Source organism: Jaculus jaculus, chromosome X, assembly GCF_020740685.1.
Source record: "Jaculus jaculus isolate mJacJac1 chromosome X, mJacJac1.mat.Y.cur, whole genome shotgun sequence".
In the NCBI taxonomy this organism is placed as follows: Eukaryota; Metazoa; Chordata; class Mammalia; order Rodentia; family Dipodidae; genus Jaculus; species Jaculus jaculus.
Genome location: NC_059125.1, coordinates 69,740,401 through 69,812,489, shown reverse-complemented (window position 1 = coordinate 69,812,489; position 72,089 = coordinate 69,740,401). Strand labels below are relative to the sequence as shown.

General features: G+C 38.3%; 1 protein-coding gene across 1 annotated transcript; it reads left to right on the top strand.

Annotated features, from left to right (window-relative positions):
• Nucleotides 1–43,412: 43,412 nt before the first annotated feature.
• On the top strand, nt 43,413–66,903 carry Cysltr1 (cysteinyl leukotriene receptor 1). The gene is made up of 3 exons (XM_004666972.2): nt 43,413–43,890; nt 61,666–61,750; nt 65,762–66,903. Exon 3 carries the CDS (start codon nt 65,788–65,790, stop codon nt 66,808–66,810), a length of 1,023 nt encoding a protein of 340 aa, XP_004667029.1. The 5' UTR covers nt 43,413–43,890; nt 61,666–61,750; nt 65,762–65,787; the 3' UTR covers nt 66,811–66,903.
• The last annotated feature ends 5,186 nt before the right edge of the window (nt 66,904–72,089 follow it).

The following is a 72,089-nucleotide window of genomic DNA, read 5'->3' as shown; positions in this document are numbered from 1 at the left end:
AGGTGTGGTGGTGGAAGCCTTTAATCCCAGCACTCGGGAGGCAGAGGTAGGAGGATGGCTATGAGTTCAAGGCCAACCTGAGACTACAGAGTGAATTCCAGGTCAGCCTGAGCTAGAGTAGGACCCTACCTTGAAACAGCTTCCCCCCCAAAAAAAAGTGTATAATAAATACTATATCAAGTGCTTATTACCTTAAAAACAAATAAAGTGTGCAATCTACCTGGGGACCTTTCTTTATGTCTATCGTAATGATACAAATTCAATCATTAAAAAAAAAAAACAAAACTCTTCAAGGTTCCTAATAATATGTTTTTCTGGGTTAAAAATCTATTCTCAAAATCCAAGCCATAGCTTAAAGGCTATTTAATGATAACATATTCTAAGAACTTAAAATGCAAAGAGATAGATGGTCAAATGCAATTTTAAGTTCTAGTTTTACATAAAAAAGAAAAAAAAATAGCTTTTTGAGAGAAAGAACATCTTGAGTTTGACTGAAAATGCTTTAAACTATGTTAAAGCTATTGTAGTTTGTTTCCAAATTTTTCAAAGCATAATTTGCAGCCAAAGAGGAAGAAATTCCTTCTCACAACCAAAGTATTGTTTTCAAGACCCTTCTTCCTCTTCCTTCCCAGAACCTGAGAGGCTCTGCAAGACCTGTAACTGACCTCAGCAACTGAACTTATCTTAAACTCTAGAGTAAGCTTCTCTTGTTCAAGTAGTCTTTGGTATGGCATGTGCCTAATTGTTTTTCTTTGTAAAGCTTTACAAAGGAGCTGACCTTAAATGATAAATAAATGAGCTGTTTTAAATTCAGGTTTGAGGAGAGATAAGTCCTTCTGGCTATTAACTACACTTTTGTTCCCCAATAACTGAGACTTTATCAAGAGATAGAAGTCAGAATGGGACACCCTTCCCATACATACATGTATAAGAGAGAAGACCCACACACTGATAATCATTCATATAAAATATCAATAAAATGCTCTGGAATTCCTAGAAGCCTGAATAGGGAGGAGAAAAAGGAGCCTGAGGAAAGTAGCCAACATCATAAAGTAGAGCCCTCTCCTTCCTGTTTTAGTATCTTTGTCTCTCCATTTAAAGTGAGGCTATGGGTGCTGGGTAGATGGCTCAGTGAGTAAAGTACTTGTGAAGACAAGAAAACCTGAGTTTAGATCCCTACCACCTACATAAAGTGCTTGAGTGGCAGCATGCACCTATAATCCCACCTCTGGGTAGATGGATATGAGGAGCCCCAGAACTTTCTGGCTAGCTTATTGAACCCAATCAGTGAGTTCCATGTTCAGAAAGAGACCCTGTTAAAAAAAAAAATGTAAGGTGGAGAATGAGCAAATAAGACACATTCACACATGTATACATGCACAGGAACACACAGATGTACATGTATACATACATATACAGTGAACACAAACAAATGCAAAACAAACAAAAAATAAATAATGAGACTACATTTTGGAGATGATATGAGAACACCAAAGCAACCAGGCTTTCGTGGCCATTGGGCAGACACACAACTCAGAAAGGGAAAGTAACATCTAGGAATGGGAGGGATATTCTCCAAAGAGCTGTGTTCTGAATGCTAAGTCCCAGCTGATGGCATTTGGGAATTAAAACCTCCTGGAGGCAGTGCATTGTTGGGGCGGGTTTATGGGTGCTATGACCAGCTTCCCCTGGCACACTCTCCTGTTGCTGTTGTTCATCTGATGTTGGTGAGGAGGTGATATGCACTTTCTTCTCATTCCATCATTTTTCTCTGCCATCATGGAGCTTCTCCTCAAGTCTCTAAGCCAAAAAAGAAAAGAAAACAAAACAAAACAAAAACTCTTTTTGGTACAAGTTGCTCTTGGTAAGGTGTTTTCTGCCAACTGTGAGCACCTGACTGCAATAGCAATAGTACCCTTCATTGCAATGCCATCCACAGATAAACATGCAGTGCTGCAGTGTCCACAGGCATCATAACTATAAAGAAAGGAGAAGCATGTCTTTGTATACTTCTTCCCAACCCCTTGCAATTCAGCTCTCCTGGCTGCTTCTATTAACCCCCTGATCCCCTGATGCTTATTCACACCAGAAGACATGGAGTATCTGATACAACAAGGTCACTTTATGCAATAAAGAATACTACACTAAGCCTCTGTTTCATCACCTAGAAAACAAGGGATAAAAAATAATCATAACTTGTAAAAATAATCATGATTTTTCTGCCAAGGTCAAGCGTTTGCTGAAAAAGCCTTTGGCCACATCACTTACCTATCATCAATCAGTGATAACTGTTTTCTTTAGTGAATAGGCTGTGATATCCTCTGTTTATAAATGGGAGACATCCTGAGTTTGATTTCAAAAGTGACTGTCAAAAATCTTCTGTTTTCTAGTAAACAGTAAAATTGTGTAGAATGTGGCATGAAAGAACACAGGAGGAAGGTCCAGAAAGTATATAGAATAACAAGGGGGTTTTGCCACTACCAAAATGTCCAACTATAAGGAATTAGTTAAATAAATTAAAGTAAATACATGAGCCAGAACATGCTACAGTTGTAAAAAAAAAAAAATAAAGAAGCATTTTATAAACTAACATAGGTGTGGTCATGAAATAATATCAAGTCACAAAACAGATGATTAAAGCTGGGCATGATGGTGCATCTCTCTAAACTCAGAACTCAAGAATTCATGAAGAATATGGGCATAAAACTCCAAGAAGACCAGAAGAGAGAGAGAAGAAGAGATACTTGAGGCTAGGTGAGGGACAGAATATATGGGGTGGGAGGGTCTTGGAGGGGTAGAAGGTAGAAAGGGTGGGGAGGTGGATTTCATAAAATCTTAAACAACATGAGTCAGTTCCATAGAAACCCTCCTCCTGGATAACATTCTACAATATATAACCACAAATAAAGGGGAAGGGGGAACAGTCCAGATGGCAAAAGCTTAACCTTAAAACCCTGGGCTCTGGCTGGTAAATCCCAGGACCAGATTTGGGTTACCACTCACAGTTACATATTGGCCAGGGAAAACCATGAGGTCCCCAAAACAATGTAGGCCATTTCCAAAACACTTGATTACCTGTCAGAGCTAAAAGGTAAAACTTCATTGCTGAAGACATCACAGGCTGTGGTCACCGGACATCAGAATACCATACTGGAACTGATAGGGAAACCACCTCCCTCCTGGATAGCCTTCATAATGGTGGAAAGCATGATGGAAGCTACTAAGAGACAATGCTCACTAACAGTGTGAAAAGAGGGCAAGAAATATACACTTGCACAGTAGTTGCACACAGCCTTTACTCTTCACTGATTTGACATGAGGCCAGCTCAGAAGGTGAGAACTCATATCTGGTACTAGAAACCAAGTCAGAATCTCATGGCCAAGAAACTCATAGACTCTCAAGGAAAGACCTACTATTCTCTAAAGAGTGGGCTTGCACACCGAAAAGTCTCTCAAATGACTACACATACCCCTTTAATCTAAACTGCTCTCACTTTTGTTTGGGGAATCTGTTTTATTTTACATATGGCAGAGAAAATAGAAGAGATACAAGATTCATCAATCCAACACGAAAAGATATCCAACATCCAACCACAAGATGTACCACCTCTACCACAGCTGCCTGGACCCAGGAAATATTGCAGAGTAAGCAGCAACAGGCATACTGATGTCACTGCTAGCCTGACAACCAGCTACAAGGCAATGGTGACAGACACTATGGTCACTCAAAACTCATCAAACCAGATATCCAGAGGCTATCCAGATATCCAGAGAACTCAACACTAAATTAGACTGCTAGCATGTCTTCCATGGCTCAGGGAATATTGTGGAAGAGTGGGGTGGAAAGACTGTAAAAGCCATATAGTGGGTAGGAGTACCATGGGGCACAGTACTCTCTCCCCCCACAGAGATTGACTGAGGCCTTCATGACCTCACAGTGAGTATCACAAACCCACTGTGGAGGGCCCCCAGGGAAATGGGAGTGGGGGGCAAGAGGATAAGAGTATAACCATTTATAAAATAAAATTTAGTTTTTAAAAAGAGCTAAGGAAGAAGGGTCAGGAGTTGGTTGCCACCCAATACCCAACACACAGAAAGTTGCATACCAGGTTAGACTATAGAGAAAACAGACAAAAAGGCCTAGAAAACAAAACAATGCAGAATATGCTTATGTTTTGAAAGATGAAAAATAAAAATATATTTGCATTAAGAAACAAAGGTTCACAATTGACTCAAATGTGGTAGCTATAAGGGGTAATGAGAACTGAGCAGATAGATAACAAAGTTATAAGAGATTTTACAATATACACTAATTTATGTGAATGTATATACATATTTATTTTTCAAGCACGTGAATATATCAACTATATGAACATTAGTATTATTTTTAAAGTTAATAGTATTTTTAATCTATGGTTGGAAGTACTTACCATCAAGATAGAGGATTCAATGTGATACATTAGTTTCTACAGTCCCATAATCCCCGTGCCCTCTCGCTCCCTCTTTCTTTCTTTCTCTTTTAATTTTCTGAGGTAGGATCTTAATCTCCAGCCCAGACAGACCTGGAATTTACTTCAAGGTAGCCTCAAAATCATTGAAATCAACCTAACTCTACCTCCCAAGTGCTGGGATTAAAGGCGTGCACCACCACGCCTGGCCATATTTCTTTTTTACTTTACATCATAAAAACTTCTTTCTAGAATTCAGCTGAGAAGCTGTCTGGTCCTGAACTCTTCTTTTGGGGGAGGATTTTGATTACTTTTTTAATCTCTATGGGTGTGACATGTTTGTTTAGGAGATTAATCTGCTCTGGCTTTACCTTTGGTAGCTGGTATGTGTCTGGCAATTCATTCATTTCCTTCATATTATCAAGTTTTGTGGAGTAGAGGTTTTTGAAATAAATCCTGATGATTCTCCCACTTTCACTTAGGTGTGTTTTGATCTCTCCTTTTTCATTTCTAATTTTGTTAATTTGATATCTCTCTCTCCCTCCCCCCCCCTCTCTTCTTGATCATATTGGCCAGTGATTTATCAATCTTATTCTTTCAAAGAACCAGCTCTTTGTTTCATCAATTTTCTTAATTGTCTCCTTATTTTCCAATTCATTAATTTCTGCTCTGATCTTAATTATTTCTTTCCATCTGGAGCCTTTTGGGTTGTGTTCTTTTTGTTTCTCTAGTACCTTTAGGTGGGTGGTTAGGTTATTAATTTGGGATCTCTCTGTCTTTGTTATAAAGGCATTTACTGCTATGAATTTTCCCCTGAGGACTGCCATCATTGTGTCTCATAAGTTTTGGCATGTTGTGTTCTCACTGTCATTTATTTCTAAAAATTTTGCAATTTCATCCACTACCCATTTATTGTTTAAAAGTGTGTTGTTCAGTTTCCAGGAGCTGATGGGATTCCTGGCACATCTTTTGTTGTTCATTTCTAGCAATACAACATTGTGATCTGATATCATGCAGGAAATTATTTTGATCTTCCTAAATATATGGAGGCAGGCTATATGACCCAATATATGATCTATTTTAGGGAAGGTTCCATGGGCTGCTGAGAAGAATGTGTAGTCTCTGGATTTTGGGGTAACTTGTTCTGTAGATGTCTGTTAGGTCTAATTGGTCTATGGTTTTGTTGAGCTCTCTTCCCTGTTAATTTTCTGTTTGGATTATCTATCTATTGCTGATAGTAGAGTATTGAAGTCCCCAACTATGATGGTGTTGGTGGTTATTTCTGTGTTGTTTCCAAGTAGGTTTTATTTTATGAATTGTGGTGTACCTGTGTTTGGTGCATAAAGATTAATGATTGTGATATCCTCTTGTTGGATTGTTCCCTTGATAAGTAAGAAGTGACCTTCTTTGTCTTTTTTGATTAGTTTTGTTTGGTATTCCACAGTCCTCTCATGTTCTGTCAGGTCAGTTGGAATTTCAAATAATAAGCGATTTTACCAAAAATTATACTAAAATTATTCCTTCCTATCTGAAATTCCAAATTAACTGTTTGGGTTTGGGCTTGGGTTTGGGGTTTTAGGCTTCATTGTTGTTTTGCAAATATGATAACAGCAGAAATGAGCCTACTGAGCCACAGGGGTAAAACTACTACTGTTGGTTTTCTAAGTGGACATATTGTACCCATCAAACTACTTTACAAATAGTTATCTTTATCTTCATAGATTCATGCTGCTTTCAGAAACACTTCTTCTTGCAGTAGGTGGTTTGAATGCAAAATGTTTCCCACATGAAGCCTTTAATCCCTGGTTGCTATTTTCCATGTGATTTGACAGAAGTGATGTCCAGCCTCTGCTCATTCCATGTTTTCCCATGCTGTCATAAAGCTTCCTCTTACGACTATAAGTCAAAATAAAAACTTTTCTCCCATCAGTTGCTTTTTATAGGGTATTTTTTTACAGAAATACAAAGGAAACTACATCACACACTCAGACAAACATACACACACATTAAAAAGAAAGAAATGGAATTGCATTTTTACTAACTAAAATCCAGCCAACACTGATAGCAAAAAAAAGAAACTAATGAAACTTAATAATTAACAAGCCACTTATTTTCACCTACATGATTACAAAGGACTTGATAGCATCCTTTTTATAGTCTCCATAAGAAACTTTAAGATATTTTTAATACAACTTTTAATTATAAGTGATACATGGAGAAAATAGCATCACTCAAAAATTCTAATAATAATAAGTTTATCTTTTCAAGTTAATTAGAAAGACTGACAACCATTATAAATCCAAAGGGCAATGAAACGTCAATAGAGATCAATGCCAATGTGGGTTGTGAGAAGTGTTTTCTTACAGCAGTAATGAGATGCTTAGTGAATTCAAAGTCATAAAAGGAAGAAAAAAGTCATAAAAGATTCTACAAATGTCAAAATGGTCCCCATCTGTGACTCATTTTACAAAAAGACCATAAGTCCTGTCACATGTGATGACACATATCTGTAATGCCAACACTCATGAGGCTAAACAATAAGTTCAATATAAGTATAAGACCAGTCTAGACTACACAGCAAGTTCCATGCCAGCATCGGCTACATAGAAAGACCCTGTCTCAAGAAAGAAAACCACAGCTTCTTGTACATGATTGAGGCTATCCTAGTCCAATTTGGGAAGACATCACATATGACATCCTTACAGCAGAGTTAAGGTAGGTCTCCATAAGAAGTGCTGGGAGGAAAAAGAGACATAAAACATTCAAATTTTGACTAAAAGCATGTAAATATTATGAAATATCAACAAATGTACACTTATATGGTGAAGATCAAGCATAAGAAAACCTCAGCTATCTGGAAACCATAAACAAATCTTTTTGTGGGGGGGGGTTGAAGTAGCATCTCACTTTAGCCCAGGCAGACCTGAAATTCACTATGTAGCTCAGGGTGCCCTTAAACTCACATTGATCCTCCTACCTCTGCCCCACTGAGTGCTGGGATTAATGGCATGTGCCACCATGCCTGGCATTTTAACCTCTTTGATTAAAACTTTTTACAAACTCTGTCTTACATGCTCCCAGTTTTTAAACCAAAGATGCAGAAAATAATTTCACCTTTTTGATAATTAAGAGTATAATCTTTTTGTTGGCTTGTCTGATTGTTTGTTTGTTTGTTTGTTGGGCAAGATCTCACTTTATCCCAGGCTGAACTGGAACTCACTCTGTAGTCCCAGGCTGGCATTGAACTCATAATGATCCTCCTACCTCAGCCTTCATAGTGCCGGGATTAAAGTCATATGGCACCACACCTATAATCTGCTTTGTTTTCTAGAAAGCAGTGAAAGTTGTGTAAACAAAGATACATCACTAAAATAAGGAAAGATAGATAACAGCTTAGCACAAAACAACACACTTCAATCACATCTGCCAGGGTCCACTGACATTACAGAGGAAATAGAGATCTAAACTTAAATGCTACTCTTACTTCTAGTCTGACAACCACCTCCAGGGAAATGACAATAGAAACTGAGGACACTCAAAACTCATCAGAGCAGAAATTCAGAGATTACAGAGAGATTACCACCAAAATAGTCTTCTAACACACCCATCCAGGCTCAGGCAACATTTCAGAAGATGGGGTAGAAAGATTGTAAAAGCCATGAGATGGGAAGGAGTATGCTGTGTCATTGTTCCCACACACTCACACATAGAGAAGGGCTGATGCATTCATGACCCTATGGGAGCAACAATAACCCCACTGAGGAGGGTCCTCAGTAAATTGGGGATGGGAGGAGAGATGATATAAGAGTGTAACATGATGGGAATATGACCAGCACCTGATGAGGCATACAATAAAATTTATAGTCAACTGAAAATAGTAGAGGGACTAGTTAGAGGGAGGAAGAGGACAGAGAAATAAGGGGAGGGCAGGGTAAAAAATAGAAGTATGTAAGGCAACTATGATCAACATACATTTTGTACATATATGAAAATTGTTGGGCTTCAGAGAAGGCTTAGAAGTTAAGGCACTACTTGCATGTAAAGCCAAAGGATCCAAGTTTGATTCCCCAGTGCCCATGTGAGCCAGATGTACAAGGTGCAGTGGCACATGCATCTGGAGTTCATTTGCAGCAGCTGGAGACCCTGGTATGCCCACACTCTCCCTCTCTCTCTCACTCTCTCTCTCTTTCTCTCTCTCTCTCATTCTCATCTGCCTCTTTCTCTTTATCTCTCTCTTTCAAATAAATAAATAAAATAAAAATATGCTTAATTGTCAATAAAAATAGAAGAGAAACCAGTTGGAAAGGACTCAGTGGAGGGGGTATGCAAGAGGAAGAAAGGCCAGGGTGATAGAAAAGGACTATGATTATGCTATATGTTCTATACACATGTATTTGTCAATAAAACATTTAAAAAGCATAATTTTAAGAGTTTTTGAAATGTATGGAATAATTGATCCTATAGTAAGCCACCCCAGGTGATATTCTTTTAATATTTAAACTTGCATTTTTATAGAATTTTCTACCATGTCTACTTCTTTCACTTTCAAAGCTCATTCATTTCCTACTCTGAGCAGCCTTGTCCACAAGTTTTCATTTGGCAGTGCTAATGGGATCTAGGACAGGAAACCAGATACCTATGCTTAACAGATGCCAACTTGCCAAGGATTTTCTACATCTACTCTCTCCACAGGGCTCATGTACTCTTGCCAGTTTCCAAACTAATATACATATTTTATAACCATATTTCTCTATATATGTTTAGATATACATACATACATGCATACGTACATTCAGGTATTACCCACTTGGCCTGAACTCCTTCCTGCTCTTTGCCTACCTAACTCTTTTCCGTTCAAGAATCTGATCAAGCATTCACTCCTTCAGTAAACTGGCCCTGAGCACTGTAAACTAGGTAGGTGCCTCATGCCTGTGCAGCTTTAGCAAAATATGATAACTCTAACTACAATACTATCTATTCAAACTATCATTTTCTACTGTGGACTGTGAGCTCCTCAATAAAACAGAGCAAGTGCAGTGCTCTACACTTAATGCTCAGCAGGGCCAAAGAACTCTTCTATGACTGAGGTGCACATGGTAAGGTACATTGCATTTATCTGTCCTTTTCCTGAAGTCCTTCTACCCATGGCCAATAAAACCTCAGAACTATGCCAAAAGCTAAGCATAGAATAATGACATTGGCAGTCAGGTGGAGAGAGAGAGAGAGAGAGGCTGCGTGTACTTTCTGCTGGAATTCTTTGTACTCCCTTCCTGAGTCTCAAGTGTTTACTGGAAAGGTCATATTGCTAGATGATTGAGTTGAGTGAGTCAGGATGCATATGAAGCTCTACTATAACACTTAAGCCTAGGGAAAGAGCTTAAATGATATTCCAAGTGCAAATAAGGAGACAGAAAACAGTAATAGAGACTTGAATGGTAGGAGTGAAGACAGTGATTTGGTAACCACATAAAAGGAATTTTAAGATCATAAAAGCTTATGGATTCCCTGAGGAAGAAAAGAAAGTGGGACACTGAAATTTAGGAAAATATCCACAGTTGCTCATCAGTGATGATAAAAGAGAAACCATAGAATAAAGTGACACAGAAAGCCAAAGTAGCTATAATTTTGTAAACCTTCCAGGATTAACACATTATATAATCGTGACTAAGGTAAAAAGGACTTATGGAAGCATTCCAACTTCTTCCCAACAGCATTTACAAGAAAAATTAGTTTCCCAGGAACATTTAAATTGTTTCTTATTTTGAATTTTCAAAGAATATAAAACATTTGATAGACTTGACTGCTATTCCCAAGATGTCTGAAAGAACATCCTATTGGGTCAGGGAAGATCAATTTGTCAAATACTGGAAGAAGTTCTAAACTTAGAAGTGATCTTAAAATATTTTCCAACATCAGGCACCTGAAGTGATATTCAACAAAGAAAAACTCTGCTGAAATTTCTAAGCATCCTGTCCCACCCTTTCCCAAGTGGTATACACAAAATGCATTCATTTGGCATGGGATCCAAAAGCACTACAGAGATTAAAACAGTTAAGCAATCTTATCTGTCCTCCCCATTTCTCAATCCTCATAAACAATGAGGAGACTATTGATAAAACATTTCTCAAATGAAATTTAGTAATATGCTTCTGGTGCAAAATATAAGTTTCTATGCCACTATAAGCTACAGAGAGATTTCTGCATTTTGAACACATAATGAATGTGTTGCTAACAAGTTGAGTATTTAGTACACAAGTCTACAAGAAACAACATGTTTTCCCACTCAGACAGCTCTCAAACTTGTTTATCCTGTTTGATGATTTTTCCAAGGTGTGCTTATCTATATTTATCATGTGCCCTGTAAGACATCTGGGCCTATATTTTTTAAAAATAATCTTGGCCAAAGAAACTCTCCAGATTTTTGCCTTCATCTGAGTATATTCTTAAAAGTTACTGACATGAAAACAAACAAACAAAAAAAAAAGTTACTGACATGACTCTTCTATCTTTCTACATAAGTAATTTTGCTTGTTTGTTTGTTTTTAAGGTAGGGTCTTACTCTAGCCCAGGCTGACCTGAAATTCACTGTGTAGTCTCAGGCTGGCCTTGAACTCACAGTGACCTTCCTACCCCTGCCACCGAAGTGCTGGGATTAAAAGAGTGCAATACCATGCCCAGATGTACTTAAGTAATTCTGATTGCTACGTGGTGGTGCTAAGATAACAGGATTTAGTATAATTGGAGTATTGCTTGTCTAGCCATCCTCACTCTTAACTCCAGTCAACCACTTTCCAAGGATAACTTATAAATCACAAAACTTACATGGTATAAGTCATTTTCATAACTGAAATGACAAATCTAAATAGATCATATTCTTTGTAAATCGGTGATAGGGTTTTGTCTAGACTTCATATATATGTCATACTTTCCCTTCTCTGATGCCACCCTGGAAGAGGAGACAGGGACACCATTTTAGTTCTCTCCACTAATTTCCTGTATCCCTTTTCCCATTCCATCATTACCTTCCTCAGGGTTAGTGATTTCCTCTATAGCCCTAAGCTAAAAAAATATAGCAATTTTTTGACTCTGATAACAATATGACAACATTCATTCCCCATCTATATTCCCCTTCACTAAACCCCTTCTTTCCAACTAGTCTCTTCTCTATTCTGATATAAGAAAGACACAGCTGTTGAGCCAAAGTTTTTTTTTTAATTTCCTTATATTTTGTTTTTATTTGCATTTGAGAGAAAAAGAGGTGGGGGGGGATAATGGATGTGCCAGGGCTTTCAGCCACTACAAACGAGCTCCAGAAGTCTGCTCTACCTTGTGCATCTGGTTTACGTTGGTCCTGGGGAATCAAACTGTTGCAGTCCGGTTCACATTGCTGGTAGAAATCACCCAACCAAGAGCAGCTTCTGGGAAAAAAGAGATTTATTTTGGCTTACAGGCTCAAGGGGAGCTCCACGATGGCAGGGGACAATGATGGCATGAGCAGAGGGTGGACATCACCCCCTGGCCAACAGAAGATGGACCACAGCAACAGGAGGGTGTGCCAAACACTGGCATGGGGAAACTGGCTATAAAGCCCATAAGCCCGCCCCCAACAATACACTCCCTCCAGGAGGCATTAATTCCCAATATCCATCAGCTGGGAACCTAGCATTCAGAACACTTAAGTTTATGGGGGACACCTGTATCAAACCACCACACAAACCTTGGGCCTTCAGCCTTGCAGGCTAGTGCTTCAACTACTAAGCCATCCCTCCAGCCCTCTTAAGCTAAAATTTATCCTTGCAATCAAGGTACAGTTATTGAGCTATCATATGAATATGATAGTACCCCCAGTATCATGGCCTACTAACAACTTCCTTTATCACAGTTTATAATCAAGTTATGGTGTGTATACATATTAACCAACACTATAAAACAGTATAATTTATAGGAACTCATCCTAAGATAACAGAGATATACACAAATATACTGGTAAACTGATGTTAATTTAGTATGATTTATAATACAATATTGGAAAAAGCATAACTGCTGAACAATGTGGGACTGTTTAAATAAATAGTTCTATATCTATAGGGCAAAATAATTGAGCTCTGTCAAAATTATGTTTTGCAGCATTACTTTTAATAGCTAAAGCCTAATACTAATTGTGTATAAACAACTGGTCAAATAGTAGTCAAATTATCATGTACTTAAATTTATAAGCATAAAAGCAACCATTCTTAGTGCTGCTTTTTAAAATTCAAGGGAATGTAAAATTAAAATATAATTTCATATTTGCCTGTGCTTCACTGTTTTTAAAAAACTGGAAATATAGACAAATAATAATTATTTACTGTGGAAGATCAAAAGATTTGAAGCTAAGAGAATATGGAAGAAGGGAAAACTGATAAGAATAAAACACAAATTACTCACTGTTCATTTCTTATGTCATTTGTATTGGAGCTATGCAATTAAAATATTACCCACAGCCCAGTAAATAATCTCTCACCCATGATCATGCAAGCAATCCTAACTTAACTCAGTGGATTTTAAAAAAGGCATGAAGGAATTAAGTGGAAGAAGAATTGGGGAAGTGGAAAAGGGAGGGTTATGGGATGTAATTATGATCATGGTATATTGTGTATATGTATGAAGATGGTCAATAAAATATATGTAGAAAGGCATGAAAATAAGATGAGGATTAATGGGAAAGAAGGGTTTTAATAAGATGCAAGGGAAGATAAGAGAGGTAATAAGGTAATCAGAAATAAGAACAACAGACTTCTGGGTAAGATGGTGGAATACTAGCCACATCAAAAAGCCTAGGGCAGGAAATAAACAGAAACACAGAAAAATGCACTCTTCTACTGAAAAGTGAAAATGTATAAGTTATTATCAGCCACAGTACAGAAGTAGGAGAGACCACAATCTTCAAGAAAGGAGGAAACCAGCCAGAATCCCACCAAGATGCCAGCGACCCCAATCCACAAACCCAGCCAGCCAGTGATGCATAGCGCAGGAGCAGAAACAAAGTGAGGTGATTTTTCAGTCATATCAAGCTCCTTGCAAAGGCAAGAAACCTGAAAGGTAAGATAGCAGAGACCAGCTGAGCAACTGCTAAAGGAGAATATAATTAGGACCAACCAAGAAGCTCCAGTACAACTCCAGGCTTTCTGCAGACTCCCATCCCCCAACTGTCAGGGCCATGAACGTCAGGAGATCAAGGTAGGCACTCAGCATTGGTGAGAATGGAAGTCATCTACTACATTTGAATGATATTCTTGGTTGGCTTTACCTTTTTCAAATAAACTGTGTTTTGGTGTTGTCTATTGTTGACTTTGACATTTCCTGATTTTTAGGGCCTTTATCTTTTTCTTAAGTCACTATTGGAGATGGAGATTGGACTGGCTCCAGGCCGATTTGAAACCCATTTCAGACTAGAAATCCCAACCTCCTAGTTGACAGGATTAAGAGTGTGGGGCAAAACACACCATAGGGACATTGCCTTACTAGAATATCTGGTTAGTTTAATCCCCACACTTGTATAAATACTCTGTGCTGTTTTGATTGAATGTCTATATTGCTTAACTGAATTTTAGAATTTGCCAGTAATTTGCTTCACACAGTCTACTAAAATACTTGGATAGGAGGGAAACTCAACATATAGGGTCATTTCTGCTATTTGTCTTGGAGTATAAGAGCTACACCTGCCACCTTAAACTCCTACACTGAAGATGTATAAAGTCAGATTTACACGGCTAAGAACACTGCAAATAATTAGTAAACCAAGCATCAAATTAACTCAAGATGCAAAAATCTCTACATTATAATACAAGAAACACAAAAATTTAAGATAATACAATCCCTCCAAAAATTATAAATCCACTAGAAATTACTTAAGAATGAGACTCCTTTAGGTGAGATGCCTGACAAAGATTTCAAAACAATCTATGTTCAAAAAAAATCACACAAAACCAACTCCTAAAAGAATCCCAAGACAACACAGGAAACTAACTTAATGAAATGAGTAGGTCAATATAAAACATGAGTAAGGAAATAGAACCAATGAATAAATAACAACCAGAAATACTAGAAATAAAAAAAAACAGAGTAAGTCAAACAGAACACTTTATAGAAAGTCTCACCAATAGAATGGATCAAGGAGAGGACATGGAAATGGAAACAGCCAAGCTGTCCATCCACAGATGAATGGATAATAAAGATGTGGTACAACTATACAATGGAGTTCTATTCAACAATAAAGAAAAATGAAATTTGCAGGGAAATGGATGGATCTGGAAAGGATTATACTAAGTAAGGTAACCCAGGCCCAGAAAACCAAATGTTGCATGTTCTTTCATATATGTGGATCCCAGTTACAAATGTATAAACTTGTGTGTGATCTGGAACCAAAATCAGTAGTAGAGGCCCATGAGCTGGAAAAAGGCTATATAGGAAAGAGGAAAGGGAAGGTCTTAAGAGAATGGTATTGTATTTATGTAAGTAGAAGAACAGATTACAGGCAGGGTCATCAGGGGAACAGATTGTATAAAAGAAAGATGGGGGGGTAGTCAATCAAAATTCAACATATTCTGAATAAGACATATGAAAATCTATTTTCTTAAATAATGGCACATCCAGAAGACATAGATTATTACTAGAAAATTTTCAGTCCCTGGGCTGGGATACCTTCCAGTGAGTTATTGGCTAGGGAGGTTCCTGCTGCCTCTAAAACATTACAGTTTTTTTTTCCAAGGCCTTTGGTTCCCCCATGAGAAAGAGATGGCAAGACCCTATAGTGAAGACTTCACATGCCTGAGTGGCAAAAGCACTGAGAAATCAAGTTGGTGCTGAGCAGAAAATCTTCTCCCTGTAGCCCAGCCAACTAAAAACTGGAGAAAGCTGCACTGTATGCAGTCTTACGGGAGACAGAAGTCATCAGTGGTGAAAACAATGGACACTGGAAACCTCAAATTTGGCCAAACAGGCCAAATGACTGAAAAGGTGCAATAGTGGCATGTCTGCTCTGGGGGAAACCAACTGCTCTCTAATTGGACTGAAGGCCCACTCTATGGGAGGGAATACATGCCTGATACTGAAAACCTAATCAAAAGCCAATGGCAGGGAGGTCATGAGACTTAGTCGCATAAAGCCTGCTGTTCTCTGGATAAATACATATATTACTCTCACCAAATTGCCCTGAAAGCACTACAGTTAATGTTCATACTCATATATTAATGCTACTCTCACTTCTGGTTAGAGAAGCTTCTCTTTTCAGATGGCAATGACCACTGGGATGACCCAAAAGGCAACATAGTGCTGAGAAGAAGGGACAGAGAGTGTCCAGCTCTGAAACAACTCACACTCTCCAAGGCTCAGGGTCCATTGCAGAAGAGGTAGTGGAAAGAATGTAAGAGCCAAAGGAAGGGTAACACTCCTTACATACAACTTTCTGGACAAAATTTGGCCTCAATATCCAAGACCTTGCAGTGCCTAGCAATACCCACACAAGACCCTAATTATAGGAGAAAAAGATTATGACATCAAATTAAAAGAGAGACTAATGGAGAGAGAGGGAGGGGATATGACAGAGAACAGCATTATGAAGGGGAAAGTGGGGGAGGGGAGGGAAGAGAAATAACATGGTTTGTTGTATGTAAGTATTGATGTTGTCCATAAATTATATATATATTAAAAAAGAAGAAGAATTTCACTCCAAAGGCATAACATGGATTTTCAAAAAAATCATAGAACAAGCCAGGTGTGGTGGCGCATGCCTTTAATCCCAGCACTTGGGAGGCAGAGGTAGGAGGATAACTATGAGTTTAAGGCCACCCTGAGACTACATAGTGAATTCCAGGTCAGCCTGGGCTAAAGTGAGACCCTACCTTGAAAAACCAAATATATATATATATATATTAGAACAAAACTTCCCCAAGTAGGGAAAGTGATACCAATACAGATACAGGAAGCCTATAGAATGGCAAACAGACAAAATCAGGAAAAAAATCTCTCACCATCATATTATAATTAGACTACCAAATACACAAACCAAAGAAAACATATTGCAATAAATTAAAGAGAAAAATCAAGTCGCATATAAATGCAAGCCCATCAGAGTAATAGTAGATTACTCAACACAAACTTTAACAGTCAGAAGGGCTTGGAATGATGTATTCCAAGTTCTAAAAGATAACAACTGTCAACCAAGATTACATTATCTTGCAAAGATATACATTCAAATTGGCAGAGAAATAAGGACACACAACAAAAGCAGACAAAGGAACATATGAAAATCAAACCAGCTCTACAGAAAATACTTGATAGGATCCTCCATGCTGAAGAGAAAAAAGAGCACACACACCCCACTCTCATCGATTGACAGGTCATCCCAGCAAAAAATAAACAAAGATGCATCTGGATTAAATGAGGTCATGGAATAAATGGACTTAACAGATATCTACAGAACATTTCACCCAAATGCTGCAGAATGCACATTTTTTTCAGCAGCACAAGAAATATTCTCTAAAATAGACAATATATTAGGACACAAAGCAAATCTTAACAAATACAAGAAAATTGAAATAATTCCTTGCACTCTATCTGATCACAATGGGATCAAACTACAAATCAATAGCAAGAAAAGCTATAAAGAATACACTGCTGGCCAGGAAGTGATGTCTACCCTCTGCTCATGCCATCATTTTCCCTGTCATCATGGAGTGTCCCCTCATGTCTGTAAGCAAAATAACCCTTTTTGTTTTCCAAAAGCTGCTCTTGGTGAGGTGATTTCTGCCAGCAATGCAAACCTGAGTGCAACACTACTTTTTTGGACAATGGAACAACCAGAAGCCATAGATTGTTAAATTTTCAGTGCCAGTGATGTGATACCTTCCAGTGAATTGATGGCCAGGGAGGTCTCTAATGCCCCCAAAACATTACAGGCTATTTCCAACACTCTTGGTTTCCCACCAGGAATAGATGGTAAGACCCTATTGCTGAAGACTCCACATACTGGGCCTGCAAGGTCACTGAGAAATCCTTCTGGAGCTGAGCTGAAAACCTCCTCTGTGTATACCAGCTGACAGAAAGCTAGAAAAAGCTATGCTGCATGCAGTTCAATGCAGGGGAGAGAGAGATAGATTACCACTGGTGATACTCAACAGTGAATACTGAAAGACTTAAATTTGGCCAGCCAGGGCAAATAAGCCAATGGGTGCAATAATGGAATGTCTGTTACAGTGGAAACCAGCTTCTTTCTACTTGGAATGGAGGCCCACTCCGTGGGAGGGAATACATCCATGATACTGAAAACCTACAACAGGGTTTGTCATGAGCCCTAGGGGTATAATGTCTGCTGCTGTCTGGCTAAATGTATATACTTTGCTCACCAAACTACCCAGTAAGCACTTCTCTTAATGTTCATACCCATATATTAATTCTACTTCAATTTGGTTATAAAAGCTTCTCTTTTCAGATGGCGCTGACCTTGAGATGGCTCAGAAGGTACTATGGTGCTGAGAAGAAATGACAGGAGCGATCATCACTGAAATATCTCTATCATACCTTCCAAGGCTCAGGGTCCATTGCAGAAGAGGTGGCAGAAAGAATGTTAAGAGCCAAAGGAAGGGTAAACTCCTTACAATGTGCTCCTCCAGACACAAAATGGCCTGGATATCCATGACCTCACAGTGCCTGACACTACCTACACAAGACCATCATAACAGGAGGAAAAGATCATGACATCAAAATAAAAGAGAGACTGACTGAGAGGGGTATGATGGAGAGTGGAGTTTCAAAAGGGAAAGTGGGAGTAGGGAGGGAATTACCATGGGTTATTGTCTATAATTATGGAAGTTGTCAATAAAAAAGCTTTTAAACATATCAAGAAAGACCGAAATACATTTAAAGGTACCCTAATTAGAATAGAGATGATTTTTGATAGAAACCTTACCAGTCCAAAGGAAATATAATAATATAAAAGAAAATGGCTGCCAGTGAAGAATTCTATGCCCAGCAAACTATACTCTGAAAATTAATAAGAAAGACCTGCCAAGACAAGCATAAACTAAAGCATTCATTACCAGTGGAAAAGCCTTTAAAAAGATGCCAAAGGGAGTCCTAACCCAGAAATGAAAGGAAGACATGAACATACGAATACCACTAGAAGAGTAGATACACAAAAGCAAAACAGAAAATAAAACATTATCAGCACAGTAAGCCATCAACCCACATAGATGAGGAAACAAAATATATTGGAAACAATGAGAAGATATTTAACCAAAGTATAAAAATAAGCCTCTTCCTCTGTCAATAATAACTTTGACTAGGAATGGACAAACCCTCCAATACAGAATACAGACAACTTGGACGGATTATAAAAGGTGCAAAGTGTGTAGCCTACAAGAAATTTATTTTGCCAGTAAATATGAACAGATTGACAGTGAAATGATAAAAAGTTATATTCCAAGTAATTGATGACCTGAGGTAAGAAGAACTAGCTATAATTACATCTAATAAACTAGCCATTGAGGCAAAAGCCATAAGAAGACACAAAGAATGTTGGGCATGGTGGTGCATGCCTTTAATCCTAGCACTCCGAAGGCAGAGGTAGGAGGATCACAGAGAGTTCAAGGCCACCCTGAGACTGCATAGTTAATTCCAGGTCAGCCTGAGCTAAAGTGAAACCTTACCTCTAAAACCAAAAAAAAGAGGGAGGGGGTCACTCTATCCTGACAAAGGAATCAATTCAACAAAAAGGTAAAACAATTGTGAACTGATGGTCCTCTAATATTAGAGCACCCAGTTTTATTAAATAAGCCCCATTAGACCTCAAGGGAGAAATAGGTTCCAATGCAATATTAGTTGGGGATTTCAACATCAAACTTTAATCCATGAACAGATTATGTTGACCAAAAAAAAAAAAAAAAATCAACCAAGACTTCAAAGATAAACCAAACTATAGATCAAATTATTTAACTTACATTTGCATAACTTTCCATCGAATGATTGCAGAATACACATTGTTTTCAACACATGCAACTTTCTTTATAACAGATGATATATTAGGCTATAAGACAAATCTTTTTTTTTAAATATTTTTGTTCATATTTTATTTATTTATTTGAGAGCGACAGACACAGGGAGAAAGACAGATAGAGGGAGAGAGAGAGAATGGGCGCGCCAGGCTTCCAGCCTCTGCAAACGAACTCCAGACGCATGCGCCCCCTTGTGCATCTGGCTAACGTGGGACCTGGGAACCGAGCCTCAAACCGGAGTCCTTAGGCTTCACAGGCAAGCACTTAACTGCTAAGCCATCTCTCCAGCCCAACAAGACAAATCTTAATCATTTCAAAAAATTAAATAATATTTTCATCACTTCTAAACACAGTGGAACTAGGAAAAAAAAAACAAAAGAAACTACATACTATGCAAATTTAGAGACAGAACATTCTTTTCTTTTAATTATAACTATAAACACATTTTATATCATATTCACCCCATTACACAAGTAAATTGTGAAAATTATATATCAACATATAGGATGTTCATATATAAAAATTCTCAGTAAAAAAAAAGAATTATAGACATACATAAACCAAAAACAAATTCTCAAAGCATATTAAACAAAACTTGCAGATTTGAAGAGAAAATGGCATTTAGAATAATATTTGAAGATATTAAAACCTACTTCCTATTAACAGTACACCATCAATACAGACTATCAATTAATATAGAAAACTTTGCATCATTATAAATGACCACAACCTTGGAGACATCGGTAGAACATTTCAACATCAGAATAAAAATTTTTCCCAAGTGCACATGAATCATTTTCCATGATAAACCATATGCTGGGTCACAAAACAAATATAAATACCTATAAAGAGATTAAAATAAAAATATCTTCTGTAGTCACAATGGAATGGATAGAAATCAATAATAAGTAAAATTGGAAATTTCACAGAAAAGTAAAATAGAAATTAAAAAGCAAATGGATTAATTAAGAAATCACAGGATAAATTAGAAAATACTTATAGATAAATGAATTTTTTAATGCCCAAAACCATGAAATGCAGTGACGATCAAACTATAATAGCTCTTAAGATACATAGGGATAAATCTTCATGAACTTGGATTAAGCAAGATTCTTAGATATGATACCAAAAAAATGGCTGTCTAGAGGCTGTCCTGTGTGAGCTAATGAAGTAGAAGGTTAGAAGATGAAAAATGGACTATGTCCCAAGAGAGATATCAAGCTTTGAAAATGCTTGAAGGAACTGATAGGATCAGGGGAAACATCAGGGGAAAAAAAAAAAAAAAAGATGTATGATGTGTTGAAGTAAGCCAAACACAGCCTCAGCCACACAGTTCATTGGTGGGGGAGAGGAAACAGAAGCACTTACAAAGGTAAGCCCTAGCCTCAGGGGAAGCCCACAGCCTTCACAAACCTCAAATATAGTTATGGGTTTTGGTGTGACAGTGATTCCTCCAGAGGATGGGTCAGCAGCAGAGGGAAATCCCATTTTGTCAGGCTATGTGACCTGAAGGTCAAGAAGCTTCAATTTGACCTGCTCCAGGCCCCTGGATAAGGAAAGGCAAAAAGTTACAGGGTCTCCTGTACCAGTACAAAGAATTGGACGTGAGGCACATGGGTAGTGGTAGAAACAGAGACAGTTTCATAAGAAAGAGAGAACTTCTGAGCAAGGAAGTGGTCCAGAGAGCTGGGAAATGCTAAAAACCCAGAAGGCCCTTGCTGGGAATATTGGACATTTGTACAGTGGGCACTTTTTCTGCACATGCTCCATTACATGTCAGCCTTGATGGTATTGGGTTTCCAATCCTTCTACCAACTGGCTTCTTTCATTTGCTAATCTTTTTAAATATTTTTACTTATTTGCAAGGACAGAGAGAGAAAGACCTGAGCACCATCCTCAGTACCCATGTAAAATACTGGCTGTGGTGGCATGTGTCTATAATTCTAACAATGGAAACAAGCACCAGAGTAAAAAGACAACCTAAAGAATTGGAAAATCTCTGCCCACTATTGCTCAGACAAGGCATTACTATGGGGGGGTTGGTGGGGGGGGTGTAAAGTAAACAGTAAAAAAATTCACACCATCCAATCAAAAAATGGCTAATCAGCCAGACAAGTCTCAAAAGGAGAAAGAGACAAAGGGCCAATAAATACTTGAAAAGTGACCAGCATCTTAGCCATTAGAAAAACGCAAATTGAAAGGCCTTTGCGATTCCATCTCACTCCAGTCTGAATGGCTGTAATCAAGAAAACAAAACATAGAGCTGGAGATACTGCTCAGCAGTTAAGGCACTTGCCTGCAAAGCCCAACAACCCAAGTTCAATTCCCTAGTACCTATGTAGAGCCAGAATCACAAAATGGCACATGCACCTGGAGTCCATTTGCAATGCCTGAAGGCCCTGGCACACCCATTCTGTCTATCTCTCATCTATGTCAGTCTGCTTACAAATAGATAAATACAAATATTTTTGTTTATTTATTTTATTTATTTATTGAGAGAGACAAACAGACAGAAAGAGAAAGAGGCAGATATAGAGAGAATGGGCGTGCCAGGGCCTCCAGCCACTGCAAATGAACTTCAGACGTATGCGCCCCTTGTGCATCTGGCTTACGTGGGTACTGGGGAATCAAATCTTCAACTGGGTGCCTTAGGCTTCACAGGCAAGTGCTTAATGGCTAAGCCATCTCTCCAGCCCCCAAGTAATGTTTTTAAAGGACGCAGGACTTTTTAATTAGCTAAGTGATCCACCCAGTGTAAAGGAATCCATATCTGGAATTGGCAGTGTCATGCTCTCACTAGTCTTTGGCTAATAGAGCGGTTATATACATCTAATTCTCCCTAAATTAATAATCCTTATCCCATTTCTTTATTTTTTGTGTTTTTATTTATTTGAGAGAGAGAGAGAGAGAAACAGGCAGGTAGAGAGAGAGAGAGAGAATGGGTGCATCTGGGCTTCCTGCTACTGCAAACAAACCCCAGTTGCATATGTCACCCTGTGCATCTGGCTTAAGTGGATCCTGGGGAACTGAACTTGGGTCCTTTGGATTTTCAGGCAAGCACCTTATCCACTAAGCCATCTCTCCAGCCACTTACCCCATTTAAACTATGCTGACTTCACTGTCCATTGGACAATCTGTTCTTTTCCAGAAGGTAGTGAGACCTGAGGATATAAACTACCCCTTGCACTTCAACCAAGCCACAGCTGAAACCACAGAGGAACTGGGGGAAGAGCATGTGTGCTGCTTCCATGGTGAACCTGAGAATCAGCACCAGGGTGCAGGAGAGAGACTCTGCTGATACTCAACAACTACCAAAGCAGAGATCCAGAGGTTCCTAATAGCTTATCACTAAAGTAGACTTAAAATTCACCCAGCACAGCTCAGGGAATTTTGCGGAAGGGGGTGCAGAAAGTCTGTAAAAGCCATAGGTTGAGATATCATGCCCAGTGGCATTCCCTCCCCCACTCCCCCCAAAAAATGACTGCTACTCCCACAACGCATAAAGCACAACCCTCTAGCGAATACCAGCAACGCCACTGAGAAGGGGCCTCAACATAACAAGGGCAGTGACAAGAGAAAAGAATGTACTAGCACATGATATATCCATGCAAATTATGTTTTTAATCATAGTTTTAAAAAAGATTTTTAAAAAGTACACAGGCCTGGAGAGATGGCTTAGCAGTTAAGGCACTTGCCTGCAAAGCCTAAGGACCCAGACTCGATTCCCCTGTACCCATATAAGCTAGATGCACAAGGGGGCACATTAATTTGGAGTTCCGGCTGGAGAGATGGCTTAGCGGTTAAGCGCTTGCCTGTGAAGCCTAAGGACCCTGGTTCGAGGCTCGGTTCCCCAGGTCCCACGTTAGCCAGATGCACAAGGGGGCGCACGCGTCTGGAGTTCGTTTGCAGAGGCTGGAAGCCCTGGCGCGCCCATTCTCTCTCTCTCCCTCTGTCTTTCTCTCTGTGTCTGTCGCTCTCAAATAATTAAATAAAAAAGTTTAAAAAAAATTTGGAGTTCCTTTGCAGTAACTGGAGACCCTGGCTCACCCATTCCCTCTCCCCCCACAAAGAATAAATAAGTAAGGATAATAAATAAAAAAGAACACAAAGCAGGAAAGAGGGTGAAGGAAGGGTGAAAGACACATGTGACATGTACACAAAAAGGGGGAGGAGATTATAGCAAGAGAAAGAAGTCGGGAAGTAGAAAGGAGTATCTGGGAAAGTATGCAGAACACAAATCAAGTAAAGAAAATTGCATGTGAAATTATCAGAATGTATATCAGAATAAAACCTAAATCTCTGTGTGCCAACTAAAAAATATAAATAAATAAGTAAGTAAAGTACAAATGAAAAATGGCCACCACCATACCCCCCCCCAAAAAAAATGCTGGTGATGATGTAGGGAAAGATGAACCCTTATTACTGCTGCTGGAAATGTAAACTTGTGAAGCCACTATGAAATTACTATGGAGGTTCCTCAAAAGCCTAAAAATAGACCTAGCACTTGACCCAGCTATTCCACTCTTGGGGTGTATACCCAAAGGATTATCAATCAACATGTCACAGAGATACCTGTACATCCATGTTTATTGCTGTATTGCCCACATTAGCCATGATGTGGAACCAACCTAGATGTCATGCAACAAAGGAATGGATAAATGTGATGAATATACATTTTATGCAGCCGTGAAGAAAAATGAAATTATGAGATTTGTAGGAAAATGGAGGCAACACTATGTTAAGTTAAATAATCCTGACTCAACACAGAAAAGAAACACTCCTTTTCGCTCTAAATTTAAAATTCACATATGTGTGTATTTATGTGTGTGTTGGCCATGAGTGGGGAGAAAGATCTTAAGGGAAGTGGGAGATAGAGAGGGTAGTGAAATATATATAATTAAAAAGCAGAAGTTGGGACTAACAGGGAAGAAAAGGAACCAGCTGGAAAGGGGAGCATGGAGGAGGGGAGTGAAAAACAAAGCATAATGATACATATTTATGAAGATGTCACAATGAAACCCATCACTTTGTAAAAAAGAATCTTAAAAAATAATATGCCTCCCAAAACAACAAAAGAAAAAAATAAATTTGACATATTCTTAAAATTAAAAAGTTTTACAGGGGCTAGAGAGATGGCTTACAGATTAACATGCTTACTTGCCTGTGCAACCTAAGGACCCAAGCAAGTTTGATTCTCCAGTGCCCACATAAGCAGATGCACATAGTGGCGCATGTACCAGGGGTTCGCTTGCAGTGGCTAGAAGCCCTGGTGTGCCCATCCTCTCTCTCTCTCTCTACCTCATAAACAAATAAATAAATAAAAATAAATATATGTAAAATAAAAAAGTTTTAGCCAGGTGTGGTGGTGCACGCCTTTAATCCCAGTACTTGGGAGGCAGAGGTAAGTGGATCGCCATGAATTCAAGGCCACCCTGAGACTACATAGTGAATTCCAGGTCAGCCAGGACTAGAGTGAGACACTACCTCAAAAAAAAAAAAAAAAAAAAAAAAAAAAAAAAAAAGCTTTGTGAGGGACTGACAAGACATCATAGTTATTAAGGCAAGTGCCTGTGAAGCTTAAGGACCCAGATTCAATTCCCCAGTACCCATATAAGCCAGATGTACAAGGTAACACATGCATCTGGAGTTTGTTTGCAATGACTAGAGACCCTGGCCTACCCATCTATTCTCTCTCTCTCTCTCTCTCTCTCTCTCTCTCTCTCTCTCGTCTTCCTCTTTCCCTCTCTTTCTCAAATAAATAAAATGTTTTGTGGGATGAGGTGATTTCTCAAAGGTTAAGGAGCTTGTCTGCAAAGCCTAAGGATGAAAGTTTGATTCCCCAGTAAACACATGAAGCCAGATGCACAGAGTGGGACATGTATCTGGAGTTCATTTGCAATGGCTAGAGGCCCTGGTTTACCCATTCTCTTCCTCTCTCTCTCTCTCTCTCTCTCTCTCTCTCTCTCTCTCTCTCTCTCTCTCTCCCTCCCTCCCTCTTTATCAATCTCTCAAATAAAAAAATAAAATATTTTTTTTTAATTTAGGGGCTCGAGATGGCTTAGCAGTTAAGGTGCTTGCCTGAGAAGTCTAAGGACCCAGATTCAACTGCCTAGAACCCACATAAGCCAAATGCACAAGGTGACACAGGCACACAAGGTGGTGCAAGTGTCTGGAGTTTGATTGCAGTGGCTGGAGGCCCTAGCACACTAATTCATTCTCTCTCTCTCTCTCTCTCTCTCTCACTCGCTCGCTCGCTCGCTCGCTCTCGCTCTCTCTCATAATAAATAAATTTATTTTAAAGTTTTATTCATTAAAGAATATTAGCAAGAAAGTGAAAAATAACCTATACAATAAGATAGAATATGTACAAGTCATAGATCTCATAAGGGTTTAGTATCTACACACATAACTCAATAGCAAAAAAAAAGTATCTTAAATTGACACAGAACTGGAATAGACTTTTCTCCAAATTTGATACACAGGTGGCCAACAAACACATGAAAAATGTTTAACTTCATTATTCAATAGGAAAATTCAAATCAAAACTACAAAGGAAACCTACTTTATACCTACTGAGAGGCTGTATGTTTTTTACCCATTTTGTCCATATTTTTGTCTCCAAAATTATTTTCTACAAAGCCCAAAATCACAAGTGTTAGACAAGATATGGAGAATTCAAAACACTTATACATTGCTAGCAGAAATACAAAACATTTCTGATATTTAAAAATAAAACAGTTGGGCTAGAGAGGTGGTTTAGCAGTTAAGGCATTTACTAATGAAGCAAGCCTAAGGACCCATGTTCAATTCAATTCCCCAGTCCCCACATAAGCCAGATGCACAATGTGGTGGTACATGTGTCTGGAATTTGTGATGGCCAGAGGCCCTGGCATACCCCTTCTCTCTCTATTTCTCTGTATTTCATAAACAAATAGATAAATAAATAAAATAAGTTAAAGTATTTTTAAAAGAACAGTTTAGCCGGGCGTGGTGGCGCATGCCTTTAATCCCAGCACTTGGGAGGCAGAGGTAGGAGGATTGCCATGAGTTCAAGGCCACCCCGAGATGACAGAGTTAATTCCAGGTCAGCCTGGACCAGAGTGAGACTCTACCTCGAAAAAAGAAAAAAAAAAAAATGAACAGTTTAGCCAGGCCTGGCGGCATACATCTGTAATCCTAGCACATAGGAGACAGCAGTAAGAGGATTGCGAAATTCAAGTCCAGCCTGGAACTACAGAGTAAGTTCCACGTCAGCCTGGGCTAGAATGAGACCTAAATCAAAACAAAGTTTTTAAAAATGTATCAGATTTATGGTCCCTCAGAAATCAAGGGGGTGCTTTAAGGGGAGAATATACTAGCTATGTTACTAGAGGTATGGAATAATAGGGGTGGAAAGGTCTGTGTAGTGTCAGGAGAGAGTAATAGAGGAGAGAAAGGTATGGGATGAAGGTTAATCAAAACTAAAGGGATGGAGAAATGGCTTAGAGGTTAAGGTGCTTGCCTGCAAAGACAAAGGTTCAATTCCCCAGGACCCACATAAGCCAAATGCACAAGGTGGCCCATGCATCTGGAGTTCGTTTGCAGCGGCTGAAGGCCCTAGCACACCCATTGTCTCTCTCTATCTGCCTCTCCCCCAGCCCTCACTCTCTCAAATAAATAAATAAAATTTAAAAAAAACTTAAAAACCCTAAAGATGCTATGAATAAGCCATATGGAAACGTGTGTGTGTGTGTGTGTGTGTGTGTGTGTGTGTGTGTGTTAAAAAAGGGAAAACGGGGCTGGAAAGATGGCTTAGCGGTTAAGCGCTTGCCTGTGAAGCCTAAGGACCCCAGTTCGAGGCTCGGTTCCCCAGGTCCCACATTAGCCAGATGCACAGGGGGCACACGCGTCTGGAGTTCGTTTGCAGAGGCTGGAAGCCCTGGCGCACCCATTCTCTCTCTCTCCCTCTATCTGTCTTTCTCTCTGTGTCTGTCGCTCTCAAATAAATAAATTTTTTAAAAAAATTTAAAAAAAAAGGGAAAACGTTTGGGCAGAAGTACTCTGTGGGGCTACACAATAGTGCACTTAGAATCCATAGATTGTTACAGAAAGTTTTCAGTGACTGGGTGTGATCCCTTCCATTCAGGTCAAGGAGGCCTCTGAAGCTGTGAAAACAATACAGACTATTGCTAAGGCTCTTGGTTCCTCACCAGAACTAAATGATAAAGCCCTATTGCTGAAGAAGACCCCACATGATTCAGTTGTAAAACACTGAGAAATTAAGCTAGAGCTGAGCTGGAAGCCTCCTCCCTGTTGACTAAGTCATAGTGCTAGAAAGTGCTGTGCAGCCTTCTGGGGAAGAAAAATTATGTACAATCTTAGCCAGCAGTGGACCCTGCAAGCTACACAGCTGGCCAGCCAGGCAAGATGTGCTCACTAGTGCAAGAGTGACATGTCTGTTACAGGATTATCAATTACTATCAGATTAGATTTGTGGAATGCTCTACGGGAGGGGGGAATTCATGCCTAATGCTGACAACCAAGTCAAAATCCTATGTCAGGCAAAACTGATAAACTATGCCCACCAAATTGCCTTCAAAATATTTATATTTATATTTATATTTATATTTATGCCCATATATTAGTGATGTTTTCACTTTTGCTTAGAGAATTTTCTCTTTTCAGATGGTGGTGACTGCTGAAGAGACTCAAAACTTGTCAAAGTGCTGAGAAGAATTGAGTGTTCAGCACTAAATGAGACATCTCTACTACATCCTCCAACGTCTTGGGTACTGTAGCAGAAAAGCTGATCAAAATAATGTAAGAGCCAAAGATGAAGAAGAATACTCTGGAACACTGTCTTCCAGACAAAAAGTGGTCAGTTGAGCTGGGCATGGTGATGCATGCCTTTAATCCCAGAACTTGAGAGGCAGAGGTAGCAGGGTTGCCAAGAGCTGGACGCCACCCTGAGAGGACATAGTGAATTCCAGGTCAGCCTGAGCTAGAGTGAGACCCTAACTTGAAAAAAAAAAAAAAAAAAAAGATGGTCAGTTGTATTCATGACCACAACACAGCACAGCAGTTGTCATTACCAGCACAGGACCAGAACTATGTTGGACCCATCAACAGGTTATTGTGGATGATGGGAGAGTGCCAAAAAAAGACATTAAAATTGAGGGAACTGTAGGAAAGAAGAGGAGATTCAGTGGTTCGGGGGGGGGGGGGTAAAGGAGAGTGGGGAGGGGATTGTGTAATTTTTTTGGCAGAGGGGGTTTCGAGGTACGGTCTTGCTCTGACCCAGTCTGACCTGTAATTCACTATGTAGTCTCAGGCTGGCCTCAAACTCATGGCTATACTCCTACCTCTGCCTCTTGAGTGCTGGGATTAAAGGCGTGTGCCACCATGCCTGGCATATTGTGTAAATTTTAATAAGATTTTTAAATTTTAATTTAAAGCTTTAAAATATTTTATTGATAGTTTTGCAAATTCACACACACACACACACACACACAATGGGTATGCCAGGGTCTACAGAAAGCCGCAAACTCCAGATGCATGTGGCCTTATGTAGGTACGGGCAAATTGAACCTGGCTCCTCAGCTTTTACAGGCATTCACCATAACTGCAGAGCCATCTTTCCAGCCCCTAATTTAATTTTTTTTAAGTTAAGCATATAGGGCTGGAGAGATGGCTCAGTAGTTAAAGGCACTTGCCTTTGAAGCCTGCTAGTTTGGGTTCAATTCCCTAGTACCCATGTAAAGCCAAACACACAAAGTGGCACATGCATCTTGAGATCATTTGCACTGGCCAGAAGCCCTGGCTGCACCCATTCCACCCCTTCTTCTCTCACAGGTGTGCTGTCACTTTCTCGTGCTCTATCTCTCCCAAAAAAATAAAATATTTTTAAAGTTAAACATAGAATTACCACATGACCTAGCAATTCAACACACACACACACACACACACACACACACACACACACACACATATTATTTCCTACTGTTCCCTCGATTGTAATGTCTTTTTTTGGCCTTCTCCCATCATCCACAATAACCTGTTGAGATATATATAAAACCAAAAAAAGCATTGAAAGTGTGTACTCGGGCTGGTGAGAAGTCTTGGCAGTGAAGGTGCTTGCCTGCAAATCCAAAGGACCCAGGTTCAATTCTCCAGGACCCACATAAGCCAGATGTCCAAGGTGGTACATGTGTCTGGAGTTCCTTTGCAAGGGCTAGAAGCCCTGATGCACCAATCCTCTCTCTCTTCTATCTGCCTCTTTCTCTCTCTCTCTCTCTCTCCCTCTCTCAAATAAATTAAAATAAATATTTTTTAAAAGAAAGTGGGTGGGCTGGAGAGATGGCTTAGCGGTTAAGCACTTGCCTGTGAAGCCTAAGGACCCCCGTTTGAGGCTCAATTCCCCAGGACCCACGTTAGCCAGATGCACGAAGGGCATACGCATCTGGAGTTTGTTTGCAGTGGCTGGACGCCCTGGTGCACCCATTCTCTCTCTATCTGTCTCTTCCTCTCTCTGTCTGTTCTTCTCAGATAAATAAATAAAAAAGTAAAAATAAACAAAAAATTATTAAAAAAAGAAAGTGGGTACTCAAACAAATATATTCTCACACATTTTAAATAACATTATTCATAATAGAAAACATGTCAAAATCACTTAGCTCTTTCCTGGGAAAGTGAATACCTGTCTCTTCAGCAACATCGTAAAGTAAATGGTGAACAGTAATACTTTCTCTATAAACCAAAATTCTGTTAAGCAGTAATAATGCAATGCAATTCCTCTCACCCAGAAGAAAGAGAAAAGTAAATCACCATACTACCAAGAAGCTCATGTGGTTTTTCCTTTCTGGATCTCAGCTATCTTGTCTACAAATAAAGAGGTTTACTGGGTCCTTTCATATTCCCACATACTGTAGTTCTCATACCTGACATTACAACTTCTGTTCCACCATACACTATTTTCATAATCACTCCTCATTGAATTCTCTTTTCCAATGCCACTCATACAACCAATATTCAATACCCAGTAGAAGAACCCTTTGCTTTGCTATATCAAATCCCATATTATCTTTGTAACAGCAGCCTAATAGTCCATAAGTAGATAATGGATACGCAAATGTGACATATATAATGGACTATCAATCATTAGAAAGGAATGAGTTGTTAATTGATGTTACAACATAGATGAACCTCCAAATCATATTAAGTGCAAGAAGCTAGACACAAAAGGTCACATAGTGCATGTTTCCATTTAAATGAAATTCACAAATAGACACATTCATAAAGGCAGGGATCGAACAAGTAAGAAAAAAGTGCATAATGAGTGGTTTCCTCTGATGTGAAAGACATATTTAAGAATTAAAGGTAATAGTTGGACAACAGTGTGATTGTTCGCTTTAAAAATGGCAAATTTGATGTTGGCTGAACTTCATTTACATTGAAGTGTTAGTGACATTCTGATCCAACTTCCTTTAAGCAACCAAAATTCCATTCAGCCTAAGAAAAGTACAACTAGTCATGACAATAAGATTCAGTGTGTTGTGATGGAGAAAGCCTCCCTTTTGAAAACTAAACATAGGGATATGAAGCACAGAACAAAATAAAGGCAAGGATAGTCTAGATTTTGAAAAAGTGCTATTATCTACTCTTAGTAACAGATTATAGACAGAAATGGCAAAATATTTAAAACAAAAAATAAAAATGGATTTTAAAGGGTATTTTTAGTCAATTAAAACCATTTTGGGATTGCATCTCATCCCAATCAAAATTGCTATCATTTTGACTATTATCTAAAAGTTAATGGCAACAGATTCTGGTAAGGGTGTGGGGAAATGGAACATTTATTCATTGTTGGTGGGAGTGTAAACCGATGCAGCCACTATATAAATCAGTATGAAATTTTCTCAAAAAAGCTGAAAATTAAACTAAACTATGACAGATATAGTGCTCCTGAACATATACCCAAAGAATTTTATGTCCTACCACAGAGATACTTGCATATTCAGGTTCATTGCTGCTCCATTCACTATAGCTAGAAAATGAAATCAACTCAGATGATGATTGGATAATAAAAATATGGTACATATACACAATGAAATTTGATTCAGCTGTAAAGAAACATAAAATTTTCTGGAAAAATGGACCTAATCACAGGAAGACAAAAATTCCATGTGCTTTCTCATATGTAGATCCTAATTTTTAATGATTGTACATAAATAAATAAGAGTATTGAGAGTAAGTATAGAATGGGTGAAGGAGACAAAAGGAACATGTAACATTAAAGCAGAAAAGTGGCTATATGGAGGGATGGGCACAAGCAGAGAATAGGAAGAGGAGGAAGGGGAACCAAAAACAAAATTTGTTTAAAAACATCATAATAAAACATGATTCTATAATTAAAAACAAAAGCTTTTAAGGCTGGAGTGATGGCTTAGTGGATAAAGACACTTGCAAAAGCCAGTCAGTCCAGGTTCAATTTCCCAACACCCACATAAAGGCAGACACACAAAATGGTGCATGCCATGGCAAGCCCTAGGACACTTATTCATGCTTTCTCTCTCTCACAAATAAATAAAAATATTTTAATTTTTAAAATAACCAAAAGGATTTTATTAGCCATGTTTGTTTTTGTCAAAATGTTTGATATGAATATTTAAAATTAAAATATAAATGCATATTTTATATAGAGAACTTTTAAATTATAATTTAATGAATGTGATAAAAGCTAAAACTACTATAATATAAAATTATTCTCAGCCCCACATACAAAACCCCAGTAGCCCAGGAAATTAAACAAGCACTCAACCAATGAGATATCATGAGGCTAATATCTTTTGCACAGAGAAACATACCATAAACAGAGCCAATAAATTACCCACTGAATGAGAGAAAATCTTTGCCAGCTATACCAATACAGAACCCTAATATCTATAATCTACACAAAGAACTCACAAAAGTAAACAATAAAAAATCAAACAACCCACTCCAAAAGTAGGGCAGAGAACTGAATAGAGAGTTCTCAGAGGAAGAATTACAAATGGCTCACACACACATAAGAAAATGTTCAACATCCCTAACCATTAGAGAAATGCAAATTAAAACAACTATGAGATTCCACATTACCCCAGTAAGGATAACAAACATTAAAAAAGCAAATGAAAACAAATGTTGGCAAGGATGTGGAGAAATAGGAACCTTCATTCACTGTTAGTGGGAATGTAAGCTAGGTCAACCACTATGGAAATCAATATGGAGACTCCTGAAAAGGATGAATACATAGTTACCAAAAGACCCTGTTATTCTCTTACTGGGCATTTACCCTAAAAGCTCCGCATCTCACTTCAGGGATATTTGCTCAACTACATTTAGTTGCTCAATTCATAATAGCTAAAAACTGGAATCAACCCAGGTGCCCATCATTGGATGAATGAATAAACAAGATGTGGTATATCTACACGATGGAATTCTACTCAGCAGTAAGAAAATGACACAATGAAATTTGTAGAAAAATGGTCAAACTTGGAACAGACCATTGTAAGTGAACTCACACAATCACAGAAAGACAACCATCGCATGGTCTCAGTTCCTAACTGGGATCAGCCCAAGTTGCTGACGTACCTGAATAGCATCTCCAGACGTGGACAATAGGGAGGGTAGGGCTTGGGGGAAGGGAAAGGGTGGGGGAAACACAAAACTGAACCCAAATTGAACTGGTACCAAAGAATCCTATATCCTGGAAGTTAAACTAAAAGGTGAAACCTTCAAGAGGAACTTAGGGAGAGCACCTGAATTGAAGGACCCTGGAAAGGGTGAGATGAAACCTAACCTTCAATTTCTCCTGTTTATCTTTCTTCTCTTTTATTTTCTTTTTTCTTTTCCCTTGGTGCTGGCCTGTAATTCCCTGTATCAAGGTTTACATCCACAATGAGCTGCTGATCAAAGAGACCTACTAGATATCCCAAAACAAATAAGAGAGACTTCTGTCAGAGCACTTGATTACCCACCAGAGGCTAACGGTAAGACCCCATTACTGAAGACACCATACACTGTTGGCATGGACCATGGAGAGACCTGGTTGGAACCCTGAAGAGAGCCAGTCCCCAGAAAATTAGCCCATAGAGTGCTGGAAGACGCTACATGAGCTACTGGCGGTGGGTGGCCAACAACTGTCCAAGCAAGTCAAAATCTAAGCAACTCAAAAGCAAATAACTTGTCATGATGCTCACACAAGTGAAAAAGTGGCACACAGCCATGGTGGGTAACCAACTGCTTCTGGATTGGTTAACAGATCTGCTCAATGAAAAGGAACCCCTATCTGGAAGTGGGAAACAAGTTAGAATCATATCCAGATAATGATTCTGCTTTCCATTGTCAAGCTCTCATTAATCGTGGACTATAAGAGGATCTACACCCTTTAAGTTCTCTCTAAATTAATAATGGTTACACCATTTAACAAGTGCTTATTTCGCTCTCCATTGGAGAATCTGCTTCTCTTTTTCAGATGGGAGCTGGACCTGAGGAGATAAATGACCCAGTGCACTCCACCTGGGCCCCAGCTGAAACCACAGAGGAATTGAGGAAATGAGCAAGAGTGCTGCTATCTTAGTGAATCTGATATCAGCACAAGGGTGAAGGAGATAGACACTGAAAACACTCAACACCTACCAAACCAGAGATGCAGAGGCTCCTAAGTGCCCATCACTGAAGTAGACTTAAAATGCACCCTGCATGGCTCAGGGAATTTTGCAAAAGAGGGGGCGGAAAGATTGTTAGAGCCACAAGTTGGGACATTTTGCACAGACATTGCCTCTCCCCCATAACTGACTGTTGCCCTCATAATGCATGACCCACAATCCCCATGGAGTTGACCTGCTTCTCCAACGAGAAAGGCCTCTTCAGGAAAGGGGCAAGGAGGAGGGAAAGGAAGGTACCAACATGTGTTTATATACTAATATGTCCATATCTAACAAAAATATAAATAAAAAATAAAAGAGCAACTTTCTAATAAATATCTATTCCTAAAAGAGGTAAAAATACAAAAGAATACCTGGACACCAGAAAGGGTAATGGAAAGAACAGATAGCTTTGCATAAAATAGATGTGAGGAGCCAGACATAGTGATGACCATCTTTAATGCCAGCACAGAGGTAGGAGGATGACAGTAACTTTGAAGCCAGCCTGGGACTACAGAATGAGTGCCAGGTAAACCTGTGCTTGAATGAGACCCTACCTCAGAAAGAATAAAAATATAGAGAAAAATGAAGAAAGGATCTTTTCACTTATTTCTTAACTTTCTTCTGGGCCAGCCCTGACAGACCAGCAAATTTAGAGTTAACATCACATATATGGCAGAAAACAATCCCTCACTTCTAACAGACATATAGAGTAGAAGCAATATTTCTAGCCCTCTCTCTTGTTTTTATAAGAAAACCTGCCAGGCATGGTGGTGCATGCCTTTAATCCCAGCACTAGGGAGGCTAAGGTAGGAGGACTGCAGTGAGTTCAAGGCCAACCTGGGCTACAGAGTGAGTTCCAGGCCAGCCTGGGCTACAATGAGACTTTACCTCGAAAAGGGGGGGGGGGGGCTGGAGAGATGGCTTAGCGGTTAAGCACTTGTCTGTGAAGCCTAAGGACCCCAGTTCAAGGCTCGATTCCCCAGGTCCCACATTAGCCAGATGCACAAAGTGGCACACATGTCTGGAGTTCTTTTGCAGTGGTTGGAAGCCCTGGCACGTCCATTCTCTCCCTCCTTCCTTCTCTCTCCCTCTCTCTCTCTCTCTCTCTCTCTCTCTCTCTCTCTCCCTCCCTCTTTCTCTCTCTGTCTGGTGCTCTCAAATAAATAAATAAAAATAAACAAAATATTTTTTAAAAAAAACAGAAAAGAGCCTCTGGATCTCTGCATTGGTAGGTGTTGAGTATCCTCAGTGTCTGTCTCCTACACCCTTTCACTCTTTCAGCTGTGGCTTGGCTGAAGTGTGAGCAGTAGTTTATCTCCTTTGGTCTCACTACTTTCTGAAAACGAGGAACAAACTCCAATGGAGAGTGAAGTCCACATAGTTTAAATACAATAAGCACTATTAATTTTGGGAGAATTTGATGTATGTAACCCCTCTTTTAGCCAAAGACTAGTGAAAGCTTGACACTGAAGAACATAAACTTTATCACAATAGAATTCTTATCTGGTTCCCAATTCCAGATATGGGTTCCTTTCACTGAGCAGATCTCTTAGCCAATCAGAAAGATATTGGTTACCCACTAGGCTGTGTGCCACTGTTGCACTGGCATTTACATCGTGTCAGGCTGTTTACTTCTGAGTAGCTTAGACCTCTGGTTGCTCAGACGGTTGTTGGCCATTTTCCCACAGTAGCTCATGTAGCTCTTTCCAGCACTAGATAGACTATCTGTCTGGGACCTAGCTTTCTTCTGAATTCCAGCCAGCTCTCTTTTTGCTCTGTGTCAGCAGCATATGGTGTCTTCAGCAATAGGCTCTTAGCTTTTGCCTCAGGTAAGTAAACAAGGGCTTTGACAGAAAGCTGTTTTGATTTGGGGACCTCTTAGGTCTCTCCTTATCAACAGCTCATTGTGAGTAGCAACCCATCTGTGGTACTGGGAGTTACAGGTCAGAGACAGAAAATTTTTTTCTTTTTAGCTTAGGCTTCATCCCACCCTCTCTAGAGCCCTACTTTTCATGTGTTCCCCCCTTACTCCTTTTAAAGGTTATATTTTTTAGGCTATCTCCAAGAAAAAGGTTTCTGTGGTATCAACTCATTTTGGATTTAATTTTGGATTTAGTGTTTCCCCCTCCCCTCAAGCCCATCCATCCCTATTGTCTGGGCCTTGAGTTGCCTATCAGGAATGTCAGCAAATGGAGCAGGGCCAGGTTAGAAACCACAGATGAATGGCACTATGCAGCATTTATCTTTAGGTGATTCTGTGAGTTCTCTGAGTATGATCTGTTCCAAGTATCTCCATTTTTCTACAAATTTCACTGTATCATCACTGATGTAGACTTAAAATTCACCCACCACAGCTCAGGGAATTTTGTGGAAGATGAGACAGAAAGATTATAAGAGCCACAGGTTGAGATATTATGCCCAGAGGTATTCCCTCCCCCTAAAAATAACTGACTACTGCTCCCACAAACTACACACTCCCATAAACTACAACCCCATGGTGAATACCTGCAACCCCACTGAGGAGCATCACCAACAGAATGGGGGCAGGGATAAGGAAAAGAGGGTACCAACATGATGTATCCATATGAAACATCTTGTCAATAATAAAAATAAATGTTTAAAAAACAGAAAAGAAAAGAAGAAAATATCACTGACTTTCCTGAGTACTCAAGTGCTCTTTACAATTTAAAGGAGGCAACAGTTATGCAATGTGGAGTACTTTTTTATATAGCATGTTATCAGCACTTCCTGCTTAAAACAGGAAGGAAAAGATGGGCTTAGATTATCAAGACAAGTGGAATAAAATGAGAGTTTTATCTCAGAAACAAAAGGACAAACTCAGGCTAGAGAAATGACTCAGCAGTTAAAGGTGCTAGCTTGCAAAACCTAATGATGGCCTAGGTTCAATTCCCCATATCCACTTAAATCCAGATGAACAAAGTGGCACATGCATCTGGAGTTCATTTGCAGTAGCAAGAGGCCCTGGAACACCCATGACGCCCATTTGCACACTCTCATCCTCTCTCTCTCTCTCTCTCTCTCTTTCTCTCTGCTCTTGCAAATAATTTAGTAAAATATTTTCTAAAAAGGCAGACTCTTATCACTACCATTTTGAATACTAATGATTGTAGTTGGCATGTTTGTGTGCTTAAACTATACTGCATTTATGAAAACCTGAAAGTTGAGGAGTTGTCAGATTAAAGAATGTATTTCATTTAAGAATCAAAGTGAGTATTGGGACCATTTCATAGGAAGGAGATGCCCATAATATATCTTCATGCAAACGAGAAAATACCTAACAGGAATATTACATAACTCACTAAACTTACAGCAAAAACATAATCTCAGAATTTTACAATATGTTGTAATTTTTGAAGTTCTTACACAAATCCCATTTGATTAATAGGGAGAAATACAAAAAATATAATTCAGGCCGTATTTTAAAAGGTGGAACAAAAGTCATCAGTTTGATTGTAAGTAAGGATTTACTCCTTATTCTGAATTTTCCTTTTACTCCTAATTCTACTGGTTTCTACAAGGAACATGTTCAATCAACCATTGACCACTTATTTTCATATAAAATTTGATCAACATTTTTATATTTTTATTTATTTATTTATTTGAGAGAGAAAGAGGCAGACAGCATGAATATGGGTGTGCCAGTGCCTCCTCTCACTGCAAACTGCAGACACATGTGCCACATTGTGTATCTGGCATTCATGGGTATTGGGGTCTCAAACTCGAGCCTATCTGGCTCTGCAAGCAAATGTCTTTAACCACTGAGCAATCTCTCCAGTCCTCCACATTTTTCTATTTTTCTGTATGTGGTCAGAAATAGAATGTTAAGTACAAGTTCATGGAACCAAAACCAATCTGTAAGCTGAGTAAATATGAGATTAATTCACAGGGGCAAGGTCATAATCAGAAATGATAAAACTAAACAAACTGAGTTCTGAATTCCATAACCATATCTAACACTTTTAGGGATCTATCTTATGCCTATAAGACATTTTATTATATATATGGTTTTAGGAGGTACTGTTTCACTCTAGCTCAGGCTGACCTTGAATTCACTACGTAGTCTCAGGATAGCCTTGAACTCACAGTGTTCCTCCTACCTCTGCCTCCCAAGTGCTGAGATTAAAGGCATGTGCCACCACATCCAGATTTAATATATTATTTTTTCTGTTCTCTGAAGTCCAAGAAAATAATCATTTTATTCTTATTAAGGTTCTGGGGGTTGTACCAGAGTCTTCTGCATGCTAAGCAATCCCTCTACCACAGAACTACATCATTGCCAGCCCTAAAACTTGTGGTTTATATTTCAAATGTACTGTAAACGTGTTTTGTGTAGTACTAGGGATCAAACCCAGGTCCTTGTATATGTGAAACAAGCACTCTACTAATGAACTACATCTACAGTTCTAAAGTTATGGTGTCTCAGAAAGATAAGTGAAGGTAGATTAAAGACTAGGCCCCAGAATCAAATATCTAAATCAATTTCCCTTCTTTGCTAGTGGATTTGATGGTTGCTGCTAAGATAAAGGAAGCAGGCCAAAGATGATTTATAAGCACATCGTTGGAGGTTTTCCCCTGCTACTAGTAATAATAATGAGATTGTTTTTATAACCATTTATAATTCACAAGCACTTACATGTATAGCTCACTGTGATCTCATTGAAGTGGCATAGTTAATACTATTTCCCCTTAGTCTTACTCATTACATATGAATAAGAAAAAGTGACTTTCAGACAATTTAAGTGACTTTTTTTTTGTCCCAGTTCATACCAGTAGTGATAAAGTTACAATAAATCTAGATCACAGGACTTCAATTTTTTTAAAGATTTTTATTTATTTATTTGATTATTTGAGAGTGACAGAGAGAGAAAGAGGCAGATAGAGAGTGAGAGAGAGAATGGGTGCGCCAGGGCTTCCAGCCTCTGCAAACGAACTCCAGACGCGTGCGCCCCCTTGTGCATCTGGCTAACGTGGGACCTGGTGAACCGAGCCTCGAATCGGGGTCCTTAGGCTTCACAGGTAAGCGCTTAGCGGCTATGCCATCTCTCCAGCCCAGGACTTCAATTTTTAACTCCAATGAATGTTTTAATTTTACCTTCAAAGAGCTACAGTAGTTAAGGTTGTTTTATAGATAGTGCTTCAGTAGTCCCTAAGCCTCAATTTTAAAGTGAGTGAGACTAGAAAGAGAGAGAAAAAAAAAAAACACATACAAATACAACTAACAGGAGGAACTGCCACTGTGGTAAGCATAGTTCCAAGTATTAAAGTAGGTCTTTACAGCTAGTTCAATGGCAATAACCTCTTTCACTAGGAGCCTAACACTCTACATAATACCAATGTATCTCTAATTTCTCTGTTCAATACATCTGAACAATTCATGTAATATTTGGGTTGAAAGACACTGTAAAGGAGGATCAAAAAATAAATAATGTGATAACTTTATCTGTGTAATATTTTGTAGTTTATAAACATCTTTCTTGCCCCTTATAGTATTTACCTTTTTTGTGAAACAAGGTGGTATGTAGTCCAGGCTGGCCTCAATGTCACTATTTAACTGAGGATAACCTTGGAATTTTGATCATCCTCCCTCCACCTCCTGAGTGCAAGGATTAAACATGCGTGCCCCCATCTGCAGTTTATATGGTGCTGGGGCTTGAACCCAAGGCCTCATGCATACTAGGCAAGTACTCCACCAACTGTGTATACACCAAGCCCTTGTTGGATTCTTAAGTTCTGTGAAATAGATAGAGCTGTTATTTTCATTATGTTCTTCTAACACTACAATTCTGAACAGTGAAATAGCCTATCTAAGGATTGCAAAATACATTAAATTTTGAGAGAGCATGGACTCAGTTTCCTCATCTATGATATGAGAAGTTTGGGCTGGATTTATTTATTCAGTAGTCAAAGATGCTAACACTATAGCTAACTAGCAATGTAATTTCCTCATGTTTAGATTGAGGGGAACATATGGATGCTATCCATGACTATCTTTACCTCCAGCATTCTAAGTGAATAGGATTGACAGGTCTCTAAGAACTCATCTGGAGTTACAGGGAGAGCTCAGCCTAGGCCCAGGCTTATACTCTGTCTCCTAAATCTGTCTAGTGAGTGGGAATGTGTGTTAAAATATATAATCATTAGTAACCATTAGTCCAACCTAGCCAGGAGGATAATGTTGCCATTTATCTCCACCACCCATCATTGTATAATCCATGGTTTCCTGACAACATACACCCAACAGACACACTCACACTTCAAACCAGCTCACTTCCCTACCCTTACCCTTCTCCAGCTTAACTCAAGCGCAAGCACTGGAAAGAATTAAATCTAGTGCTCATTATATAATGTACCTTCTATTTTATATAACTTTTTTCTTTATTGTATAATGTAAATTTCTTCCTTTGGTCCTATCAGGGGAGAAAGGCAATAACTATACAAATCCATATAAAGGATCTCTTTCATCTATGTCCAACAAATGCCACCCTCTTTCCCCATAAACATAAAGTCTTCTAATCTTACACACGGAGTCACACTCAGTGCTCACAGACACATACTGAGATTGAAATAAATCTTACTCTGGACTGTTAGGAGAGAAGCCTGGATTCTTTTGCATTTTTTTCAATTATTTATATGACATCATACAAGTGACCCCTTCTACTCCAAACCAGGTACTAAAATTCTGTTCTAGATCTATGCTGTCCAATACAGTATCCACATCCACATGTGGCTGTACCACTGAGCATCCAAATTGTAGCAAGGGTGAATTAAGGACAATTTTTATGTTTTATTAATTTACATTTACATTTAAATAATCACACAGAGCTGGTGGCTACAACATTGAACACAGAAGAATGTATGGAGTGTTGGTTTCAGTGATCTTCACCATCTATCCTAGTTGGTCTAAACTATTCTATTCTACAAAGCCCAAACACACCCACTGTAATGAAGTCAGTGGTCCCCGACACACTAGAAATAACAAATCTTGCTTTACACTGACAGGATATGTACTAGAACAGAGAAAAAGAAATTGGTGAAAGACAATATTTCAAAATCCAGACTGATTTTTTTCCCATTGTCTCCAGGTTTCTGTACACTAGAAGAACCAAAGATGAATCACATATATCCCAGAATATATGAGTGTAAGTCTCTCTCTCTCTCTCTCTCTCTCTCTCTCTCTCTCTCTCTGTGTGTGTGTGTGTGTGTGTGTGTGTTGCTACAGGTATAGTAACACTATCTATTCATCAAAGCACCATTAGTATTGACTCATGGAAAATTTCAATATTGACTTTGTTGTATAAGAATACATCTTTTGGGCTGGAGAGATGGCTTAGCGGTTAAGCGCTTGCCTGTGAAGCCTAAGGACCCCGGTTCGAGGCTCGGTTCCCCAGGTCCCACGTTAGCCAGATGCACAAGGGGGCGCACGTGTCTGGAGTTCATTTGCAGAGGCTGGAAGCCTTGGCACGCCCATTCTCTCTCTCTCCCTCTATCTGTCTTTCTCTCTGTGTCTGTCGCTCTCAAATAAATAAATTAAAAAAAAAAAAAAAGAATACATCTTTTGTTTTGTGTCACTAACCAAAATCCCTGAAACAACTTTAGGGAGTAAATATATGTTTTGGCTCACAGTTTCAGTGCATTTCAGTCCATCACAATGGGGAAGATATGGTAGAGAATCAATCTCGGTCCATTGTAATGGAAGCATCACAAAGACTGTTCCCACAGTGCCAGACCAGGAAGCAGAGCAAGTACCAGAATCAGGGGCCAAGTTCTACCCTTCAAAGCTCACACCTCCAATGACCTATTTTATGCAAGTAGTCCCCACCTGATAGAGGCTCCACAGCCTTCTAAAATAGTGTGACCAATGGAGGCACAGTGTTTATAGGAGACATGTAAAAATAAAAATGATACAGCTGTTCAAAGCAAAGCCCCATTTGGAAAACTTGGCCCTTCCCTTCATTCAGGAACAGAGAAAGAGCTAAAGAAGTAAGCAAGTAGAGGAGCACACAGAAGTGCCACAGAACACCCCTCTCTGCCATTTCTGTAATGATCCTACCAGTATGTGTCTTGTAAGACAGGATCCCACTCTGGGCTAGGCTGACCTGAAACTCACTCTATAGCCCAGGCTGGCCTCAAGCTCACAGGGAGTGGGTTTCCTCGTTTCCCAAGTGCTGGGATTAAAGGCAGGTGCCACTACACCCAGCTAATGATGCAGTCTTGAAGCTCAAGTAATCCCCCTTTTCTTTTTTCTTCAATACCCAAGTATGAATTGCATTTCCACCATAATTCAAAATGCTTGTGAACAATTCACACTAGAGGTGAAGTAGCAATGTATATTCTGTATCCCTTCTAAGCTTTCCTATAGGTCTCTGGGAATGCCAACTAAGTTGAAGAAATATTGATGATATTAGTTGAGTTAGTAAATTCCCCATGGTAGGTTTAAAGTCTGGCCTTGAATCCAGATGCAATATTCTTTTTTAACACAGTTGGATGACCTTGCCCACAATTATCATCACTACCTTCTTAACCCAGGATTCTGTGATAATAGGTAAGATCCCGGGGATTGTGGAGTCATGGCCCAGGCTGACTGGAAAATCATTCTGGCATCTAAAGAAGCAAATTTGAGTAAACTATTTTTTTGTTTCATATGGCAAATACCAGACCAGAAACTCCTTATTGAGCTCATGTTTTACAAGTCTTTAAAACTAGTTATTAGTTATGGGGTTGCATTTACAGGGCACTTCATAATAAAACTCAATATAGTTTATGTACCCAGTTTATCCATTTTGTTTGCAACATTTAAATCTTGCTCCCAGGCTCTAATGAACACAGACTAGATTGATATGATGCCAAAAGCCAAATATAATACCCCTGACAAGCTTAGACCTTCTAGAACACCTCAGTAAGATAGAAAAAAAAAAACAGTTTTAATCCAATGGAAACAATTTATTGTCATAAAGATTTGGGTGAACAAAGCACAAGCTAAAGCACTTTTTCTTCTAGAACATTAGGCACCAAAACAGGAAGGGCTTTTTAGAATGTTCATAAAGTCACACATGTATAAAGAAGAGGGGGGGAAGGAGAGGGAGGGAGAGATTATCTTGCTTAAGATCAAGTTTCACATAATGCCAGTTATATTAGCATATACTGGTAGGATTATTTTTCCCCGCCTGCAAATAGTCTAATCACCCTCCAGTCATAAAAAAAATAAAATCAGAGAGAATTAAGCTGAACAGCATACACTCCTCCCTGCCTCTCCTCTCAGTGCAGCTACATGGTTTTCTGAAGGCTCTTTTGCTGTAGCTAGAGATAAAAACTCCTTTATGCACATAACCAGCAACTCTCCAGTTTCTATCTTTCCTCTCTCTCTCTCTCTGTACCTTCCCCTCCCCCACTTTGCACCAAAGAAGCCAAACTCTGGCTTGCTTTAAACAGCTTGAGGACTAATCAGAAAGAGGAAGAAGAATTAGTATATGTTGGCTAGCAAATGTGCCCTGCCCTGACCTCTCTCTTCTTGAAAAATAGCAGCAACACAACTTTGCAAGAAGCTTGCCTAAAGAGTATGCACCCTGCGAATGGAGTGCACTTTTAGCACCATCCTGGGTATCCCAGTTTACTCTGCAGCTCTCTCAACTGAAGGACTGATAGATTGGATTTACTGAAGACTTGGATTTCGCTTCTGAGAGAAAACACAAAGGAACCCTAAACTGTGAAGCTTGAAGGCAGCAGGTAAGGAGACTGCATGCTTCAGTAGTACCAATACCAAAACAATGTGCAATAAAATTCAGCTGTTGGCAGATTTTACAAATTCCTCAGAGTTTTGGGATAACTAATGTGCCTTTGCTGCTTTAAATTAAACTGCTAATATGAACTTTCTGCTTTGGTCCTCCACCAGAGATTTTATCATCTAATCAGCCTGTCAACAGTGTGCTTCACTGCCTCTGGCTGCAGACTCCAGGTGCAGAGGAGAAACTACTTTTGCGATTAAGCCAGAAGTGCAAAGTAGACTTTAAAATCTCATCTTAAGGGTTCCATGGAGTCCAGTGCTAATATGGGGGCAGTTGTTTTTGATGTGGCACGAAAATATATAGTGACTGCTAAAGGTAAATCAAGCAGTGAAGAGTGACCTGATATGCTCAACATCCTGTAATTGAGACAGGGTACATTCTCTCTCTTGCTCTCTCTCTCTCTCTCAGAAAAAAGGTTAAGAAATTTCCTTGAAACACACTGTGCTATTAGAAATACCCTACCTCAAAAAAAAAAAGAAAAGAAAAGAAATTGGTGAATTCTAACTAAAGACTACAGAAAAAAAGCTAGCTCAACTACAAATGAGAAATGCCTATGATCTATTTTGTAACTTTTACATATTTAAATAGAAATAGGCTAGGTTAACAGAGAACCAAATATTCATATGTCTTAATATAATCTTTAGCCAAGAACAGTTTTTCTACTTGACTACAAAGAAGCTGTGTTTTAGTGGTGGGCAAGTGGGCTGGTGGGCTCTGCCTCTTTTAAAACCACTGCCCTGTGTCCCAGTGCACTGCAATTCCCTTGAAATCTAGAAAGAGGTCACACCATTGTGTATTTAGCAGGTGATTATTCTAAAAGAAAATGTAACTACCTTAAACTTGTTTGCATATTATTTCCCAGATAATGACATACATTTTATAGTGAATCATGAACTTCATTGCATTGTTGATATATTAGTAGAACTTGTTTATATACTACTTTAAATTTATTATATCTATTGCAACAATTTTAGTCATTAAAATATTTGATATAGTTATTTTATAATTATTGGCCCAATTAGGATGAAAATCTACATGTATCTTCTATATAATAAATAATCACAAATATCATATTTACATCTGTCGCCTTAAAAAAAACATTGCTCTCTCAAAAAAAAAATTGTCTTCAGTTTTCCTAAGTATTGAATATACTGGCCTGTTAGGTCCTGTAAATAAGGTAAGTCCTATTAGGATCCAGTAAGCCCAAATAGAATAGGAGGACAAAGAATGCTTGCAAATTGAGGCAAGGCTGAATTTTATGTCAGTATGTATCTAATCCAGTACCAGACATCCTCATTTCCCACTGCCTTCTCCTTCCTCATACATTTAATCAATTTTTTTAATATATTCATGAACTAACTGAGGTAAAAGCAATATTCTTTCATGATACAGAAAATTGTAACTTGACATTTGCAGTATCATTAGCTGATAATGAGGGATTCCCGAGGTATGTATCTAATTTTGTATATTTTACACCATGAAGAGTAACTGTCATGGTCTCCCAATCAAAAGAGCTCTGTATTGGGCTGGAGAGATGGCTTAGTGGTTAAGGCATTTGCCTGCAAAGCCAAAGGACCCCAGTTCGATTCCCAGGGCCCACATAAGCCAGATTCACAAGGTGGTACATGCATCTGGAGTTCATTTACAGTGGTTGGAGGCCCTGGAGTGGTGTTTCTCTCTCTCTCTCTCTCTCTCTCTCTCTCTCCTCTCTCTTTTGCTTTCTCAAATAAATAAATATCTTTTTTTTAAAAAAAATAGCTCTGTATGGACAGCTACTTTGAGACTTTTTTTTTTTTTTTTTGCAATGCTAAGGATGAAACCCATGACAACTAAGCTACATTCCTAACTCTACTTGGGATTTTTTTCCCTCATGTTCCTATTGAGAAAACCATTCTTTTTGTAACTAAGTAAAGTAGGTGTTCATACTCAATACAGTATGTGGCACAAAAGAAGATAAGACACAGTCCCTATCCTTAGGGGACTTACCAGGCTGGTGGAATTATAAAACATACAGTAACAAACCAGCATCAGTTTTGAAATGGTAAGTGTCCAGAGAAAAACAATTCATACTGAATTGAGAGGCTTTAGAAAGGAGATGAAATAAGACAAGCCTGAAAGAATCTGGGAGTATGCTGAGCAATCTTGCCTTGTACATGTTAAGTGACTAGAATAATAGTGTTTTAATTCAATTCTAATAACAAATGATGTCAGAAATAGTATAAGGAGTAAGCTGAACACCTATAGGGAGTATCAAGGAGCTTAATCTGGCTAGAGTGAAGAGGCTGAGATACATAATAACAGAAAAGAATTTTGAATTTAAAAAACAAGGTCAGAGCTGGGGAAATGGCTTAACCTAAGGACCATGGTTCAATTCCCCAGGACCCACGTAAGTCGGGTGCACAAGGGGGCACATGCATCTGTAGTTCATTTGCAGTGGCTAGAAGCCCTGGCACAGATAAAGCCCTCTTTATCTGCCTGCCTCTCTCTCTCCCTCCCTCTCCCTCTCTCTCTCTCTCTCTCTCAAATAAATAAACTAATACTTTTTAAAAGTCCTGCCATTTTAAAAAAATTAAATAAATAAAAATTAAAAATAAGGCAAGAATATTAGACAATAAATTCCAGGCACTTTCTAATAGAGAAACTCACATCTAATTTCAATTATGGAAGGCATTTTTAAATGATTGGCAAAATTTCATCAACTTCACTACCTTTGGTTAAAACTGGAACTGAGGGCTAGAGAGATGGCTTAGCAGTTAAGGCACTTGCCTGTAAAGCCAAAGGACCTCAGTTTGATTCCCCAGGACCCAGATAAGCCAGATGCACAAGGTGGCACATGCGTCTGGAGTTCATTTGCAGTGGCTAGAGGCCCTGGAGAGCCCATTCTCTCCCTCTCTCTCTCTCTCTCTCTCTCTCTCTCTCTCTCTCTCTCTCTATCTGCCTCTCTCTCTCTCTCTCTCTCTCTCTCTCTCTCTCTCTCTCTGTTGCTCTCAAATAAATAAATAAAAATAAACAAAAAAATTAAAAACTGGAAGTGAAAGACAATGAAAATGGTAGAAGATTAGCAGATTGGGGTTATGTTGGTGACAGTGATAATGACATGGAGAAGAACTGGAGGAGAATGTAAAAAGTGTGTTCCAAATGAGCAAATCAAAGTAATGACCAAGGACTAAAACAGGTAATACCTACATCTTCAGGCAAGAGAAAGAAGGTCTTTATAAACATATGCCTCAAAAATATAATCATTCTTCTCCAAGTATGCCAAGATTCATGAGGGAAGGTACTGGGTTATTTATTTTTTGAGCTTCTCCCATCCAACTATAACTAGCATTAGGTCCATATGCAACATGCATACAAAATATTAAGAATCTAATTCTAACATTAGTGAGCATTGGAATGTTTTGCGTCAAGCTATCTTTCAGTTTGAATTATGTCAAATTCTTCGCAGCCTTTCAGTAGCTACCCTAAACTATCTGGTGGCACAGATCTCAATAGGAAGGAATCTGGGCCTAAAGAACTGAGGGTTCATCTTCACTTTAACGTTTAATCAGCTGTGAACTTTCCAACAGGTTATTGAATGTTGGTATTTCTTAATTTTCTCATGTGTCAAGTACAGTGATGTGATAACTGCATTTGCAAAATCTGTCAAAATGACATATATGAAAGCAACTTTAAGACGCAAGCCATCATCCAAAGAGTTTTGTTTAAAGTTCATTCATGCCGGGCCTGGTGGCACATGTTTAATCCCACCACTTGGAGGTAGAGGTAGGAGGACTGCTGTGAGTTCAAGACAACCCTGAGACTACATATTGAGTTCCAGGTCAGCCTGGGCTAGAGAGAAACCCTACCTCAATAAATAAATAAATAAATAAATAAATAAATAAATAAATAAATAAATAAATGAAGTTCATTCATTCCGTCAGCATAAAACACATCTCAAAGCTGGATGCATGTGGCCGGTCAGTAAAACCAGCTCTTTCCTGCTCACTATATCACAGTTCGAGGCCAGGGGTCCCTCTAAGTTTCAGGAGTCTCATCCTATTCCAAGGTCCTGTTAGTAAGATCCAGCACTCCATTTCCCATTAGGACTGCAGTAACTTTGCATGATTCCAAAAAGAAGAAAATATTTTGAATACTGTTATTTATTTGTGCTCATTCACAAGAGAAAGACAGAGAATGTATATCCATGTCAGGGCCTCTTGCCAGTGAAAACAAACTTTATATGCATATACCACATTGTGCATCTGGCTTTACATGAGTACTGGGTGGTCAAACTCAAGCCTTCAGGCTTTACAAGCAAGCATCACTAAGCCATTTCCCCAGCCCTGGAAAAAATATTTTAATGTAAAACTTTGATCAGCCGGGCATGGTGGCACACGCCTTTAAATCCAGCACTCAGGAGGCAGAGGTAGGAGGATAGCCATGAGTTCGAGGCCACCCTGAGACTACATAATTAATTCCAGGTCTGCCTGGACCAGAGTGAAACCCTACCTCAAAAAAACAAAAACGAAAAAGAAAACTTTGATCATATCACCATTATTTATTTAGTGTGTGTGTGTGTGTGTGTGTGTGTGTGTGTGTATACGTGTGTATATGCATAAACATGTGAAAGTCAGAGGACAGCTTGAAGGTACCTGTGATCCATCTTAGGTCTCTTGCAAATTGCTAGACTGCAAAGGAGTGTCAGACTAGATGGTCTATGTGCTTTGGATTTGCCTCATTTAGCCTCCCATTGTCATGAACACGTTTGGATAACAGGTGGATGTGTCATTTGCATCTGGATTTACATGGGTGCTGGAGAATTAAACCGAGGAGAGCAGGCTTTGCAAGCAAGTGCCTCTAACTACTGAGTCATCTCCATGGCCCAACTACTATTTTTTTGTTATTTGCCTACTACATCCATTAAGCCCAGGGATTATTTGGGTCAAAAAGCTAATAATCAAAATAATTTTATGCGATGTTCAGACTATAAAGCAATATTCCACTGCTGTATCACAAAATTACTTGTACAAACACACTCTGAGTTATAATAAAACAAAACCTGTTCCCATTATATGTAAGTCTATATATGACATATATCTCTCCCTAACATGCAGTAACCTACAGCTACCTTTATCCCTTACCCCTGTTTTATCTAGATTTCTGGCTGCATAAACATAACTTAAGGGCCAGCTAAAAAAGGCTTCTCTAGGATGAGCAAAATTCTGAGAGAAATAACTATCAATTCTACCAAAAAGATGGATTTTTGAGTCAGAGTATCAATTTGTTGGTTTACAATGAAGAAATATAACCACTACAAAGTATGATAGATTCATAACAAGTAGTGGTATATCTTCATGTCTACAAATGAGTCAATAAAAGAAATCATTTAATCTGATGAGGTAAATGCAGATATCTTTAGATACATTAATTCATGTCACAATCCTGTTGCTAAGTGACAATTGCTTTGGTTTTTAAGAATTTTTGTTTGTTTGTTTCATTTTTTTTTCTTTTTTTTTCACTGTAGCCTAGGCTGACCTGGAATTCACTATGTTGTCTCAGGCTGCCACCACATATGGCTAAGAATTCTTCATAAGTTAGTAGAGGGTCGCTGTTTTAATGTAAGTTTCATGCACAAAAGTCTTGTATTCTGCTTATCATTCTATCCCGTCTCATACTATCACAATGTGATTTCTCCCTTCTTTGTGCCCCTCTAGTCCTTCTTATAGATCGGGGAAAAGAAGAGGTACATAAGAGGAAAAGAAAGAAAGTCTTCAAACTTTTGTGAGATATTTGTCATGGAGAGGACTTTGTATAAAAAAGAAGGAAAGAGACATAAGAGAAGGGTAGACATAGGCCCTTAGATTTTTAAACACATAGTTTGTATCCCTTTTGACAGACTATCATTATCTTATTTTAGGGCTTATTTAGAATCAATACATCCCAGACATTTGAGCTCCTGCTTTAATGTAATTGATGTAAAAAGGAAAGACTTGAGACCTAGACTTGAGACTCTGGTAACTTCATATTTTCTTTTCTTTTACACTAAAGTTTTTAAGGGAAGGAAAATCCAGGTTGGAATCACATTTTGATATATCTGTAGTATGAGGCTTATGAATACTTCTCATCTATCAGATTAATAGCTTCTGTGTTTTTACATAGAATTGTGTTTGTCCTGGGCTAAGCAGAATAAACCTAGCAGTAATGATGCTCAAGCTTTTCTGATATGTCTTGTGCCTTATTGCAAAGGTCTTAAGAAGTCTCTGGGCCTCACAAGGTAGTAAAAAATTCTTTTCAGGGCTGGAGGGATGGCTTAGAAGTTAAAGTGTTTGCCTGCAAAGCCAAAGGACCCAGGTTCAATTCCCCAGGACCTACGTTAGCCAGATGCACAAGGGAGCGCATACATCTGGGGTTCGTTTGCAGTGGCTAGAGGCCCTGGTACACCCATTCTCTCCCTCCCTCCCTCTCTCTCTCTCTCTCTCTCTCTCCCCCTCCCTCCCTCCCTCTATCTTCCTTCCCTCCCTCTTTCTTTCTGTCAAATAAATAGATTCTTTTCATTCCCAATTTGTTAACCATTATGCTTAATTGAATTTGAACGCTTAATTAGCCTGAATAAGTTATCACCTTGATAAAAACTATCTTACTGTCCAGATTTAGATATTGAAATGCCAAGAGATGAGGTCAGGCCTCAGATTCAGTTCTGCACAATGTCCTCAGAGTTTTAGGAGAATCTATATTGCTAGTAATTGAAAATGGACTTATACAGGTAACCATGGAAGACACTAAGCCCTGTACTTAGTCTTAACAAAATGTTCAAAAATATGTAGATTCTCTTTAACCTATTTCTGTCACCCAAACTAAAGGTAAAAGTACCCCACCACCACCATATACCCACAGCTATGCACTCATCAGGATCTCTGTTGACTTTTTTTTTTTTTTAATTTTTTATTTATTTATTTGAGAGCGACAGACACATGAAAGAAAGACAGATAGAGGGAGAGAGAGAGAATGGGCGCGCCAGGGCTTCCAGCCTCTGCAAACAAACTCCAGACGCGTGCGCCCCTTTGTGCATCTGGCTAACGTGGGACCTGGGGAACCGAGCCTCAAACCAGGGTCCTTAGGCTTCACAGGCAAGCGCTTAACCGCTAAGCTATCTCTCCAGCCCTCTGTTGACTTTTGTGACTTGCATTTCCCTTCTGGTCAGGCCTTACATATCACTTCAATCTGATTACTGTGTTTGTAACTCAATACTATGCAGAGAGAGAAGCATGCTGTGTCTGAATGTCCCAGTCTGTTTTTGGGGGGCTTCATAGGGTCCTGTGGCTACATCCCAACTGTCTAACAATAGTTTCCTGATTTGGTGAGCATTATCTTCTCTCCTTAAGAGAATAATCTGTTGTTAAAGTAATATCTGAGAGCTGTCACCAATGCAGCATATCTGTAGTTTTCAATACTAATGAGAATGTTAAATGTATCTCTGGAAATAGCAAGAATGAATAGTACTTACAGAAATGATAGGATAGGAGTATCATTCTCCCTTGCCCAAAGATCTTTTATTATCAATGGAGAAAAGCTACTGTGACCATTAGAACAAAATTCATTGTGTATAGATAACACCCCTCCGTAAGGATAGGTATCTTTGCTCCAAAAAATCAATAATCTATCACTTGATAAACATCTATTACATATTTTCTTCATACAAACACTGCCATGAGACTTTGAAATCACAGGGCTTAAGAAAACAATACCTGGATGTTTTCCTGCCCAAGAAAATTTCATGGGGAAGACAAGGTCCCTACATGTTGAAAATACCATACAAGCCAAGCATGGTGGCACATGCCTTTAATCCCAGCACTTGGAGAGTAGAGGTAAAAAGATTGTCATAAGTTCAAGGCCACCCTGAGACTATAAAATGAATTCCCGGTCACCCTGGTCTAGAGAGAGACCCTACCTTGAAAAACCAAAAATATAATAATAATAATAATAATAATACCATACCATGCAGTACATTATGACCAACATATTATTATTGTAGACAATAAACAATACAAGTTCAAAGACTTTGGGATAATAAAAGTCCATGTCAAGAAGTAAGACCTGAATTTATTCTTATATGAGTTGGAAAGAAAATTACAACAATTGTATTTCTATAGTGTTTCACAGTTTATAAAACTAATATTTCTTAGTTCTCATATGGATTTGTGTACCAATACAACAAATAATTAGTACAAGCTTGCTCTAGCAAAAGATAATACAACACAGTTCCTACCATCCATGATTTCAGACTTATAAAATGAATAATGTTATAATATTTTCCATTTGATAAAAATAAGAAACAGAAAAAAGAGGACATTGAGGACTTAGTCAAACAAAGGTGGAGCTACATTGACCTATACCCTCATAAAATGTATCCTACATCTTGCTACTTTGCAACGGAAACAGAGGTAGTCCCAGCCTCCTCCATTTCCTCTTCTGCTTAGACTCTAGCCTTGTCACCCCATTCCTGCAGGCAACCCTCCAATACACACAGACCATCCAGTAAAGGAAGTCTTGGGAAGGATTCAGCTTAATTGAATCATAAAAGTATAACCAGATACTGATTTAATCTTTTGGTCTTCTGTTTTCAATAACATCTATTGTCAGTTTTATCCAGGTTCTGTTGTCATATCTTTGGGTCTTTGTATCAGTCAGATCTAGGCCACTTTTGAACTCTCTTCCTGCCCTTGATGCCTTATATCTTTTTTGTTTTAAGTCTTTGCCTTCTTTTCCTGCCTAAGCATGTGAATGAAATCTGCCTGGTCCCTTTTTCTTCCCATCCATGACATATAGTCCTTTGTACTTTTCACTTTTCAGATATCTTAATAGCTTCAGGCCTCCTGGAGGTGTCCACATTTCACTTCCATTTTACATAATTATTTACAGTTTACAGAATAGCACCCATGTTTTCAAACCAAAAACAAAACAAAACAAAAACCTGTTCATATTATCTCCTACAAACCTAGGGGATATAAGTACTCTGTTACTCAAAAATACTTAAAACTAGTTGCTTTTCTAAAGTTGACCAATTAAGAGAAAAAAGAGAGCAACAATGAGTAATGCACAGTCGTTGTCACTACTGGACTCACTGCCTAAGTAACAGTTACATAAGCAAGAGCACTTACAAAAAGAATCAGGGCACCAATGCAATTAAATAAGCATGGAAACAATCATAGAGCATCAGCCTGAACCTTGAAGCACAAGACCAAGTTCCCCATGTTCACTTAGACCATATGAGGGTGCAAACGGATACATACATAGTTCAAGTATCTTCAAGTAGATGAAATATGAGATAAGGATCCTGAACTAAGTTGACAAAGCAGAGAGGGTCAGATATTACAAAACAGAGAAACAGAATTTGATGAGAGATAAGGATGGGGTTGAGTCAAAGATGAGTGCTAAATTCTATGCACCAGTATCTAGAAAACTATCAATGACAATGTAAAAACATAAAGCAAAAAAAATTCAGTGGGAGATATTAACTTGTGAGGAAAGATTGATGAAATTAACAAAACAAAATCAAGTCATCTAAGTACATCAATTTAATAATCAGCTAAAAATAAGAAACTAAAGTTCAGGTGAGTAGTTTATGACTAAGAGAGATTTCTTTATCCACATAAATGTTGATAAATATTACAAAGAACAGAGGACTAAGTAAGGCATGGTAGTGTATGCCTTTAATCCTAGTACTCAGAAGGCTGAGTCAGGAGGATTGTGAGTTTGAGGCCATCCTGGAATCCCAGCCTGCATAATGAGACTTTGTCTCAAAAACCAGACAAAAAGAAAATAAAAGAGAGGCAAATGTTACAATTTCACAGATTTTGGCTGCATTGATGACCTCAAATGATTATATGAAAAACTGTGTCATTAATGGAGATTTTTTTTTAAAAAGAATGGGGATGTGGGCAGCTGTGTAGCAGCAGAACAGGTCTGATAGTCTCAACGGCTGAACTCCAGTGTTAGCCCTATCATTAGCCATGCGTAGCTAAGGAAGAACTTGAACTTCTGATCCTCCTGCCTCTACCTCCTAAATGCTAGGATTTTAAGTGTGTGCTAACATGCCTTTTTGTGCAGTGCTGGGAATCAAATGCAGGGTTTCATGCATGCTAGGCAAACACTCTAGCCATTGAGCATACTACAGCCCAAGCCCTGTTTTGATATAACTAGTCTATCACAATAGAAGACAGAAAAGGGGCTGGAGAGATGGCTTAGCGGTTAAGCGCTTGCCTGTGAAGCCTAAGGACCCCGGTTCGAGGCTCGGTTCCCCAGGTCCCACGTTAGCCAGATGCACAAGGGGGCACACGTGTCTGGAGTTCGTTTGCAGAGGCTGGAAGCCCTGGCATGCCCATTCTCTCTCTCTCTCCCTCTATCTGTCTTTCTCTCTGTGTCTGTTGCTCTCAAATAAATAAATAGATAATTAAAAAAAAAAAGAAGACAGAAAAGTTTTATTACAGAGATGATGCAAGAGATTGTCCCTTTTTAAGACAAGGTCTTATGTAGCCTAGGCTAACCTCAAACTGACTATGTAAATTGAGGATAATCTTGAGCTCCTCATCCTCCTACATCTCCCTCCTGAATTGCAGGCACGTGCCACCATAAATGGTTTATGTAATGCTGGGTATCAAACCCAAGACTTTGTGCAGCCTAGACAAACATTCTCTCAACTGAGATACATCTCTAGCACCAGCAGTTTTTCTTAAACATGGAAGAGAATTGTGGAATCAGAAATTTAGTCATGTGGTACAGTGAAAATAGCACTGATCTATGCATGATATAGGTGTTCTGGCTCTGCTACTAATTCACTGTGTTACTTCTAACAATCATTTTATCTTCTGGGTCATGAGGAAATGAGGTTAGATTAGATGTTCTCTGAATGCACTTCCATCTCTAATATTCTGTAAAACCCAATTCATTCTAAGTACAATTTTTGGCTTATTGAAGCATGAAGCATGTTCTCACTCTAGTCTAGGCTGACCTGGAACTCCTGCTGACCTTCCCAACTCAACTATTAAGTGCTTGAATTAAAGGTGTGAGCCACCATGTTCAGCCAGGTATTTTATAGCCATATCTAGTAACTTCCTTTTACTGAGTAGCTCTGTTTGAGAATTATTTTCAGTACCTTGATACATCACTTCTTTCCTCTGATTTGTTCATAGTGGTTTGGTTCACCACACAGTGTGTTGGAACAGATTTCATCCCTTCTCATATAACTCATTACTGTCATCATATCTGGTCTCAACTCCTCATGAAGTCCTGAACCATTGCACTAACAATTTACCTGCCATTTTCTGTTCTAAGGATACCCAGGTAACACTGGCATAGTTTTTCTACCAGGATAGACCTTAGAGAAGCAAATTTGATTTTATTCTAACATATATACAGTGACAGTAGTAGTTCAGAAAATGCTTGTGGAATGATATTTATACTTTTTTATAGGCAGTTAAGTTTCTTAGGAAGGAGGTATTACCAATATGGTATCAACTATGACTAACTCTCTATTTCTGATTTATCAACAAGTTGAAGCCTGCAGTCTAGATCTTCTGTCTTTCTGTCTCTGTCTCTCTCTCTCCTTCTTGGAATGAATACCAATTATTCACTGGCATTTAAAAAACTACATAAATTGCCAAGCGTGGTGGCACATGCCTTTAATCCCAGCACTTGGGAGGCAGAGGTAGGAGGATTGCCATGAGTTCAAGGCCACCCTGAGACTACATAGTGAATTCCAGGTCAGCCTGTACTAGAGTGAGACACTACCTTGAAAAGCAAAAAAAAAAAAAATTGCATAAATTTACTTGGCACTCACCTTAGTTATATAACCTATCTCATTTAATTTTGCAAGGTTAACTAGATTTATAACTCTACCCACAAGTTAGTAACATCTGCCTAATTCCCTTTTTACAAAGAATATAAATAACATAGTGGTAGGTCAAGGCCAACCCTTTGGCAATATTACTCCCAGACCAATATGAGTCAGGTGTCATCTTCATGTTTGATCCCTGCTAATGATTTACTGTCGGTCAGAAACACCTACTTATTACTGAGTCCCAAGCCCTGGGTTAAGCTTGCTGAGAACATTAAGATGGGTGACACATGCTTTCTTTACTATAGAAATTCAGTTAAGACAAAATTAATCAAATACTGCCTCTTTCTCTCTCTGTCTGTCGCTCTGAAATAAATAAATAAAAAGAAAAAAAAAGAAAATGCAATTAAAAGGCTACTGTGTTTTTGCCACTCTATCCACATTTTTCGTTTTTTTTTTTGTTTTTGTTTTTTCGAGGTAGGCTCTCACTCTATGCCAGGCTGACCTGAAATTCATTATGGAGTCTCAGGGTGGTCTCAAACTCATGGAGATCCTCATACCTCTGCCTCCCAAGTGCTGGGAGTAAAGGCGTGCGCCACCATGCCCGGCTCACATTTTTCTAACTTCAGTAGAAAAGTAAGTTTTTTCTCCTCTCTTGAAGAAAACATGGTTTGCTATAAGTAAAAACAAATGTCTTTACCCTGATTATACTCAAAACACACCAAAGCAGAAATCCAGAAACTGCTGAGAGCTCAACACCAAAGTATACTTAGGGCACATTCACCAAGGCTCAGGAAATTTTGTGGAAGGGGTGGGGGAGAAAGAATTTAAGAGCCACAAGATGTGAGAAAATATCCAGAAAGATTGTCCCACCCCTCCCACACACAAACACAATGACAGACTGCTGCTCTCACAACTCATAACCCACAACTCATGGTGAATACCAGCAATCCCACTAAGTACGGCCCTCAGTGGCATGGGGACAGGGAGGGAAATGATGGTACTAAGGCATGATGTAACCATACAAACTTTCTACTTAATAAAAACTTAGTTTTTATTTATAAAATGTGATACTCATTATAAGAATAATATGGAATAAAAATTAAACAAATAAAAAATAATAGGGGCCCAGAAAGATGGCTTAGCAGTTAAGACACTTGCCTGCAAAGCCAAAGGACCCAGGTTCAATTCCCTAGGACCCACGTAAGCCAGATGCAAAAGGCGACACATGGGTCTAGACTTCCTTTGCAGTGGCTGGAGGCCATTCTCTTTCTTTCCCTGTGTCTTTCTCTCAAATAAATAAATAAATATAAAAATATTTTAAAATACTAATAATATAGGGGCTGAAAAGATTGCTCAGTGGTTAAGGTGCTTGCTTACAAAGCCTAACTACCTGAGTTTGATTCCACAGTACTCACATACAGCCAGATGGAGAGTGGCACATGTGTCTAGAGTCCATTTGCAGCAGCTGGAGACCCTGGCATGCCCATACACTCTATCTATCTATCTATCTATCTATCTATCTATCTATCTATCTATCTATCTATCTATCTCTATCTCTCTCTGTGTGTGTGTGTGTCCTGTCTTTCTCTGCTTGCAAGTAAATAAATAAATACATTTTTTTAAATTTTTATTTATTTATTTATTTGAGAGCAACAGACACAGAGAGAAAGACAGATAGAGGGAGAGAGAGAATGGGCGTGCCAGGGCTTCCAGCCTCTGCAAACGAACTCCAGACGCGTGCGCCCCCTTGTGCATCTGGCTAACGTGGGACCTGGGGAACCGAGCCTTGAACCGGGGTCCTTAGGCTTCACAGGCAAGCGCTTAACCGCTAAGCCATCTCTCCAGCCCAATAAATACATTTTTAATATTTTATTTTTATTTATTTATTTGAGAGAGAGTGAGCACACAATAGTCTCCAGACACAGCAAACAAACTGCAAACACATACACCACCTTGTGCATCTGGCTTACATGGGTCTTGGAGAATCAAACCTAAATCCTTTGGCTTTGTAGGCAAGTGCCTTAACTGCTAAGCCATCCCTCCAGCCCAATAAATAAATATGTTTTTTAAAAGTAATATGGAATAAAGATTAAAACATAAGTATCCATTGACACAAATAATGAAAAGATAAATAAAATAGCATAATATTCAGCCTTGGAAAATAAGGAAATTCTGCAATATGTAATGATATGGGCCTACGTTGAGGCCATTATGCTAAGTGAAGCCAGTCATAGGAAAAAAAAAAACACAGCATCCACCTATATGAACTATCTAAATTGCTCAAATTTGTTAAATCAATGAATAAAGTAGCTATCAGGGGGTGGAGGATGAGAAGCTACTAATCAAGGAGCATGATGCATCAATTAAGGAAAATGAATAATTTCTTTAAAAAAATATTTTTTAGTGCCGGAAGGATGGCTTAGCGGTTAAGGCATTTGCCTGTAAAGCCAAAAGGACCCAGGTTTGATTCCCCAGGGCCCACATTAGCCAGATGCACAAGGGGGCGCATGCATCTGGAGTTCATTTGCAGTGGCTGGAGTCCCTGGCGTGCCCATTCTCTCTCTCTCCCTCCCTCCCTCTTTCTCTGTCAAATGAATAAATAAATAAAAATAAAATATTTTATTTATATTTTATGAGGGGGAAGGGAGAGAAAGAAGGGCAGATAGAGTGAAAATGGACATACCAGGGCCTCCAGCCACTGCAAGTGAACTCCAGACGCATGCGCCACTCTGTGCATCTGGTTTTATGTGTGTACTGGGGAACCAAACCTGGGTCCTTAGGCTTTCCAGGCAAGCACCCTAATCACTGAGCCATCTCTCCAACTCAGATAAGTAATTTCTAGGGAAACTTTTTGAACAATTTATTTTGATGTTATTTATTTAATCTAAAAAATTGATTTTGTTTTCTTAGAAGAAACCTATTGAGAGCTCACCAACTCCAGCTAACATTTTTAACAACTGGTGGAGATGTCAGAGGCATTTTGATTAGTAGAAAGAAAAGTAGCAGTTTGCTTTTTTTTAGGGATTTGGACACAGAGAGTTTGCATTATGAATTGCACTTTATTGAAATAAAACAAATTAAAATCTTTTTACTTTGGAGGAAGAGGACTTGTATATTTAGGGCCCTAAAACAACAACAAAAAAAAGAGATTGTTTTCATTAAGTAAAATATATACTTTCCCAAGTATCCAAGCCTGTTAAGCTTAGATTTCAGCAGAGTAGATTTCAGGCATGCACAGAATTGGATGGATATACGATTGCTCCCAGAACCCTGAATCCAAAAGATCAAGCAAGATAGGGATCTGATATAAGAGGTGATAAAGGGGAACAAACAAGGATAGCTTTAGAGTCTGATGAACTCCAAAACTAGCTGCTTCTTCCTGCCTTACTATTTCTATCTGTGGAACCTCAGCTAACAGTGATATATAATTTGTAAGAATATCTTTGGGTTTATATGAATGGATGAAATTTTAGTAAGTTTGGTGTATAGAGTTATACAAGTTCTATGTAAGCATAGGTTATTAAAATTATTTTCAAATGTTTTTTAAAAACACAGCTTTTGGAGGTTCTCTCAGAGTCGGTCATGCTATCAGAACCAGAGATGTCATAACTTTAAGGGGGGCAAGGCTAAAGAAAAATATCTATGAGCTCTGGAAAGTAAAGTAACTTTAGGTCATAATAATTATCACTTATCACTCAGTTAAAAAAAACACCGCTATCAAACCCAGAACTATTCTAAAGCCTTTAGAAGGCATCAAGCCTATATTCCAAATATTGGCATGGTTCAAACAATTTATGTCTGAGCTCATTGCTGAAGGTATAGATAGATCACTTATACCACATGCTCTCACAGAAAGAAACACCTGACCTTTATAGATCTACAGAATGGTAAACTGGATGAAACAATGGAAATCTAAAAATCACATATCCAGACTGTGAGTATAGCTTAGTGGTGGAATGTATGAATACAAGGCCCAGAGTTCAAGCCCCAGCACCAAAGAAAAAAATCGCATACCCACACTTTTACTTCATCACCTCACCTTCACCCAGTTATGAATGGTAGAGTCCAATCCTGGTATGAGCTGCTATTAGAGATACAAGAATCCTCAAGAAAACTGAAAGGATGGACAAAGCTAAAAATCCTTAAAGCAATCATAAATTGGGATGGTTCCACAATTACAAACTTTAAAAAGCAACACTCACGGTTGCCCAGACAATGTGATATTTATTTCCTTGTGCATATAAGTGTTGGACTAAATAGTTATTGCACAGATACCATGGAAATGAATAACATTTTGTACATTAGATGTGTAATATTACACTACCCACACATAGATTTTAGAAATTCATAAGCTTTCTATCTTGTTCCACTCTAGGAATAAGCACAAGCTTTGTTTAACCAAGAAGGTATGACAGTGCTAAACTTAGTTTTCTTTAGAGATTATGAGTGGAATCATAAAATTTTAGAATCAGAAAGATTTTTTATACATAGAACAGTTTGTATACTTCTTTTGATATATCAATACTTGGGAAAAACTAATCTGACAAAAATGTTAACTGATGGGGCTGGAGAGATGGTTTAGCAGTTAAGGCTTTTGCCTGCAAAGCCAAAGGACCTCAGTTTGATTCCCCAGGACCCATGTAAACTAGATGCACAAGGTGGTACATGTGTCTAGAGTTTGTTTGCAGTGGCAGGAGGCCCTGGAGTGCATATTCTCCCATTCTCCTTCTCTCAAATAAATAAACAAAAATTAAAAAAATTGATAAAATGTTACTGACTAACAGTATGTAAAACACAACTGTTAGTAACTTATCTGAAATCTATGCTTTACCCATTATAATAGGTTACCTTGGTCAGCTCTTTACCTGGAAAAAAAAGGGGGGAGGGACAATTTGAACAGGAAGATATCAATGAAGCTCTGAAAATAATTATCTAAGTATGAAGTAAATTCAAGCTGCAATATTATAGAAATAGGTTCACTAAGGTCAGTAGTTTTAAAATTAGACTACATTTTATATTTTTTAATTTCCTTTGTTTTCCTTTAGACTTCCTTTTTTGTCAATAGCATTTCTTTGAATAGGTCCAGCTTGCTTCTACTTGCTAAGAATAAACTGAAGGAAGGTATTTATTTTGTTGACACTGGGACCACACATATTGAAAAAGTGGCCCATCTCTGGGGACCTTGCAGACAAGAATGTAGGTTGCCATAACACAACAAAAATTTATAATTACAGTATTCAGGTTGCCACCGCTTTAGGAAAACCATTCCCTGGTCAATTCTTACAGATTTGTTATTCTTTGTTTGATTTTCTGATATAATTTAATTGCAGAGACACACACTCATTATGACTTAACAAACAAGGCTATATAACAGGCGGTCTCTGAAAGTATGTATGTGAAAGTATAAAGATAAAACAATACTTTTGTGACTCTGTAGAGAGTTCAAGCCATTATTTCTTCAAGGAAAACTGTGTACTAAGCTATCTCAGAAATTTTTGCTTCATAGTCTAACTCCTATTTATAGCAAACTAGACCTTTGGATAGGAATTTCCAAATTATTTTCCTTTGACCTTTATAATTAAATGCTTATGAGCGAATATATCATGGTTTAATAGAAATAGAGCCATTTTTAATACTGTGTTGACATTTAGGAATAAAAGCTATGTGCACACATCAACAAACATCTGTGAACACTCAGTGTCTGTATTCCAAGTTTTCCTCCCACTGGGAATGTGAAAAAGAATGGAAGGAAAACAAGGAGTCTTGGAATCCAGTGACCAGCCCTAAATCTGTCAGTGTCACTTTGATATCCCATCACACTCTGGATCTCTACTTTAGGTTACTAAGTTCCCATGACACTTATGGACAGCTTCTGATGTCTCTAACTTCCTGTGATTTCAGGCTGGGCATACTCTGATATTGCAGCATAAGAAGCAGTGGCCATAAGAAGGGACATTCGTGAAGGGAACTGCAGTACCAAAAAGAGGTATGTCTTCACATTTTTGAAAGAAATCTTATTTGTTCAACTTGCACCTTTCTTAACAAAGTAACTTCCCTTATTATTTGCACAAAAATAAAATCAGTCCCACTTGTTTATTACTTGCTTTCATTAATCAATTCATGATTCATTTGTTTTATGCTAAGATGACTCTCACTGTACATAACGGAACCTCACCACACATTTGAGTTATTACTCTTCAATACCCACTCCCATCTACAACTATGAGCTGTCTGAAGGCAGGAGCTTGTTCTTAAAAATATTAAGTTTCCAAAGGAACTGTGTATCCAGATAGTGGGGAGTCATATCATTGGGAGAATCACATTAAATTATGCAAAAATGCATTTAATGCTGCTCAACCTTATAAAGCCATAGTATGTGAAATGGCTGACTTGCAGTAAATAATCTCTACCTGTTTAGGGCTCACTCCTTGTCTAAAAGTTTTACAGTCATCTTGTCATGGCCTAATATAAATCTTTGTCTGACTTACATGTAAATAAACAATTGAGCCTGAATACTGAAGTGTTTAAGGGAGTTCCATTTGGTTTCTAAGGTCTCAGGAATTTATTATTTGAATCAGACACCATTCATTTCTTTGTGTGCTTCTCTTTGTTATTCATCAGCTTTACTGAGCAACTATTGTTCAAATATCGGAGAATTACAAATGTATTTGTAACATGTAACAAATGAACAAATATTTATTCTATGTCAATGATATGGGTATTTTTTAACCCTTATGGTTAGCCTTATGACTTAGTGCCTGTCTTCATATTTAAGCAAGCAGCCTTACTTACACCAGCATCTTTAGATTCTTTAGTTGAAAGGGGTTTAATTTGTACTGGAATGAAAAAGTAACTGTAAATGGTTTCAAATGAATAGTTATACCTTCCAATGAAAATGGTTTTATTGTTCACTTATGAATTCAATTAACACTTATTTAATGCTTATGGGAAAGCTAGATATGTGGTAGAACCTTTGGGAAATGTATCTTATTTAGCAGCCAGACAGTGTGGAAGGGAAAATAAAATATTTATATAAATCACTGATAAACAAGACATATTTAAAATTACCTAGAAATTCAATAGAGAAACTACTTTAGATGGGAATTGAGGTAAAGTATAGTCAGGAAGATAGAATTTGTAGAATTTGAGCTAAACAATGGGTAATTATTTTATTTTGTTTTTTAATTTGTTTATTATTTTATTTGAGAGTGAAAGACAAAGAAAGAGGCAGAGAGAGAGAGAGAGAGAGAGAGAGAGAGAGAGAGAGAATGGGTGCGCCAGGGCCTCCAGCCACTGCAAACTACCTCCAGATGCATGCGCCCCCTTGTGCTTACGTGGGTCCTGGGGGATCGAGCCTCAAACCGAGGTCCTTAGGCTTCACAGGCAAGTGCTTAACTACTAAGCTATTTCTCCAGCCCAATAATGGGTAATTTTTGTATATGTATATATGAAGGAAAGGGCATTTTAGGAAGAAAAGACACCATTAAAAAGACAGGCAAGTCAGAGAACACATGCCATATGTTCCTTTTATAGTAAAGTAGCTGTTTCCTTGAATTACAAGGTTTGCAAATGGGTGAAGTAAAAGTAACACTAGGGACAATAATTTTGTAGTCAAATTGTGCAGAACCTTACATATCAAGATTAGAATTCTTTGTCGTATTCTGAAAGAACTTGGAATCATGAAAGCAATGACTACATATATTCATGTAGTATGGCATGATATTTCAACATTACTGTGTCCTGATGCCTTCTGAATAAACAGCACTGAAGGTTTTAAACAAAGACAGGTCATAACTGGAAACTGCAATGTGTGAAAACTTATTCTGGAAAGTTTGCAGTAAAATAAACTAAAGGTTGATGGCAGTAGGAAAGGGTACTTATCATTATCTAATATTTTTGAAATATGGTTCTTTAAATTTTTCTATCAGAAAAAGAGTGTAGAAGTGGGTGATTTCCAGGGGCTTAGAAGATATTGGTCAAGGAGCACAAACTTTCAGTTATAAGGAGAATAAATTCTTGCAATCAAATGCACAGCATAGTGGCTCACAGTTAATAAAACTATATTGTACAACTGAAATTTGCAAAGACAATAGATATTAAGCACTCTTAGCACATACACCCCAAAAGCAGGTAAGTATATCACATGATCGATGTGGTTTTGTGTTTGTTTTGATCTAGTTTTGGTTTTGAGACAAGGTTTCCTACATATCCCAAGCTAGTCTTGAATTCACAATCCTCCTGCCTCAGATTCCCAAATGCTGGGGTTGCAGACATGGACTGGGCTTGTGATGGAGATGTTAATTAACTTAATGGTGTCAGTTATCTCACAATATATACATAGATGAAATTGTTGTTTTATGAAATGAATATAGTAGTCATTTTATAATGTATCCTACATTAGATCATCATGCATTGCTTATGTATCTTGAAATATGCAAAAATTGTTGATTATATTGAATAAAGTTAAGGGGGGAAGGCTATATTAAAAAGTCTCAAGAGCACCATCTAGTGCCTCACATCATAAAATGACTCAGTTTCAGGAAAACTAACACAGGATTAACACCAAAAAAAAAAAAAAAAAAAAAGACTACATTGATTTGGGGCAGTTTTCCTTTCTTCTACAACTGTACCTGAGTTCAGTGAAACAATAGTGAGAGAAAATTTAAATATACACAGATATTAGGAATGGTGGGCTCATTTTTCTTTATGGCCTCAAACTACTCCTCTTCATTTTTTTAAAATCTTATCTCAAGAGTCCTTGGTAACAATAGCATTTTTCTTAATTTGAGAGCGACAGACAGAGAAAGAAGCAGAGAGAGAGAACAGGCGCACCAGGGATTCCAGCCACTGCAAACAAACTCCAGATGCATGGGCCCCCTTGTGCATCTAGCTAACGTGGGTCCTGGGAAATCAAGCCTCGAACCAGGTTCCTTAGGCTTCACAGGCAAGCGCTTAACCACTAAACTATCTCTCCAGCCCCGACAATAGCATTTTTAAATAAAGGGGAAGTACAGAACAAATAAGTGGAGCAGTTCAATGGGATATATAACACATTCCCAATGGCACATATACTTGTTCTCAGGAGAAAACATGGGAAGTTGCATCCTACTGCAACCACTGCCAGTGCTGCCTGCCTCTGTATCTCTAGTTTGGACACAAGATAGGTCTCATCCAGTGCTAGTAGTTCTTGAAGTATTCTTCCCATCTTATAAATCCCAGTGCTTTGCTTACCAGCAAACATAAGCCATGTAAATGTCAACAAATTAAATTTCAACAAAAATCTAGTACATTATACACTGATAAATTATTCCCACCTTCATAAAAATTAAAAGAATCCAGAGGAAAATTGAAGAAATTACAACTTCTATACTATCTCATTCCTAGCTCTTTTTAGTCAGATATTGTTAAATTCCATGATGAACTTAGCTGAACAAAGTAACAGACTTTTGCTATGAAAGGAAGGATTGTGTGTGGCTGAATACCAAAGATGTGAGTACAAATCTAATTGAAGAACAGGAATAAGAAGCTACTAAAGTTTCTTCACCCAACAAGTATATTACAACTAGTTATACCACCTTTCATCAGAATCTCGTTATAGTGTAGAATTTTCAAATATGTATTGAATGTAATGGCTTCTCCTACCATTGATTTTCATCATTCCAAAGATTTTACCATACCCTAGATTAAGAATCTCCCCTATAAGAGGTAGTTGCATGCCCAAAAAATTAGATCATTTCCCCTAGGTATAAAGTTTGACTTTGATCTTAAAGGATGAGAGGGACACCAGAAGGCAAAAATGAATGAGAACATAGAAGTTTTCTGTGTACCTGTAGTCCCCAGACTCTCCTCCTGCAACTGAATTTCTCATTGCCTCACAACTCTTTCTTCCTGTTGTGGTTTAAAAGTACACAAAATGGCACTATGAAATGAAGCATTAACACTCACTATCGTTCAAATGTTGAGTAGTAATGACAAAATTTATATGTATATATTGCAGGAACCAAGAGGACAGTCCTAAAGAACATGGATGGAGTCGGAAATCAGACAGTATCTTCTGTCAGTAATAACATATGCCAGAACACTATTGATGAGTTCCGCAATCAAGTGTACTCTACATTGTATTCTATGATCTCTGTTGTGGGTTTCTTTGGCAATGGCTTTGTGCTGTATGTCCTGATAAAAACGTATCATGAGAAATCAGCCTTCCAAATATACATGATTAATTTAGCAGTGGCAGATCTCCTGTGTGTATGCACACTGCCTCTCCGTGTGGTCTATTATGTTCACAAAGGCATTTGGCTCTTTGGTGACTTTTTGTGCCGCCTCAGCACCTATGCCTTATATGTCAACCTCTACTGTAGTATCTTCTTTATGACAGCCATGAGCTTTTTCCGGTGTGTTGCAATTGTTTTCCCAGTCCAGAATATTAATTTAGTTACACAGAAAAAAGCCAGATTTGTATGTGTTGGAATTTGGATTTTTGTGATTTTGACCAGTTCCCCATTTTTAATGGCCAAAACTTACCAAGATGAGAAAAACAATACCAAGTGTTTTGAGCCTCCACAGGACAATCAAGCAAAAAAATATGTTTTGATCTTACATTATGTGTCATTATTCATTGGCTTCATCATCCCTTTTGTCATTATACTTGTCTGTTACACAATGATCATTTTGACCTTACTAAAAAATTCAATGAAGAAAAATCTGTCAAGTCGTAAGAAGGCCATAGGAATGATCATAGTTGTAACAGCTGCCTTTTTAATCAGTTTCATGCCATATCATATTCAACGTGCACTCCACCTTTATTTTTTACACAATGAAACTAAATCTTGTGATTCTATCCTTAGAATGCAGAAGTCGGTGGTCATAACTTTGTCTCTAGCTGCATCGAATTGTTGCTTTGACCCTCTCCTATATTTCTTTTCAGGCGGGAACTTTAGGAGAAGGCTGTCTACATTTAGAAAGCATTCTTTATCCAGCATGACTTACATGCCCAAGAAGAAGGCCTCCTTGCCAGAAAAAGGAGAAGAACTGTGTAAAGAATAGTTTGAAACCATCTCCAATGCAAACCAATGAGAAGAATTTCCCAAACATTTCCCCAAATCCCTTACAGTAAAAATTAAAATTTCCATTAATATACAAATGTATATGTATGCCTTTAAATTTCTCTCATTTATAAATCTCATTACTACATAGTTTTCAAAATCACTTCAGAGCTGAGAACTAAATTATAATTGTTTTGACCATATACCAGGAAGTAGAGAACATTTATGATTTTCCACTGTAAAACTGACTGTGAGATCAAGGATTTCCTCCTAACATAAAAGCTACAAAGTATATGAACTAGACTTTTAAGTCTAACTTTTAAGTAGAGCTTTAAAATGAGCAGATAGTCTGCACTCATATTAAGATGCATGTCCCTTTGCATTCATGCTATCAGATGAGAAGTAAAGATGACCTAGGAGCTACATGAAAGCACGGTTAGCCTTTCTTTTTTAATTTTGGTTTTTCTGAGGTAGGATCTCACTCTAGATCAGGCTAATGTGGAATTCACTATGTAGTCTCAGGGTGGCCTCGAACTCACAGAGATCCTCCTACCTCTGCCTCCTGAGTGCTGGGATTAAAGGCGTGCGCCACCACGCCAGGCTTAGACTTTCTTTTTTAGTGCTGACTAGCTTGGCAAAGTAAGGCCATTTCTTCCAGAACAGAATGTACAAATACTGGAACAGACTAGTATTCAGCCAAAGAAATCTAAAGGCTGCATGCACAGTCTGGAAAATGAAGAAGAAAAATATGATCCAAGGCCATCTTACCTTCAATTTTCTTCTGCCCCTGACCTAGGACCCTAAAAGAGAATGGTGTTCATGTTGTTCAATCAGAGTGATATAAGGAATTCTCTCCCTATCCGACATATAATCCTTCCTCAAGAAGTCAGATAACTGGCATTCCCATATAGGAGTAGATCAATTAAAATGCATATAAAGAAAAGGGAAAGTGTGGGGGGGTAGGGAGGGTATTACCATGGGATATTTTTTTATAATCATGGAAATGTTAATAAAAAATAAATAAATTTAAAGAAAAAGAAAAGGGAAGGTGTCTATCATTCTGCAAGCCCTGTACTGGGATCAAATTTTACTACAAAAGATACCTAAGAGAATTTTGAAGGTTCATGTTACAAATTTGTAAAAGAAGTCCATATATTTATATATGTGTGTATAACTATGGGTAAAATATCTTGTCCTTTGATATACATTGATGAGTTAAAGTTAATTATAAGCTTTGTTATTGTTTTATACTTTTACTTTTTATTGGCATATTGAAAGGAATATTAAATATATATTTACAGAAGTTTTTATATTACACTGGAAGCTTTGTTTTTAAAGCAGTGAAAAGAACTTGGGTATGATTAAAATATAACATTCATGGGCAAACTTTTGCTGAAGTTTGCTCTGTTCTTAAGTTTTGTATTTCAAAGATCACATTGCCTCAAAAGAAATAAACAATAATAGAAATGAAAAAGGGGAAAACCAGGAATGGAGATGTTCTACCTAAATCTTCTAAATGTATATTATATCTGTTTCAATTCTGTTGTTTCAGCCCTTTGGGGAAAATCACAAAACATAATGAGGAGAGCCCCCCCAAGGCATAGAAATAACTGGTACTCACTAATTTTGTTTAGTATATCTGAAACTTGGCGGCACCTATACTTTTACACTATACTGCTTCCCTTTACTTGAATCAAAGATTAATCATAGCATTCATCATAAAAGTCAGCCCTCATGTCTCACCAATTTTATGCTATTTAACAAGTGTTATAGAACTACACTGGAAGCCAGAAGACCTGTATGCTAATCTGGTCTCTTTCTTACTAGCTATGTAACTTAAAGCAAGCAACATAAACACTCAACCTCAGCTTTCCCAACTGTAAGATGAGAGTGATAGTTGTTTTACCTTTCCTATGGGCACTTAAAGATATTTTTATTTTTATTTATTTACTTGTGAGAAAGAGGTAAAGGGAGAGAGAGAGGGAGAGATAGAAATGGGCACACCAGGGCCTATGACTGCTGCAAATGAACTCAGTTGCATGTGTCACCTTGTGCATTTGGCTTATGTGGGTTCTGAGGACTTGTGCCTGGGTCCTTTGGCTTTGCAGGCAAGTGCCTTAACCACTAAGCCCTCTTATGGGCATTTTTGAAACTCAAATGAGAGCAAAAACATTATATTTTTAGCTTAAAATACATAGTAAGCTGTCATCTAAAAGTATTTAGAGAGGGTTTTGTTAAATATACTAATTTGTATTTACTACACCAATTCCCAATTTTGAAGGAATTAAAACAAAATATGACCACAGTAAAATTCTATTTTATATAAAAGAATCAAGTTGTTTATTTATTTCTCCTTCAAGACTTTTGCCTGTGTTAGCATTTCCACTCACATGACCCCTCATCCCACACAGAAACATACAATAAAGCTTTCAATCACCTGAAAACCCAGGCCAGTAGGCTTTGCATGCAAATACCTTTAACTGCTGAGCCAACATCCCAGCCTCTCACTTTTCTGCAGTTGTTTATATTTTTATTTTTGCTTATGTTTAAATGTTGTTATTTATATGCTTGATAAAGAGGTATGCAAAGAGAGGGGGAATATGGGCACTCCAATAATTTCTGCTACTGCAAATGAATTTCAGATGTCTGTGCCACCTTATACATCTGGCTTCACATGGGCCATCAGGCTTTGCAAGCAAGCACCTTAAACTGCTGATCCATCTCTCCAGCCCAAAGCAGTAAATAAAAAGAAATCAAACAACCCAGCTTATAAATAAATTAGTGAAATAGATAGACAGTTCTCAAATGAAATACAAATGGCCAATAAGTGTATGAAAAATGTTCAACTTCACTAGCCATCAAAGAAATGCAAATAAAAAGTACACTGAAATTTGATCTTATTGCAGTAGTCATTAAGAAAAAGTAACAGGGCTGGAGAGATGGCTTAGCACTTAAGGCACCTTCCTGCAAAGCCTAAGGACCCTGGTTCGATTCTCGAGGACCTACATGAGACAGATGCACATGATAGAGCATTCATCTGGAGTTTATTTGCAGTGGCTACAGGCCCTGGTGCACCCATTCTCTCTCTCTCTCTCTCTCTCTCTCTCTCTCTCTCTCTATCTGTCTCTCATAAATAAATAAAATCTTAAAAAAAAGAGAAAGGAAACAACAAGCCTGGTGTGGTGGCACACGCCTTTAATCCTAGCATTCAGGAGGCAGAGGTAGGAAGATCACTGTGAGTTTGAGGCCACCCTGAGACTACATAGTTAATTCAAGGTCAGCCTGGACCAGAGTGCGACCCTACCTCGAAAAACCAAAAAAAAGTGGGGGAAGGTAACAAATGTTGGTGAGGACTGGGACAAAAGGAAAACTTTATATACTGCTAGTGTGAATGTAAACTGTTATTACTATCAGTATCTCAGTATGTAGGTTTCATACAAAACCAACAATATATATTCCATATTACCCAGCTATATCACTCTTGGGTTCTTACCCAAATGAACTTAAATCAACATATCATAGAGATACTTGCACATTAATGTTTATTGCAGCACTATTTGTTATAAATAGATCATTTCCAACAGTGGAGGAACTGATAAGGAAAATATGGTTTATATACACAATGGAATTATTTGAAGCCACAAAGAATAATGAAGATGGGTTGGAGAGATGGCTTAGCATTTAAGACGCTTGACTTTGAAACCTAAGGACCCAGGTTCAATTCCCCAGAACTCACATAAGCTATATGCACATGGTGGCACATGTGTCAGGAGTTCATTTGCAGTGGCTAGAGGCCCTGGCATGCCCATTCTCTTTCTCTCTCTCTCTCTCTCTCTCTCTCTCTCTCTCTCTCTCTCTCTCTCTCATAAATATAAATAAATAAAAATAAAACAAGTTTTAAAAAGATACCATCTTTAAAAAAGAAGAATGAAGATACATCATTTGCAGAAAGATGGATGCAACTGGAGAAAATCATATTGAGTTCAGCTAATATCAGAAAGATAAAATCTTTTTTCATATTTGTGGTTCCTAGACTTTATGTAAAAACATAAAGTCATACATAGATATATAAGTATGACATAGAATTAAAACTGTCTAGGGGAATAAAGGGGATCAATAAAAGAGGAACTAGTGAGAAAAGATAGTGTGAGGATATGGAGGGAATACATTTAAAATACATTACATATACATGAATAATTAACAAATTAAACCAAATTTAAAAAATGAGAAAATATGAATATCCATAAATTATGGTAAGAAACAATTCTGATTTACTCTTACCTATCTGTCCATTGTTATCTTAAGTACTTTGCTAATTTGGAGCAATATGTATGTATGTGTATATGTATATATGTATATATATATATATATATATATATATATATATATATATACACATAATTTTTCTTTGTTCTTTTTTCCCCCAAAGCTATGTAAGAAGAATTACATAGTTAAAATCCTGGCACTGTAATTAAAGCTTCCTGGAATCATGGGCTTTTTCTATGTAAGGGTGGGTCTGCCTCCATAATTTTTTTTATCCTGTTCTTTTTTTTTTTTTAATTTTTTTATTTATTTATTTGAGAGCGACAGACACCGAGAGAAAGACAGATAGAGGGAGAGAGAGAGAATGGGCGTGCCAGGGCTTCCAGCCTCTGCAAACGAACTCCAGACGCGTGCGCCCCCTTGTGCATCTGGCTAACGTGGGACCTGGGGAACTGAGCCTCGAACCGGGGTCCTTAGGCTTCACAGGCAAGCGCTTAACCACTAAGCCATCTCTCCAGCCCTATCCTGTTCTTATTATGGAATTTTTTTCTCCTTCAATCATGAATTTTTTTTTTTCTGAGTATAGTAGTCTGGACTGACAGCTGTCGTCTTTCAGGACTTGAAATACATCATTCCAAGCCCTTCTGGCCTTTAAAATTTCTGTTAGGAATTCAGCTATTTTTCTGATGGCCCTGCCTTTATATGTGACTTTGTGTTTCTCTCTTGCAATGTTCAAAACACATTATCTGTTCAGTATATTTAACGATTTAACTACATTATGATGTGAGCAGTTTCTTTTTTGGCCTTTCATATTTAGTGTTCTAAATACCTCTGAATAGACCTCATATTCTCTGTATTTTGGATGTGTTTTACTATAAATTTACTGAAAATGTTCTCTGTCCCTTTGGCATGGAATTCTTCTATACCCATAATTAATATGTTTGGTCTTTTTATGATGTCCCAAAGATCACATAGGTTCAATTCATACATTTTTATTAATTCATCTTTATCATCAAT

Bases quoted from the DNA above. Each gene is read 5' to 3' on its own strand.
- Cysltr1 (XM_004666972.2), top strand. From the start codon at position 65,788: ATGGATGGAGTCGGAAATCAGACAGTATCTTCTGTCAGTAATAACATA.